This window comes from Pinus tabuliformis, chromosome X (assembly GCF_031772625.1).
Source record: "Pinus tabuliformis cultivar Carrire ecotype Pingquan chromosome X, CPIR1, whole genome shotgun sequence".
Lineage (NCBI taxonomy): Eukaryota > Viridiplantae > Streptophyta > Pinopsida > Pinales > Pinaceae > Pinus > Pinus tabuliformis.
Genome location: NC_142308.1, coordinates 887,748,084 through 887,820,172, shown reverse-complemented (window position 1 = coordinate 887,820,172; position 72,089 = coordinate 887,748,084).

Below are 72,089 nucleotides of genomic sequence, written 5' to 3'. Positions count from 1 at the left end.
ACTCCCTGTAGCATTAATGAGCTGGAGAGGCCAACTGCTCAGCAATCTTTTCATATTTTACGAGTCAAATGGAAAGAGCTTAAAGGAGACTCGCTTCTTGAGAAACAAGTGATTTTTCGGGTAGCAGCTAATTCCAGGTAAGGTTTGGAATTTTCCAATCATGACAGTGTCACAAGGATGGCTAACAGAATCACTCTTCACAGATGTTCCTCAAAAAGTGGTAAACAATCAAATGGAGGTGAATGATCGGCTAAAACAGAGTGGAGGTGATGGTAAGAACATGACCAGGGCTCAAAAGCTGATGATAATGTGTTCGCAATGGTTATTTACCGGAGGTTAGTTCATTTTTTAATGAGCTTAAACTCTGGGGGAACGTTTGCTCATTTCTTAGGTTTAATTTTTAACAAGCTTGAAGTTCACATGAAACTACTCGTGCCAGTCATATAATAAGGATGTCTCATCGATAGGTTCAATTTTTAGGGAGTTTGCACCATTCGAAACTTTGCTTCAGATCCTTTCTTTACACAAGCTAGGGACGACCAATCCTACGAGTTTAAAGGGTTGAGAATCTACAAACTTAAGAAAATAAAATGGTGTCCTTCGCTTTCATGTAAAAAGGTTTGCATGCGCCCAAGTATAGTGAAGTGGAGTTTCAAGGTTACCCTTCAATTTGTAGACAAAACATTTGCTTTATCAGGAAAAGCCTACCTTTTCCAGGTTACCCTTCAATTTGTAGACAAAACATTTGTTCTATCAAGAAAGGCCTACCTTCTAACGGAGGTATCTTATTCCAGTCCAATCCCGTCTTCCTATACGGACCGGTGACAGACCAGTCATATATCCTTTTTTGAAACCTACCCTATACCTAGAGTTTTCCTACCGAAGCAGGCCAGGGTGCATGCCCCCTGGGTTTCAGTCATGACCCCCTGAATTGCTCGCATTTTTCAGGTGGACAGCCTGGGGATTGATGAGACATACCTTGAATGAAAAGACCATTTAGGGATGGTATTTGACTATTAGCTATGTGTGAGCCGGTGAACAAACGCTGGTCTACGAGTTGGACCACTCTGCCTTCATGCATAAAACACATTAGTCGAAAGAGTGAGGAGACGATGGCTGCCATGCAATAAATATAGTCACGCCCAAGGAGTAGATTGTAGTGTAAAGGTACTTGGACTACCATTACGTTCATGTACACGATTTTCCCTCTCAAAGTTATGGGAAAACTTGGAAGGATCCCTAACGGTCGACTGTTTCCCTTGTCGAAGCCTATTAGATTTCTCATCTCAGGCATAAGCGATGGCGAACCAAGCAATTTCCAAGGAGTTGAGGAAAGGATACTCACAGAAGCCCCTTCATCTATGATGGTATCGACCATGACCATTTTGTAAGCTTGTATAATGATTTGGAATGGTACACTAGCCAGTAAACGGGGTCTACCTAGTAGATTCCAATCGAATGAAATGAGTAGGTTGCTCGGAGGTGGGACCGAATAAATGGCTGGGTATGACTCTGACAAAATTCCTTCCTGCAGTAAACGAACAAGTAGATTGGCCCCATGTTCATCGCACTCTGCATTTATGAAAACAATTTCAACAGTGTTGTTCTCATTCTCTTCGGTGATTGTATCATCTGAAGATGGACCTTCTGAAGACAAGACCGGTTCGACTACTGCCTCAACCTTTTGACTTTCGTCTGGTATGGATTCACCGGGTTTATCTTCAATGATATATGCTTCGACCGACCATAAAGTTGTGTCAGTCAGATTTTCAACTAGCAATGGACTCGGTAAGAGTTTCTTGTATCTAGGAGGAAGCCGCAGTGGTGAAGCAGGACGGTTATCTAAGACTCTTTTAGCTTTGTCCAGGAAGGGACAACGGTGGACGGCATGATTGCCTTCGCACAGTTTGCAAGGAAAGTTACATCTTCCTTTCTGTCCAAAGACTTCATTTTCACTAGTTGATGGCATGCTTTCAACATGATCGTTAGAGGTTGATGACATTGGATTGTGCAAACGAGGAGACCAGTCCCTTAAGATCTAGGGGATACAAGGTCAATCTCGATGATAGTGGTCCCCTTTGCAAATGACACATGGAGATTTAGGTCTGGACGATGCCATGTGTGGATTTTCACTGGATGATGCATGGTTACCCCTTTTTTCCTTTGGCTCCTTCTTCTTCTTTTCCTTCTTCTCCTTCCCCTTCTTCTCCTTCTTAGTTACTTGATTTTTTTCTTTACTAGCTTAATCAAGCGAAGAGGAAGGAGGAGAGGGAGAAACAGACAAAGTAGAAGGAAGGGGGGTAACTCTAATATCATCTACTTGCGGACTTGATTGTTCAGGAATCATGGTATTCTGAACGACGAAGGTCGAGAAGAGCCATATTGGCAAGACAATTGTCAATCTTGGAAGTGACAATGTGGCCATATGATGTGCACCAACATCTCCCCAAGAGGAGAAAGGACCAGGATTTCCTCCAAGGGGAAATCCTTGGTTGGTGGACTCCATTTTCTCAACCTAAGACCAATGAGGGAACAATGACGTTATTCCGATTAAAATAAATTTTAGACGCTTTGACACAACTTTATTTTTCAATTTTTAAGAGTTGATAAAAAACAAAGATGACTCTAGTTGCCTTCAATTTTTATTGAGCGTGAAGTGAAAAGTGTTGAAATGGACCTTTTCCTTTAAAGAGTTTGAAAAGGAAGGAAAGAGACTACTCTGGAAATCTAGATAGAGCGATTACCAAACCAATCGCCAAACTGCAGAATACATTTTACGGTACGGCAGCCAATCTTCCCGAATGCTATGTTCAGTGCATTGCGATCGATAGGGTGGTAGACACGGCTTCCTAAGGATAAAGGATATAGCCTATTGTGGTCTTCCAATATATACTCGACAGTACGTGGGAGCACAAGTCTGTACTGGCACTTGTCACCTCAAAGAGGAGGAATCACACAACCTACGATGAAAGCGATAGTTACCAAGCTTTACAACGGCAGAATACGTCTCTAGCCTAGACTTCTAGATGTTGTCTATTAGGTTCCAAAGAATTTTTATGTTCATTGAATTTATTTTACAGTTGATCTTTCTTAAGAATTTTGCCTTTCAGGTTCACTGCATGATGTAGATATACAGTTCCTAAAATGCAATCTAAGATGATAAACAATCATTTGATCTTCATCTTGCAATGAAAATCCTATCTACTAAGGAAAGAGAAATGAGATTCTTTAAACATAGAGTAGAGAGCACATAACCCCAATCATATATGTCCATAAACCAAGGGATTCTAAGTCCCTAAAAGTGTTGTTTCATGTCCTCAAGCATGAGGTCACCATTTTGTTATCAGGAAATCTAATGTCTATGCAGCGCTGCTAGTCCCACTAAGACGGGTAGCTATCTTAGAAACAAACAGATTAAAGTTACTTTCGTTTTCCTTTATGAGAAGTAGATAGGAGAGGATCAAAGAATACCAACCTCGATTTTTCGCTTGGTTCCTTGCTTGTTCCTTCTCCTCACCGACAGGTTTTTGCCGCTTCTCCCTTGACCACTCCGCTTCAAAGAGTACCTGTAAAGTCAAAACAACATAATACCTTCAAAGTGCAGAGATCTACAATCATAAGCAATATAGGACCAGATATATATTGACCACACAAATGCATATACTATCTGAAATACAAGAATGTGGAGGAAAACTTGAATAGCTTTATTGATGTGAAGATTAGAAGAGAGGATTACAACCCATTGATCTGACCCAGCGTCATCCTCCCAGCATGAAAGCCCTTCTTCACCTCATGAAAAGCTTAGATCACCCAACACTATGATATTCCACCAGGAAACCAATAGCACTTCCTTACAAGATACAAAATTCCAGCCTCTAGATCTCTGGGATGAGGGATCCATATATAGATGATTGCAGGGAGGTGAGTCAACTTGTGGGATTTTGATTAGTGTCTTCTCTCTGATAGTTCTTGGTTCCACTTGGAGATTGATGATCTCTTACACATCCCTGGGTGAATTCAGAGAGGCAAGTGTCACAGGAGAAGTTTCTGGAAGATTCCATAATCATTCACCTTGCAAACTGCCTCTGCCCTTTGTCCATTCTTGCCCATCGCACCCTACAGAAGGGCTTTCCAGTATGCATCGCACGTTTTACACTAGGTAGGTGAGATGCATTGTATGGTCCAGTTTTGACTAGTTCTGAGCAGTTTTCTGTGGAGAACTCTTGGAAGATGATGTAATCAGATGACCTTGTTCCTTTAGAGCATGAAACAACACTTTTAGGGACTCAAAAGCCCTTGTTTTATGGACATATATGATTGGGGTTGCAGTTCCCAAAAATGTTTATAACACCATCCAAGATGAATCTTTGTTCTTGCAGGACGTTTGTTTCTGAAGCATATGTGTGAAGAATGGGTGGTTTTATGATAGTTCTTACATGGATGAAGATCAAAACAATGATATTTCAAATGGCCAACTCGATCACAGTGTTGGAATTTCATAATCTGTTGTTGTTGGTGTGGAAGAGGAGAAGAATCTGGAACAGCTGGAGGTGAACTGTCATGAGGAGTGGGTGAACTATTCATGAATGAATCCAACACTTTGAAATTGGATTGGTTTGGAGTAGCCTGGTATATGAAAGGACAAGTCCTTGCCATATCCAAGACCAGTTCTGTGCTTGTTGTGGACAAGCTGTTCCCAAGGTCTAATGATGGGCTTGGGAAGTGTAGACTAAATTTCTGCATCTGCATGTACAACTATTGCTTTATTGGGCACTAGATCTGAATGAACTTCAACAATATTGTCTTGTTGTTTATGGGAGTCTATTTCATTGTTCTGAATAGAAACAGGTTCAGAATGACTCCTCTATTGTAATTCTTCTTGCTGTAGCTAAGATTCGAGCTGCAAAGAATCAATTTTCTCTTGTGCATTTTGTAGACAGACCTGAATCTCTATGAGAGAAACTTTTTTGAATTTTAATGTATCAAGAGTAGTAGAGAATATGAGAGTTTTGAGGAACTCTAATACTTCATTGATTCTGGCCATTTTTTCTTCAATGTCAGATTTACACCTTAAAAACTGATCAGAACTACTACTTAATGTAGAAAAGTAATACCCACTTACAGTACACAACAATATCCTTTTTAAATGTGCAACAAATGATCAGTGTGCAACCTGCAAGCACCAATTACAATCCACATAAAAATAAGAGTTTACTCATGACCAACACTATGTTTTAACAATACAACTCACTAAACTTTTGTCCACAAAATATTACTATTATTTTTCAAAACAATCACAACCTTTATACATCCAACCAAACTCTTATGCAGCAGTCGAATCAAGGAATCAATGCATATATATGTAGACAAAAACTATAGTGAGTTTTAAATACAATGCCAAATTGGGGCAACAGCAACTGCAAACTTTCTTGGATCCTTCAAGTACTAGAAAGACCTGTCATAGTAGAAATACCAACAGTAAGTTTCTCTATTAGATCATCCTCTGTGAGATCAAGAACTTCAAGATCAAATACCGATCCATTATTGTATACAGATTGCACAATTCACTTAAAGCAAAACTCTCGAGGAATTTTATTTGTTTTCCTGGTGTCCTTTTTTGGAATCTATCTTGACTACAAAAACCAATGATTTCAATGGTCCATGGTGCAATCTTTAATTTTTCTTGAGTTCAAATCACTTGAAGAAAATTTGTCAAGAAGCATTATTTTATTTCATCGAATCGTCATGCCACTGAAATACGAAAACCAATGATTTTAATGCATGGAATGATATTCAAAACCTCAATCTTAAAGGCTTTGATTTGTCGTCAACCAAAAGTAAAATCCCTGCAAAGCTACACTTATTATTATACTAGAAGCTTTATCCATTGTTGTTCTCTTCATAAATTTGAATAGTACAGTACAAATCACTTAAAGAAAATTTGACAAGAAGCTTTATTTTATTCTTCCAATGGTAATTTCTTCGAATCCTAATGGTTTTGAAATGCAAAAACAAAAAAAAATGCCTGAAATTCAAAACCTCATTTTCAAGTGCTTCGATTTGTCGACCAAGCGTAAAATACCCATAAAGCTTATAACTTTCTAGAGGCTTAAATAGATTCATTCTATACTCAGAAATTTGTTTATAGCTGATACATAGGAATGAACAGATGAACCTAAGAACTTGCCATAGTGAGACAACCTCAGAATATCAGTCAAATATGAATTTCAAATCAACTGTTTGACCCAAAATTATGAGCTCCAATAAATTCTACGAGATCACTGCTGACAGAGGGATAAAGAGACCATGCTAGTCTAAAATAATGTGTGTAACTAAACCACTTCTTCCAGCTCAGGTACTTCCTTGATTCAGCCAAGAAAGAGTCGATGCAGAGGTATATTTACTCCAACAAATAAATTGTAGTATGAGCCTATCACCCACGTAGTGAATAGAGGAGTATTGTGATGTCAATACAGAGGTAACTCAGCTTTTGAATCTCCCATAGTCCCATGCACAAGCCGGGTGATTAATACACAGCCTATGGAATGAATACTTGTCCTGATAATATCGCTGAATAGGACCCACGGTCATCACACTTAGCTCTGCTACCAGTCGCAGCCCAGGTAACAAAGAAACTCATCCAGCATTGCGATAAAGAAATGGGTACTCAAGCTGCCTTCAAGAAAGAGTAAATCGAACTATTGTTTCTTCAATCTTCCACCATGATGAGAATAACCACTCAAAACTACAAATTCGACATCTGTTTAACAATGGAATCTATCTTCACAGGCCCAGATTTGGATTTATGTGTGGAGGAAGGTCACATATGACTGGTGATTGCATTGTTTAACATAGTGTTGAATGTAGTGGACCAGTGGTATACGAGAGGAGAAATCAGTGGTATGCACCAGGCCAACTTTATATGCAACGGATATGCCAACAGGGTGGTATCACACTAAGTAGACACGATATCAGCTTTATACCATTCTATGGAGTAGTATGCGCTAGCAAAGGATTGTGGTATTCAAGACCAGTGGTAAAAGATAGTACAGTGGGGAGAGTGGATAACTAGTGGTATGTATCAATTCAAGAGATTACACAACATTCAACACATAACCAACTCCAATACATATGCATTCAATACAATGCACCGAAACTGTATGTAATAAACACAAAGAATGAAGACATATGAACTTCCAGATTCTAATTCTCCTCTGTAATCACTGAATTGAATGTTGGAGATATATGTTTATTTTACCTGTTCACTACAGATAAAATTAAAATCGTGAATCTACTAGGCGATTCTTAACAACTCGGCCTTTGCAAATAGGCCCATCAAGGAATCCGCTTATCAACTGATGTTTGATAGAGAAACTGGGTTTGCCCCATACAGTGAGTATTGGAAAAATCTCAGGCAAATTGCTGCTCTACACCTCTTCTCCACATGAAGAATCTCTGCGTTTGATTCTCATAGACGGCGCTAGCTGTTAAGAGCGAAGATACCAAGAGAATAGAAAATGCAGTTGGACAATTATGTACAACCCAGGGAGCATAGAGGGTGTAGACAATGATTAACAATACCATATGGCAGAGAGCCCAAAGAGAAAATATGGCAGAAAAACTGCACATAAAGACCATAAAACAAGTGGCTCAAAGAAATTATGTAGGGTAGGAATACGTCTGCTCTGATACCATGTTAAACACAGATGCACAACAAAGGAATATGAAAGATAAAACATGAGAGTACATTTTTATTAACAAGTGGTATACATTTATAGTACATGGTTTGACCATTGGGTTTCCCATCCCAAGGTCTCTTGGACTTCTTTTTGTCTATTCAGCTTCCAAACTAACCCATTGAGGATTAGGTGTCCAACACATTGAACAAATTTAGGAATTATATTATAGGCTATCAAACATTTGTGCATATTGACCATGCTGCAATGAAATATTTAATGAATAAACTAGATGTGAATGCTTGGATTACAACATGGTTACTTTTATTACAATAGTTTGATCTAACTATTGTTGATAAGCCTGGTCAGGAAAATGTTGTTGCAGACTTTTTTTCCAGATTAAATTTGCCTGCAGGTGAAGAAGGAATGGTTGATGACCAGTTATCGGATGAGCACTTATTTTCTATTTCAATTCTCTCTACATGGTTTGCTAATATAGAAAACTATTTGGTATCTTCAAAGTTCCCACTGAACTTGTCCTCCAAAGAGAAGAGTAAGATAGTGAGGAAGAGTGCCCCCTTCACTTGGATTGGGGGAAATCTCTTCAAACTTGGCCCATCTCAAATCTTGAGAAGGTGTGACAAGGAGGAGGAATTCTTTGACATCCTTCTGACCTGTCATGATGGACCTTGTGGAGGTCACTTTGCAACAAAGATGATAGCATTGAAAGTGTTACAAGTAGGCTTATTGACCCACTCTTCATCATGATGTCAAAAGATATACTAATCAACATGATTAGTGCCAAAGGATGGGAAGGACTACTCCAAGAGATGAAATGCCTCTACAGCCTCAGGTGACTTTCGAGCCATTTGACAAGTGGAGCATGGACTTCATTGCACCTATTGACCCTCCTTCCAAATAAAGCAGTACATCATTGTGTGCATTGAATATTTAACTAAGTGGGCTAAAACCAAGGAAATTATGCCAACAACAATGGAGAAGGTAGCTGAGTTCCTAAGAGAGAATGTATTTTACAAATTTGCATACCCTAGAGAGCTGGCCACAGACCAAGGCAGTCATTTTACCTCCAACATGATTGAAGACTTGCTCAACCAGCACAAGATCAAGCATAGAGCCTCCACTCCCTATCATCGACAAGCTAATGGACAAGTAGAGGTGACCAATAGAGCACTAGATGGAACCTTGACCAAAGTGGTAAATAGCAACATGAAGGATTGGGCAGATAGACTAGTTGAGGCCACCCGAGCCTATAATACCACCTGGAAGATGACCACTAGATTCACACCCTATGAGCTGGTCTATGGGAAAAGGGCCTTGTTGTCCATTGAATTTGAGTATAACACATTAAGGATGGTAGCCCAACTAGATCTAGATCTCAGCGGTGCACAGAAAGAGAGATTGCTCTAGTTGAATGGTTTGAATGAGTTTACAATGTAGGCCCTCCTACATACAGAGGTAATTCAACTTCAAAGGAAGAACTAGCATGATAAGAACATTAATGAAATGCAATTTGAAGAGGATGATTAGGCTTTGTTATATGATTCTAGGTATAAAGACTTCAAGGGCAAGTTAAGGACAAGATGGCTAGGACCATATGTTGTAGAAAGATGGCATGATAATGGTTTAGTACAGATTAGAACAATAGATGAAGAAGCCATTCCTTTACTTATTACTGGACACCAACTAAAAATTTAGAAGAGACCATTGTCAAAACAAGAATTTGTTGATGATATCAATAAAACAGTGATGGTAGTGGAGCAAGTTTCAGCTCCTAGCTCATTAAATCCTTGAGAGAAAAAATAAAAAGAACAAGGACTGAAGTGAAAACCTCCATGAAGCAACTAAGTCCCACTATCGGGTTGAAAATCTCCTGGGGTGGCCCAATCATGTCAATATAAAAAAAAAAAATAGAAAAAATGAGAATAAAAAGATCCCTGGTTGAAAAATTCTCTTGAGACGCCTAGGGAAAACAACTAGGATGAAAACCTCTTAGAGGTAGACTAGTTGTTTTCAAAAAGAAAGAGAAAAAAGAAAAGAGAAAAGTCATGAAAATTTCTATTTTGCAGGTCAGCAAGAAGGATGATCAGAGAGCAAAGGAGGATCACCAAGAGAACTATTTCACTCACATTTTATTTTTCCACTCATTTTCATTCATCACTCTACCATTTCCCTCATTTTTTCCACTCCTTTCCTTCAGTTTACAAGGGGACTGTGTTTTCTATAGGATCCCTGTAAACCTACACAATGGTCCTGTAGGAATCATAGTGACCCAGAAATCCTATAGGAAGCAACCCTAAAAGAAAAAACATTACTTTCTATGTCAATAAAATAGCACCCCTCCATCATCATTCCATGACCATACATATGTCCACCTTCAGTACCCCTTCATTCTCCCTTAAAAAAATATATCAGTTTAAAAAAAAATCACAGTCTTCGAAAAAGAAGGAAACAGGGAGAAACAGGGAGCATCACTTGAGTATTTCTCTTACTCCACACTTCTAGTCTCCCTCTCCATCCATGTCACCATCCTCAAACTCCCAGAAGAAGGTATGATTAAGAGTTCTGAGGGAGAAGCAACTACAGGACATCCTGTAGGAAATCCTGTAGTAGACTATCCCACAGAATACAAATCATATTAATAGCAAGCTTCCAGCATGATGATGCAAGAGTAGAAGGGACTCCAAAGCAGTAGCAACACCATCATCTTTAATACCAAGTACCTACACCACAAAAAAAATCATTAGAGAACAATAAAGAAAGGGAAGAAGACTAGCATGCAGCTAATACACACGTCAAGCACCTTTGGTCTTCAACCACTGCAGCAAGGTATTAAGTACCACATGTAAGTACCCTATTCACTCTCTCATGTGCATAATGTAGTCAAAATATGTAAAGGTTACAAGTAAGTTGGTTTATAAGCGAAAGGTAGTCAATTAACTTGGCCACCTTCAATCAATCAACAAAGACAAAGCAGGTTGTCCTCTCACACGTGGCAACAGTCAACTCAAAAATAGAAAGGAGAAGAAAAATTGTAGGTAATGCTATGGAAGCATGAAGTGGGAGTTGATTACGACGAAGTGGGGAATGATGAGGTAGTAGTGGGGACCAACGGTCCAAAAATGGAAACTGTACCTCGACTGCCAGCACACCACCTCACCCAAAATGACCATAAGAGGAAATAATCATCGTCCGCATGCATTCATGCATTCACTTCCTTGAGGCTCTCTCTCACAAGTTTCTCTCATACCAAGGCAACCAAGGAAGACACCATCGCTTCTCTGCACAAGAATTCCTATAGGATACAAAAAGACATTCTATAAGATAGGCTGAGAGGAATTTTAGAGGGGAAAACACGGCGGTTGACCACAACAAACAATATGAAGAGGTTGGCTCTGGAAGGCCCTTTTGTAGGGTACGATGAGTGAGAGTAGACAAATGGCATGAGCTGTTTGTTAGGTGGAAACCCTAAGAATCTTCTAGAAGCTACTCATTTGACACTTTTCCCCCTGAATTCACCCAAGGATGAGTAAGAGATCATGAAATATTCAAGTGGAACCAAGAACTATCAGAGAGATGACACTAATCAAAATCCCAAAAGCTGACTCACCCCCCTGCAAATATCTATATATGGATCCCTCATCCTAGAGATCCAGAGGTTGGAATTCGGTAATTTGCAAAGAAGTTTTGTTGGTTTCTCTTTGAAGACATTGTTGGGTAATCTTGCTTTATATGAGGTGAAGAGAGCTTTCAAGCTGGGAGGATGGTGCTGGTTCAGACGAAGTGGTTGTAATCCTCTCTTCTATTACTTTTATCAATAAAGCTATTTGAGTTTTCCTCCATATTCTTTTGTATCTCTGAATGTTGTGTTGATATATGAATTTGTATGGTCAATATATATCTGATCCTATATTGTTTACAGTGATATATCTCTATGCTTTGATGGTATTATGTTGCTGTGATTCTACAGGTGTTCTTTGAGGTAGGACAAGTAAGGAAGCAGTGGCGAGATTATGTCAAAGGGGAAATGAAACAAGGAAGGAGAAAAGCAAAAGACTGAGGTTGGTACTCTCTGCTTCTTTCTCATCTATCTCTCGTAAAGGAAAATAGAAGTAACTTTAGTTTGTTTATTTCTAAGATAGCTACCCGTCTTAGTGGGACTAGCAGTTCTAAATAGACACTAGTTTTCCCGGTAACAAAATGGCGACTCCACTTGGGACTGAATAGTTTGATTGCTTGTCTCTATTTGTTTGATTCAGAAACCACAGTTGGAGCCTGAAGTTAAGCCAACTAGCCTTCGAACTACAATTGCTATGAAAATGCAAAGTAGATCAATGCTGCTTCAGTCAATCTCCAAGTTTGTTTATGAACTGAACAATTGACTTGCAAAAATCCTAAGTGCCCTAGAGGTAGCTCAAGTAACCTCATTAGATCAGCCCCTATACTTCGTATTTACTCACTATCATTAGCTCAGCTTAAATCCCTGAACTAAGCTGCAAACTGTGACCAAAAAACCAAGCTAAAGTCTTGTCCCTAAACCATCGCACCTTCTCTTCTTGGCAATCTAGATTCATCACACCTCCCTGTGCAGTAAGTGAGATGCATCCTTGTTTCCTTGTGTTATAGGTGGGATGATCAGATAAGACTGTTTCTACCTCCATATTTTGGTTTTTTCTTCACTCTCTTAAACTTTATTCGGGAGTTCTGTTGTCTGTGATCAGTAGACCACTGTTGAAACTGCCTTCCTTTGCATCATCCAGCCTCCATTGTATAAATATTTGTGAATGTTTTTGTGTATTTTTCACCATTCACAGTTCTCATTTACAAAATTGTAGCTTAATCAAACTATTGTCTTTTGATTTGAAAGTGTCGCAAGTGTCATTTTCAGTCAAGGAAAAGAATACTTCTCTTTTTGATAGTCAATTACACTGTTACTCTTGTATTTGATCTGAATTAATAGTATTTCACCTATCGAAAGCAGTTTTCAATTCAAAATCGCAAAGTGTCATCTTGTCTCCCTTTCGTTTTTTGAAAGAAAAATTGTTAATACTGTCGCTTTGAAAGAAGATATAATTCAGATTTGTACCCAACATTATTTTTGTCATTCACACATTAAGAAAGTAGAAAACAAATACATGCATGTGCATTTGCATTTAGACTTCTTGTTGATTTTGATTTAGGACAGTGCATCTAGTGTCTGCTCTCTACTCTATGTTGAAAGGATTTCGTTTATCTTTCCTTAGTAGCTAGGATTTTCATTGCAAAAATAAGAGTAAATGACTGTTTATCATCTTAGATTGCATATTTAGGAGCTTTATATCTACATCATGTGGTGAAACTTAAAGGAAAACTTCTTAAGAAAGATCAACTGTAAAATAAATTTAATGAACATAAAAACGCTTTAGAACTTAGCACACAACATCTACAAGTCTAGGCTAGTGACGTATTCTGGCATCGTAAAGCCTGGTAACTGTCTCTTTCATCGTAGGTTGGGTGATTCCTCTTCTTTGAGATGACAAGTGCCAGTACGGACTTGTGCTCCCACATACCGTCGAATATATATTGGGAGACCACAATAGGCTATACCCTTTATCATTAGGAAGCCGTGTCTGCCACCATATCGATCACAATGCACTAAACACAGCATTTAGGAAGACTGACTGCCATACTGTAAAAAGTATTCTACAGTTTTGTGATTGGTTTGGTAATCCCTCTGTCTATATTTCCAGAGTAGTCTCTTTCATTCCTTTTCAGACTCCTTAAAGGAAAAGGTCCATCTGAGCACTTGTCACTTTAGGCTCATTAAAAATCGAAGCGACTAGAGTCATCTTTAGATTTTTCTCGACTCTTAAAAATTGAAAAAGCAAGTTGTGTCAAAGCGTCTAAAATTCATTTAATTCGAAATAACATTTTCCCCTCTTATTTTGATTCGATCAAATAATCCGCAATCGTGGAAGATAGTCAATCAAAACCCCGTCGTTCGTGAAGACTGACGAGTCAACCCTCTTTCAATCTAGAAACGAAACTATTCCGGGCCACGTGAACTCATTTAACTAGGTCAAAGTCTCCTGGTTTGTTTGAAACTTGTGTTTCAACATCCTCTGACACTCCAGTTAATCCAACCATTTCTGGTATCCCTGCCTCTACAGAAGAAGTTCCGCAGTTACAAGAGGACATTAGAACTGATCCTAGTTTAATAGTAAACACTTCTATTCCTGAACCAGCTCCATGTAGAGTTGATTCGGAAGGTGTTACCCCTACAGCATCTGTCGCTACAAAATCTATACCTTCTTCGGCACCCGAAATATTTTACGGACCTGACGGTCTACCTCTTCCACCTGGATTGATTGCTATAGAAGAGATTACAGAGGATCTTCCATCTAGTACTCCATCACATTTCGGAACTGGGATCCACCTATATCTTTCTACTTCAGAAGTTAATACCCTTTCATCACAAGTTCCTGTAGAATCGCTAGAAATTATTTTGGATAGACTCGATATGTCTGGACAACCATTGACATCTAGGACTGTGTCATCCAATACAACGGTAGCAGAACCTACTTCCACCACTCCGATGATGTTAGCTGGCATACCATCTATCTCAACTAGCACTCAACCACTAGAGGGACTCCACCCTGGGACTATTTCGACATTATGATATGTTCTCGTTTATTCATCTGGAATAATATCTGGAATTTCTTATGTTGAGTCTCAGCAAATTGATCCTTCACAATAGTATCGATTTGTGCAGTCCCGTCTCCAAAGGACAATATTTCCTGTCAACACTGGATTACCGCCGTATGGAGGGAAGTATGCCTTTTCATTCTTCCCTTTAGGAGAAAAACCATATGAGAGTTCTCAACCGAATTCGGGTCAAAATGGAATCACATCCAGTGGTTGGGTGCCAATACTGCCTCAACAACCAAGAATTGTATATTCAATGCAATCGAGTCTACCTGTGTCGAATATCCCCACTACACCAGCTATTGTGACAGTATCGCAAGTACAAGCATTGCCTGTTGTATGCCAGCCTCAAGTTTCTCAGGTCGTAATACAACAGCCTCTTGTCTCCAGGACGCAATCACAATCACCGGTTAGTGGCTCCTTAACTGGAGTGACTCAGGCTCAAATGAGTACTATTACCCCTCATCTTGGTCAAACATCCAGTGTTGGGCAATAGCAAATGATTTCACAGCCATGGATGGTGCAACATCAACAACCGCAATTCCAGCAAGGTTACCAAGGACCTGAGCAACAAAGCTTTACAGGTAATGGGTAGCCATATATTCAAAACCGTTATCATCAATCATCCCAAATTGGTTATGCCCAGCAACCTTATCAAAGTTATCAGCATCAAATGCATCATGCTGGTATGCAAAGACCCACTGCTCAAGTGATCCCATCTTATCCTGGGTACGCTTCGCCGAACCTGAATCAACAGTTGCCCTTCGAGGCGACTTTAGATTTACTAGATCTAAATCGGCTAACGAACGATCCAATTGCTTACACCCCTTGGTGGCCGGTGATTCCTCATAAACTTCCGTCAGATATTCCTAATTTCAATGGAAATCCAGGTGAAGATCCGTCAAATGATGTAATGACCTTTCATCTATGGTGTTCCTCCAACACTGAAAATGATGATTCGATTAGGCTTCCCCTTTTTCAGCGAACGTTAACTGGTCCGACAGCAAAATGGTACATTGAATTTCCTAGAGCTTCATTTGATAACTTTAGCACCCTTGCCACCGCCTTTTTAAACCATTTTCAGTTACCAATAAGGTACGAAACAGGAACAAAACTTCTTACCAATTTCAAACAGACAATGGCCACTCACATATCTGATCATATTCATGAATGGCGATGTCGTCATAGAATGGTAAAAACATATGTCCCTGATCAGCTACTAGCTGAATGGTTTATTAAGTCTTTGTTACCTTCTATTACAGAAGATGTGGCAAAGGGAGGAGTTGTCACTGAAGAGAAGGTCATTGCTCATGCGCAATATCTAGACTTGATCTATACTCAGTCTGGCACGCTCTATGACAAAATCCATGATGCTCCAAGGCCAAAATTTTCCGTTACTCCTCCTCCTAAATCAAACAAGGACTCTCAGGCTGCTGATGGCATGATAGGTACGACAAGCACGAAATCGACAAACGCTGCATCTAAGAAAGCTCTTAAGGTTTCTGGTCAAAATGCAGATGAAGAACTTCCCGCCTCGGAGGTTAATGTCGCGTCGACTGACAAAGACAAAGAGCCAAAGCAACCAGGGGGCAAGAAGAAAGGGAAGTGCAGAAAGAAGAAACAAGATGATTCATCTCCTGAGAAATCTTCTCCAAACCCTTCTGGGCAGAGCAGACCTAGTCAACCATGAATCATATGTGATGAGGATCATTGGACAAGAGATTGTCCATATAAAGCTAAAGTTAAAAAAATCTTTAAGAATTCAAGAACTTCAACAGTATTGACTGACCCATTTCCGAACCCAGGAGCCAATTTGGTTGCTAGTGACAATGCTTCCCCATCCCAAGTGTTATGTTTTCCATTTCAAAACAACAAAATGATGCTTTGATATCAATGAGGAGTAAAGATTACAAGAATCTACAACTGTTGAACAACAACGCTACTAATCAACCTAGTAGTTCAAGAACAACTTCAACCGAAGTTATGTCACCCATCATTCCTGAGCTAATGATAAAGCCGCCAAAGGGAGTAGTATAGAAATCGACATTTAATCGTTGTGCCAGAGCGGCACAGAATTATAATATAGTAGAGCACCTGGCTCAATCATCGTCCGCTATGTTGACACTTGAAGTACTGCAAAATTGCCTCTCCCAAAAATAGGCTCTATTATCAGCAATAGGTGGGATTCACCCAGCGGATTCCAATCTTGTGGCCTTTAATCATAAAGGATATGAACCTCAGTTACCAGCTCAACTTGCTTTCCTCATTCAAGTGAAAGCCCTCAACAAAATTGTTCATTGAACAATTATTGATGAGGGGGCATCTACATGTATTATGTCAATGAGTTGCTGGAAAACTTTAGGATCACCACCCTTGTCGCGATCGTCAACGATGTTAAAAGTATTCGATGGATGAAAATACACTCCATACGGGATTTTGAGTAACTTTCAAGTTTAACTGGGGGGAAAAACAGTAGAAATTGATGTTGAAGTTATCGATGGAAATCTCGTTTATAACATCCTACTGGGAAGGCCTTGGATTTATGTTATGGCTGTTGTTGTGTCAATGTACTTCAGGAAGATTACATTTCCTTTTCAAGGAGGAATTACAATTGTTGACCAACAAACCTTTCTCCCAAACAGTTCACAAGTTACGTGAAGCATCCCGATGATCCACGGAAGCTCTTAGTTGCTTCAAAATATCGGAGTAGGTCTGCTAAAAGAACCTACATTAATGGGTACTTTTACCCTACCACCTCCAAACAACTTGGCGGAAGTGGCCATAGTGGGAACCTGCAATATGGTATCTTCCATTTAGAAGGTATCCGAACACGATGTTATCATGGATCATCACCAGGTATTGCCTCCAAGCCCAATAGAAGTATTGTAGCAATCAATGTTCTCGCCATGGGAGGCAAACCTGAATGAATGCTCATCAAGAATTTAGGTAGATAAGTTTAAGGAGTAGGTACCTCTTCAGATCCTTGGTCGCATGTACATTCTACAGACGAAGGAATTGTTCAGTCAATGAACATAGAGGGGGCACCATAGGAAGATTACCACCATCGTTCCCATCTTCTGCATTACAACGAAGATTACTCTGATGACCTTAATCATCCATCAGTCTTTCATTTTCTATCAAATACTGTAAATATGGTGGATTCTGAGAAAAATCTATCCAATATTGAAGAAACTATCACCATAAATATCTCTACCAAACTAGATGTTGTAGAAAATATTCATGTCGAAAAATCTTGTTCTTCTTCAGAACTGGAAGTATATTATGCTCTCTTTCGAGAGTTTAGAGATGTCTTTGCATGGTCATATGGAGAAATGCCAGGCATTGACTCGAACATAGTTGAACATGAAATTAAGATGTATCCAGATGTCAAACCAATAAGAAAACAACTTCGGTAGGTGCACCCAAAGAAAGTCGCTGCCATCAAGGTAGAAGTTGAAAAAATTCTCCATGCTGGTTTCATTTACCGAGTTCCTCTAACTGATTAGGTATCGAGCATTTTTCCTGTGATGAAAAAGCAAGGAACAATTAGAGTGTGCATATATTATATGGATGTAAATCAAGCTTGTCCAAAGGACAACTACCCTACACCCTTCATCAACTAGATAATTGATGAATGCGCTAGATGCGAAAGCTTTTCATTTATGGATGGATTTTCTGGGTATAATCAAATAGATATCCACCCATAGGACCAATCAAAGACTACATTTATCTATCCATGGGGCACATTTGCATACCGTAGGCTACCTTTTGGTTTAAAGAACACAGGGGAAAATTTTCAGAGGGCAATGAATTATGCCTTCCATGACATCAAGAACATCGTTCAACCATACCTCTACGATCTTCCAGCTCACTCACGAAAGTGAACCGATCATCCACAGCATTTGAGAGAAATATTTATGTGTTGCTGACACTACAAAATAAGACTCAATCCACACAAGTGTGTGTTTTGCGTCAGTTCTGGTCATTTACTTGGCTTTGTAGTTTCAAAGGAGGGGATTGCTCTTGACCCATGCAAGTTTTAGGCAATCATCGACTTGCCTCCACCTTCAAATTTTTTTCAGATTCAGAAACTCCAAGGGAAATCAAACTTTCTGAGGAGGTTCATTCCAGATTATGCCGAACTTGCTAAAGTTTATACGCGTCTCTTGAAAAAAGAATTACCCTTCAACTGGGATCAGGTCGTGCAAGCTTCCTTTGATGCTCTAAAGGAATCCCTAATAAAAGCATCGTTAATGTACGCTCCCGATTATCAAAGAGACTTTATCCTATATCTGGCTGCAGAAGATACGACCATTGCAATAGTTTTAGTTCAAGAATACAATGGAATCGAACATCCTATTTATTATTTAAGTCGAAACTTAAATGATACAGAAAGTAAATACTCCTATCTTGAAAATCTGACTCTCACAGTAGTTCAAGCAATACAGAGATTCCGACACTATGTTCTCTTTCGAAAAAGTACCATTTTGTCCAATTGCAACCCCATGACTTACATCTTGTCGAGATAGTTGCTTGGGGACAAATATTCGAACTGAATAGAAATTTTGCAAGAGTTTGATCTGGAATTTGTAAAATCCAAATCAAGGAAAGCTTTGGCTTTTGTGGAGTTACTATGTGATTTCCCATTGTCGTCCAACGATTCAACATCTAAAGCAACAATCATGGATGAACTTTTGTTTCTGATATCTTCAAGTGATCCGTGGTATGGAGACATAATCATTTATCTCCAAACCCAAACGTATAGGTCTAATACCTCTCGCCTAGAACAACGATGTACTAGATACCAAGCAAAAGACTACATGATCGTCGGTGATATGCTTTACCGTCGTGGTGTCGATACAGTTCTACGAAGGTGCCTCACCCATGAGGAGGCCAAAAAAGTCCTGAATGATTGTCATTCAAGCACATGTGGGGGGCATCAATCTGGTTATGCTATGGCACAAAAGATTTTACAAGCGGGATACTTCTGGCCAACAATGTTCAAAGATTGCATAACTGTAGTCAGAAGTTTCCATGCTTGTCAAATTTTCGACTGCAAAACAAGAATACCACCCACACCTCTGCAGCCAGTAGTTGCTGTTGGGCCATAGATTTCATGCAATGTAACCCCACCTCAGCTAGGGGGCATGGTTATATCAAGTCGCAGTTGACTATTTTACGAACTGGACCGAGGCGATGCCTACATTAAACAATAGTGGCGAAACGTCCGCTCTTTTCTTTCTCAATCATGTAGTCCCCACAAGCTATAGTCGTAGATCATGGATCGAATTTCCGCAATCATATGATGGTTGAATTGGCCACCAAATTAGGACTGTCCCCTGATAGCTCTACTACATATTATCCCCAAGCTAATGGGCAAGTTGAGGCGATCAACATAGTCCTAAAAGGCATGCTGCAAAGGATCATTGGATTCCATAAACGGAGTTGGCACCTAATCCTGTATTCAGCCTTGTGGGTATATTGAACATCGGTAAGAAATGCAACCGGATTTATGCCCTTTCAGCTGGTGTATGGCCTAGAAGCGATCTTACCAGTTCAGTGTGAAAGTTCGTCTCTCAAGCTCACAGTTGACCTCCTCCCCAGAACTTCAGAGGAAGAGGCTCGTTTCTTAGAGTTAATCCAACTGGATGAAACCCATCATGACGCCACCTTGGCTAATGAAACACATAAGAAATGAGTCAAAGCATAATTTGACAAGAATGTCAATCCTCTCGTTTTCTCAGAAGGTGACATGGTCTTACTTTACGATCAGGAATCCAATAAATTGGGAGTAGGTAAGTTCCAATATTTGTGGATCTGTCCCTACATTATTAAACATGCATTAGCAAAAGGAGCCTACGAGCTAGTAGATTATGACGGGATTCCACTGTCACAACCCCGAAATGGGTTGTACTTTAAGCGTTACTATGCTTGACTCAGCATGGTAACCTCTTCATATGCTTTTGTTACATTTTTGTTTCCGTTAAGAGTGATATTTTTGGTTAGGTAATCCACTTTTGCATTTTGTTGCAGATGTCGAACCCATTGGAATCATTTGTTGGATACACCAACGGGGCGAGTCATAGTATGCGAAACCTATCTTCTGTAGCTTGGGCCATCTTTGATCCAAGTGACGAGTTAGTGAGTGTCAGAGGGGTGTGTATTGGTCAATCAACGAACAACATCACTTAATATAGCACGTTGATAGAAGTCCTCTCTGATGCCATCATGCATGGCATACGCCGGCTTGTCATCACGCTAGACTCACAGCTCGTCATTCTACAACTTACAGGCATCTATTTCATTCAGAATCTAGCCATCTATTGCATGTTCCTAAGGGTCAAGATTTTGGAAAGGCAGTTCGATTCTATTCAATATCAACATATTTCCAGAAACTTACACACATTAACTGATTCCTTAGCAAATTACATGTTAGATAGACATTTGCAACATTTGTAAAAGAAAAGCATTTTATCAATAACCGCATTAGGATCATATAACTTAACTAAAATAAAGCTCCCAAAATCAAATATATATATATATATATATATATATAACCGTTTATAGTTTGTACATAGTGTTCTGTGTCCAGGACAAAATTGATCATATGACCCAAAAACTGAAAATGCAAGGGGACACCCTAATCCAATGGTGCTGGTGATAACTAGTCACTGCATGTGCAATCATGTGCAAGAGCCTAATCCATCGGCTCGGCACGGTAGTAGTATGGCACTGTAATCTCATAGGCAACTCATCGGTCCTCACATCTAGAATACCAAGGGTGAGACCCTCGATCTGATCTTGCAACACTGCAGGGGTCTGGGATACATCTAGGTCATGAAGAATGGCCCTCCCTACAGCCTCTCCTGGTGGAACAGCAGCTGCTGCTCTCGGGCGCATTGCTGGTCGCACTGGCCTCATATCTACATAAGCACATGAGTTTTTATTAGTCTTGATAAATATTTAAAAAACACAAGAACATTATAAAAACAATAAATAGAGATGTGGTCAGAGATTTTTACCTATGACACCCCACTGCTCGCCAGTCAATAGCACCAAATCTGGGTCACCCCGGAAATCCATCCCAGCATATGGATACTCGGCATAAACCATCTGCTGATGGTTGAACCACTCGAAGAAAGCATCAGAGAATGAAACCTACGATTGACCAACATGTCTGGCCATAAGGTCAACCCATCTCTGCATCCGTGGCTCAGTCGGTGGTGGTAGGCCAAGTGAGATGTACTAGGGCTGCATCAGTGGGATCCTCTCCAAGGCGAAAGTGGTCAGAATAGAACCATAGCCAAAGTTCTTAGATCTTTTGTTTTTCACCTTGGTAAGTTGTTCTTTGATCACTGGAAGTACTGCATCACACTAGTTGAATACCTTGGGTTTGAGGCATTCCAAGGCATACTGCATATAGGACCTGTTGGCCAAGTGAAGGACCGCGCTACTAGCCAATCTAGCAAAGGTGAATGAAATAGTCCTCAAGGACTGGTCTGTGACATCTCGGATGCTGATATTTCCATCCCTTCTTAGCTGAGATCCTTCTCTATAGTATCGCCGAATATAATCCCTCATAGTTTCACCCCCACAGGCAGAACCTGACAATGAGAGAGGGGCACCATGCCTCGATAAACCAGTCAAAAAGTAGATGTCCTTGACACTCATGGGGATGGATTTGCCTCTTATCTAGAACACTTGGTTTGTAGGATCCCATGCATCGAGGAAATATTGCAACAAGTTTATTTGTTGCCTCATGCTAGAGATGCGGAAGAACTTGAGCAAGCCACAGTTCCACAATGCAGTTACCGTACCCAGATCATGTAGAGCAACCATGTTCTCTTCTTCATTCTCATGTTCACACCATGTAACAACCATTTTTACTCCAATGAATCTCTAAAAAGCAAATAAGGGAAGAATTAGGGTCCTAATTTGGCAAAAAAACCAGGCAAAGTTTCCATGAAAAATTAGTGCAAAAGTTTTCCTCCTTGTGCCCATCGCACCCTAGCTATGTACTAGGTGAGATGCATCCTGACTGGCCAGTGGCTAGCCTAGGATGCATTGCACCTTTCGATGTATACTAGGTGCGATGGGGGTAGAACGAAATGTTGAAACCCCAGGGGCCCAGAAAAGCAAGAAAACATGCTCAGAATTCAAAAAGGAAAGAATGCAATTGAAGAGCTCAGGTTTAGCTCCTACCTAGTCCAGACGACACTGAAAATGATCCATAGAATCTCCCAGAATCAGATGATGAAAATCAAAGGGGAAAACACCTCCAGAGCTCCAACAGTCAAAAATCCAACTGAAATGGTAAAATGAGGGGTTAAAAGCTATTTTTAAGTTACCTTTCACGTAATTTAAAGTAGGGTATTAGTTTTTAAACTCATTTTTGAAGAATATATCCTCATTTCTAATCAGTTTGATGGAGCAATTGAACAGGTAGTACGACCATCAAAAACATAGTGTTAACGGTGAATCGAATATCAATGACCATTATCACAAGCATTTTTATGCAAAGTTCAAGCTCATTAAAAATTAAACCTAGCAATGAGCATATGTTCCACTAGAGTTTAAGCTCATTAAAAAATGAACCCACCTCTAGTAAATAACCATTGTGAATGCATTATCATCAGTTTTTGAGTCTTGGTCATGTCCTTACTATCACCTCCACTCTGTTTTAGCCAATCATACATCTCCAATTGATTATTTACCCCTTTTGAGGAACAACTGCGACGAGTGATTCTGTTAGCCATCTTCTTAACACTGCCATGACTGGAAAGTTCCAACGCTCACCTGGAATCAGCTACTACCCGAAATATCACTCATTCCTCACAAACGAGTCTCCTTTAATCTCTTTTCATCTAACTCGTAAAATATGAAAAGACTGCCGAGCAATTGGCCTCTCCAGCTCATTAAAGTGATTGGAAGTGCCATCCCTCCTCTAGATTTTAATATTTTTGGACCTGAGGGATTATTTCATAAAAAGATCGAGCGTTTGTCTTGTTCGGCTCGTTTAAACTATTGAAAAGTCATCCCTTTCTCATTGCTTTATACTTTTTCAGACTTAAGGGATCATACTACAAAAAAGGAATATTGGAGTTTCCTGTCTGTCTCTTTTCAGACTCTCTAAAATTGAAAAGGACCGAGTTTTCCTTGTCATTAAACTCATCAAAACTATAGTGACAAACTTTTCCATTCAGACAAGATCGAGTTTCACTGTCACTAGGTTCGTTAAAACATAGCGACAGGTTTGCCCGAAGGGAAAATTATAGAACAAGCATATGTTATCCTCCTCAAGCTTGACAAAAATAAAGAGGTACTGGTCAAAAATGACTGGGGAAAATTGGGAAGAAAACTTGAAGAAACTTTATTGGTAGCAGGTCGCTCTTGAACATGACACTTACACTCCATCACCATGATTGAGTCGGGTTGGGTTACTCCGTTCACTGGTCATATAACCATTGGTCCACTGTACCATCCACTTTTGGGGTTAAAGCTACCAATCCATTTTAGTGTCGCCAATATGTTCAAGAGAAGTCACTCAGAGAATTCGCCTACCCAGGTTGAGTCTCATCTGCTGCAATACCTTCACGCTTCATTCTTTCATGACCGCCACCCTGAGCCTTGTATCATCAGATCGTTTTCACCTCTACAAAATCATTTGCTCTGTTCCATGTCATAGATGTGGGATCCATCAATGCTCTCCTACGACGGGTCACTTATTGTAGACATCAACTCATTATCCAAGAAGCCGACCTAGGAACAAGCCTTTCAGTACTTTGAAGCTTGCATGCCTTAATGGCAAGTTTCTCACTTCCAGTGACAGGTTTACATTAAGGGCCTTCGATCAAAAGATTTTACATGGTGCTTGACATGAACTCATGTATTCACACCACATGAATTGTACTGCAGTACCTTGAGGGTCATCATCATCATCGGTGATTCCTCTCACGCCTGTGAACAACTTACATCATTGGCTAGTAATCAGGCGATTCCCTTCCATGTTCGACATTAGAACATCTTTTCACATGGATCGACTTGTACTTTTGGGCAATGATTGAACGATTTTTGAAGACCCCTGATCTAGTTTCATCCATCCAAGCTGCAATATATTCAGGAAAATAAAGACATCAAATGTAAATCATTGCTGCACAGAAAATCATCCAAACTAAGGGATGATGGCTCTACCAGAATCATCAGTCTACACACAGACGGTTGTCTATCCTATGTACATGAAAATTAATTTATCAAGCTGAGCATGGGAATGCCCACCTCAGCTAGATCATGAAAATATTATGAAGATAATTTATTTTATTGTATCTTATTACAAGTCACCTTCAAGTTCAAAAAACCTCGAATCCTCATTATAAGGTATTTCACCCGACATCAAAAGATTTACGACCTCATGCTTTAGGGGGCAACTCTTATAGACATATTTGGGCACTGCAACCCCAATCACATATGTTCATAAACCGAGGGCTTCTAAGACCCTAAAACTGTTGTTTCGTACCATAAAGGAGCAAGGTCAGCTGATTACATCATCTCCCAGAAGTTCTCCATGAAAAACCACTCAGAACTAGTTAAGCAGGACCATACAGATTGCCCAGTGCTAAGGGTGCGATGCATCTCACCAACCACATGAAAAAAGTGCGATGCATACTGGAAAGCCGTTCTGTAGGGTTCGATGAGTGAGAGTAGACAAATGGCATGAGCAGTTTTCTAGGTGGAAACCCTGAGAATCTTATAGAAGCTGCTCATTTGACACTTGCCTCCCCGAATTCGCCCGAGGATGAGTAAGAGATCATGAAATATCCAAGTGGAACCAAGAACTATCAGAGAGATGAAACTAATCAAAATCCCAGAAGCTCACTCACCCCCCTACAAATATCTATATATGGATCCCTCATCCCAAAGATCTAGAGGTTGGAATTTGGTAATTTTCAAAGAAGTGTTGTTGGTTTCTCTTTGAAGACATTGTTGGGTGATCTTGATTTTTATGAGGTGAAGAGGGGTTTCAAGCTAGGATGATGGCACTCGGTCAGACCAAGTGGTTGTAATCCTCTGTTCTATTACTTTTATCAATAAAGCTATTTGAGTTTTCCTCCATATTCTTGTGTATCTCTGAATGTTGTGTTGATATATGCATTTGTATGGTGAATATATATCTGATCCTATATTTTTTACAGTGATATATCTCTATGCTTTGATGGTATTATGTTGATGTGATTCTATAGGTGTTCTTTGAAGCGGGACAAGTAAGGAAACAGTGCCAAGATTCTGTCAAAGGGGAAAGGAAACAGGCAAGGAGCCAAGCGAAAGACTGAGGTTGGTACTATCTACTTCTTTCTCATCTATCTCTCGTAAAGGAAAATACAAGTAACTTTAGTTTGTTTGTTTCTAAGATAGCTACACGTCTTAGTGGGACTAGTAGTTCTGAATAGACACTAGTTTTGCCGATAACACCACTGTTGTGGTAAGAGGCCTCTCCATAGAACTCACCCCTAAAATCATCAATAGAGTTACCATACTTCCCCTAGGAGTACCATGGAGGAAGGCGGACAAAGGAGATAGCCAGGTTGCCAAATGGAATTTCTTTTTAGAAGGTGAAGAACCAATGAGGACAAAAATGGAGTAAGGAGAGCAAGCCTGCGATATCCCTGGAATGAGGTAAGCTACCATCTTATCAAATACATTTCATGTGAGGGTAGGTATAGTGTGGTGTATGGCTATCATTTTAGGCTTCTTGAAGAATTGAGGTTTGGAGTAGAAGCACCCCCTCACAATAGGCTCAACATACCATACTTCTTACTGCAATCACTGATAGACTCAAGCATCAAAGTGTAAGAGTGAAATTCTCAACAGTTAGCTCACCATGGGTTAATTAGAATACTTATAGAATATTCTCTCCAAAACCTCAAAATTCATATACAATGGTCAGTTTTCAAAGATATGTAGGCAGAGGAAGACATCAAAGCTCTCACATATGATGTTAGTCCTATTGTCAGTGAGGAGGAAGACAAAGAGACTGAAGCAGAGGAAGAAAAAGTAGAGTAGGAAGAAGAAGAAACAGATGGAGATGAAGATGAAATGGATGAAGAGGAAGATGAAACAAAAGAAAATGAGGAAGATGAAGAAGAAGAGGAGAAAGAGAAGGAGGATGATGAAGAAATAGTCGAGGATGTTAAGGAGGGAACTGATAAAGATGATGAGGATCTACAAGAGGAAGAAGAAAAGAAAGACATACGTGAAGAAAGCAATAGGAAAGAGGGAGAAAAAGACAAGGAGGAGTCACTTAGGGTGTCTCCAGAACCCACTGAGAGAGAGGCAACAACTGCCCTCACTGCTCTTAGCACCCCAATCAAGCAAAAAGGTAAAAGATAAAGACAGACCCCCTTATATTTCAGGACAAGGAAAAGTGCAAGAATAAGGCAGGGGAAACCCCAAACAGCAACCAAAATTTCTATCGTGATTGAAGACTCACCTAAAAGAAATGAGAAAATGCATTCCCCTAAGTCTCCTATCACTTATGTGAGAAGACTTATGACTAGATGAACCTCCTCCAAGGGAAACGAAATCCTACAAGGTACATAACATAATCTACAGGGAGAAGAAGCAGTCCTATAGGATACTCTGCTGAACCTATAGGTGACAAAAATTGGAAAAGGAAGTAGGCCAACAACAAGGAACTAAAGAAGAGGACCCAAAGTCAAAATAACTTAGCCCCCAACCTAACCTTGACTCTTACTACAAGTTTATTGAAGGAGGCAGGGTCATACCTCAGAAATTTTCTATTCCACTATTCTTTGAGCTTGAGAAGGAGAGAGCCAGAACTCATCGATGGACGAAAATCGCCAAATACAAGGGGGTGGAATACATTGTGCACTGGGAGGAGAAGCTCAAGTAGATGGGCAAAGAACTAAGTAGCTTGAGAGACAGAGAGGCCATAATGAAAAATCAACTAGAAATAGAAAATGCATGGTTGAGAGGAAAATCGCAAGAAAGAGAGAATCAATTGGCATGTATGTCCAGTCCCTCTTTGGAGGAAATCCAGTGTAGGATGCCAGCTAAATATTATGCCCTATACCTCAACAAAAAATGGCTGTAGTTCCAAATCAAGACCCTAGCATAGAAAGGCACCATGCCATTTCAGGACTATTGGCAGTTCATTGATCTTTGTGATCATTGCACACTAGAAGATAGGGCCAAGATGTCTACATTTTATTTTCACAACATGGCCTTAATAGACATGAATGTATGGGACCATAATACCAAGCTAAGATATTTACAGTTGCTGGCTTTATCATCATGGATGAACCATGAGGAATCAAGGGCTACAGAGATGAAGAAGATTGGGAAGAGAGAAAACTAAATCTCTTATGGTCAGAGTTGAACAGTTAGATTCCATAGCCCTCATCAGTACTCATAATTTTATTGCAAATGATCCTTAGCTTGCGCCTAGATATCTTGTTTCCCAAGAGCAAGCAATTTCAAATTTTGTGGACATGTTCAAGATATTAGGGGATGATAGCATACATGCTTGCCTGAGGAGATGGAACACATTGCCATATAGCTTAAAGATAAGAGAGTACCACTCTCCTCAAAGATTGATAGAAGCACTAAATAGGACACCCATGTACAAGAAATCTATGCAAAGGCTGAAATTCAATTGGATTTACCTGAAACTCAGCCCACCACTACTCTTAGGAATGTTAGAATGAAGGAAGGAAGAAGAAGAAAAGAGGGAGTGGGAGGAGGTACAAAGGAAAGAAAGCTTCTATCAACAAGAAGAGGAAACCACAACAGAGGCATGGGATGTCACGGAGGCCACTATAGGTATGAAGGATATGGATATTGATTTTTGGGCAGCGGATCCCCCCATAGCATGTTTTCCATATTTTCTTGCAGGGATGTAATTATATTGATGTAATTCTATGTATGTTCTTAGGGATTAAATTGGTCAATATAATGTAAAGATCCTAGAAAATGAGGGATTGTATAAATAGAGCGAGGCTCCAAGTGTAAAAGTAGTTCTGATTGTTTGGCAAGTAATAAATAAGTGCAAAGGAATGGTTAGAGGATAGAAGAGACTATGAAGTGTGTTGGGTCATAGTAGTAGGTAGAGGCTCTGCAGCTGAGTGCGCAGAGGTCTAGTAGAGTCTGTAGCTAAGTCCGAGGACCCCTGTAGTAGAGTGTGCAGGGTGGAGTTGGGTCTGTAGCTGAAATTGAGAATTAATAAAGATAAGATTGATTCAGAATATTGTGCATCTGGTTGTAGATCTGTATTTCTATGTTCTGGTTATCTTTATGCATCTATATTGTTTTCTAGTATGCACGCTTATCTGAAAGTTGAATAAGTAATAAGAATATTGGGCCCGCACAAACTAAGTTAAGGACTAATATAATAGCACAGTAAAGGTTGGATCGGAATAATACTATATTTACAAAGGGGTGCATGGGTTGTGAAGGATAGAAATGTGTGCGGAGCAGTGCAGTGCACAAGTTAGGATTGCGAACCTATAGAACCTTCATCAAGACATCCATAGGGTGTGGAAACTTGGTTCCAGCACCCTCCCATACTACTTCGGGTGAGACCTCAGTCCGCGCTATGTGGAATATTGCTGAAAGGGCTAGTAGTACCGATTTGCTTAGCTAAACTCACTATTGAACCTGGGTCAGGCCCCACATAGCCAACAATGGTTCCGTTGCTAGGACCGGGATCTACCTAAGGGATTTCTGATGTCATGCCACTGGAACCCAACAAAGAAGGAAAATGAAGAGTGGTTGAACAAGAAGATTCACGAGTTCGGACACAGGAAAATAGAACTCTGCAGGTATCTGAGGAAAGGTGGCTGGATCATTACACGTATACGGAAATGCACGAGATTTTATTTGCATCCTTTCCCTCTTAACTATATGAGTGAATCACGAGATAAGCCAACAACGAAGGAAGGTGTAATCTCAACCAACTGATAGTGTGGACTCTGAAATTAGTGTGCAGACTAGAGGCATCAGAAGACAAGATCACGCGAGTTGTGGACCATTGGTTCGACCAGATAATAGGTGGATTTATCACTAAGTTTTCGGTCGACATGACCATGAGCTAGATCGAGGCAAAATGATGTTTTCTAAAGGGACCGCGAGGTAAGTATATTAAATCTTTGAATACCTGGATTAAGATGCTGTTATGTGAAAAATGGGTTATGCGAATACATTAATGTTTGGGATGACATAGAGTGGAAAATATCTACAAAGGTAGTGGGGAATTACCAAACATCTCGTTAATTTCACCTTCACTAGAGAGTGAGGAAGAGCTCATTTGGGTCTCTCCAAGAAGTGTGGTTAGCTTAATAAGGCAGTGCATTCCGCAGTTACCACCTCCATCCATGCCACCACCCACTTCACCTCCCTCACCTTGTTACACTAAAAAATGTCACCATGACTATTTACAGTTAGTATGGCTCAATCAACAGTCATGCTACCCTCTTAGGCAAGTCTTATGCCTCTGCTATCCATCTCAAACTCAAAAAAGAGAGAAAGTCTTGTAAAAAATGTGTTTATCTCTGGGGACGCAGGTTCTCTCAAGCCTTACCTGCGGGGACGCTCACAATGTTCACAAAGACTGCGTCCTTGGACGCTCTGTATGTTAAGGGACAGGTGCATCCTTCTGTAAAAGGCAAAATGCGCAAGTTTCATCTTAAAAAAGTTACTTGTGGTTACTTCTAGAACTTTCTAGAGGTCGGTTTGATGAAATGGATGCGCCTCCAGTTGGTTCATGTATCCCTATTAAGGAGGAACTTATCCCATCAATAAGGGAGCTATCCCACCCAAAGAGGGGGATTATCCCATTGATGGTGGACCTGAATAACCTCTTTACAGCGCTATAAATAAAGGCATTGAGCCAGAGGGAGAGGAGGTTGAAGCTATACATTTTCTTTGGGTAAATGCTGCAGGAATTAGGACTCCCATTTAGAACCTTGTGAGGAGAGATTGTCTTTGCTTGATTCTACTTGGAAGTGGGTGAGCTTTGTCAAAGTAGAGGAAAACCCTTGATGGACCCTGGGAGGAACTTGCACAACACCAAGGCCAGGTTGTAAGAGTTTCTTTGTTTCGTTATTAATACAAACTGGTTCATTTTTCTCAATAGCTTGTGTTAATGAGTTATTTCATGTGTTCCTTGGTCTGCATGTTGAATATATGTTTTATTATATGAGATGCAAGTGCTTGGTAATTGTTTGATTGTTTGTGGTTGCAGGAATTGATGTGAAGGAGGAGCTCATCCGGATCGGCAAAGACGGACTACAACAACAACGTTTTGGAATAAGGTAAGCCTAAACACTTGTAGTTTTCATGTTTTAAAAGGTGTATTTAGAGAAAGATCATTCCATTTTGTCTTGTTTGTCGCTAGAGAGTTTAGACTCCTAGTGAGGTCAGTTGTGTCTGCACAAACGACTTTTTCCGCCACGACAAATTGGCGACTCCACTGGGGAAGCCATTAATGTGAAAGTCTTTTCCTTTGTGTGAACTTTGCTCTGAGAAAATCATTTTTATTTTCTAGTTTTTGACTGTGAGAATTAGTATTTGGGTGGCTTAGCTTTAGATTTAGTTAGATTTGGTTTTTCTTAACTTTTCCAGAAGGACGCACCCTCTGAGTACTGCACAGTGCGTCTTTGGACGCGCTGTTGCCGTTTGCACAGAGCGGGCCCGCACCTGTTCTAACGGGTTGCCTGCGTCTTCGTGTAAAAATTTAGGAAAACTCCATTTTTGCTTTAATTGCTTTTAGATTTTGTTTTTTCTTAGTATTTTCTGCCCAGATCCTTTAGTACCCTGTCAAAAATTTTCACCTGAACTTGTTTTGTGAGCTTTGAGTGTTTTAGTGGATTTCAACGAAGTTTAGGCCTAGGGTTTGATTTTTGAATAGGTCCTATAGTGACTTTGACGGTAGAAAGTTGTCCAGCCTTAGATCTCTCTGGTTTGTCAGCCTTCTTAGAAGTCGGGCCTGTCGTAAAGTCTCCTTGTGTGAGCAGCTTGCCATTTAAGTTGTCTTTTGAGTCAAATTTCGAATTACTTGTTTATAAAGTGTTGATTTCCATTTTACAAAAGAACAAAAAGATTAGAGTTTTGTTTTGACTAGTTTTTGGTTCTGCAATAAGCTAGTCCTTGATTTGATTGTGATCAAGTAAAACATCTTAGAATAATCATTGTTGGCTTTGCCTCATTAGGATTAACTAAGGTAATTTCCTTTTGATTTGTTTGTTTTTTTTGAGTGAATTTTCATAGATTTCATAGTTTGCAATTGATTTTTATTAAAATAGATTTATGTTTTTCGTTAAATAAGAAAAATACAAAAATATCTCCTTTTAAAAGTTTTGTTTCAAGTAGCATTTAAAGTTTTTGGAAGAAAAAGAGTTTTTTCGTGCAAGTAAAGAGCGGTCATGTTTTTATGCTTGGAAAAGACAAACGAATTGTTTCTTTGATTGTCTTTAATTAAGAAGTTGCTTTTATAAAAATTGCATTCTCTCAACTTTTTAGTTAAGCAATTCATCGAAAAAGTAAAGTAGTGGGTAAATCATCCTAGGTGCATTTTGTAGTGGTTTCGAGTCGAGTCAACACACCACTGGTTTCACTTCCATCACCTTTTGACTTAAGAAACAACCTTAAAAGTAACACTTAAATTAAAATCAATCTAGTAATTTTTATTTTTCTAGGGCTCTGAAACACCAACATAGCTTAGGCTAGGGTATTGGAGTAGGTGAGTACTTAACTCTCCAAGACTACAAAACCAAACAGATAGTTTATCTTGAGTAGATTAAATCCAATTGTTTCAATTGCACTCTGGGAAAGCTCCTCTTAAAGGAGAAGCACGAGCTCGTGTTCGAACCAGTGAGGGGATCATTCCCCCCTCGTTGGGAACGATGCCAGACAGTACGTATTACAAACGGTAAACCTTGGATTAACCATTGTCGAGGAGCCAGGGGTCACTTATCGGTAAACCTTGGATTACTGTCAAGGAGCCGGTAAGGGGATTGAGCTTGTTACTCTGCCCTTGCGTGCTGTTGGAGTTTAGACTGTTCCCCCAGGTGTAATTGTTGTGATTGGTAACTTTAGTGACCATAATCTTTAGGGTTCTACCGAGGTGACAGTGGAGGGAAGGTCCCACTGTACCTGGAGCAGACGTCGGTTATACTCACTTGGATTTTCCGGGGGGTTCACTTCACTTCGAGACGGTTAAAGTGGAGGAACTTGTGCCGGTCTATTCATTAAGCAGGTTGCCGGGGTAACTGTTCCACCCGCCATTTCTGTACTGAATCCTGCGAGGTTGGACCTAATCACCAACTAGCGCTTTTGGTCCGGAAGACTACTGTTTGTGTTTGGTTTGACGCTCTAGATTCTTTAGGCGTGTGCTTCAAATTTGTTTGCTTCTTTAGAAGACTTTAGGTGGTTTGATTTGAAATTTTTACTTTGTTTTCGTGTGTTGTAGTTAAAAATCTTTAATTGTGGCGGAATTACCGAGACAGTCCCGTTGACTTCGGGGCAAGTCTCCTGAGATTGTTACCGGAATAGATTTGTTAAGAAAACTCCGTAAATCGCGGGGTGAATCTCCTGAAGACATTCCAGGTCAGTACGAAGGGTTAAAGGTCCTTGTAACTCCTCCTAGTGACAGTAGAGTAGGTTCACCTGAAGAAGGAGAATCTTCCTTGGTAGTCCATCCAGATTACCAAAGTTTAGAGACAGGTTATAATCCCGAAGCTGTTTCAGTTTCTGAGCTTGTTGGTAGTTTTTCATCTGCTAGTGAAACAGGCGAAGAACCAGAAATATCTGAACCTGTTACTCCAACTTCTAGTGTTCCAGATTCACCAAGAATAGAAAGAATTATCACCGAAAATCTACCTTCTGGTTTGATTGCTATAGAAGAACTTGCTCCAGAAGAAGATATAGGTGTCTCTCACCTTGAAGGTCAACTTACTATTGATCTAAGGGAGCGTGAATCCATCTTTTACAGTCCTCCTAGAAGTACTTCTTGGTACCTTGCGTTAACCAATTTTTTAGACAACTCAGTAGGTTTTTCTACACCTCGTACTCCTTTTCCACCTGGAGGTATTTATACTCCTGTAAATATGTCTGGTCAGTCGTCCGTGTTTACTCAAAGTCCTGAATCTTTTTTACACGGCGGTCCTTCTGTTCCCACTGGGTATCAGTCACTTTCTGGTACCTTTGCGGGGGCATCTCCTCAACCCGTTGATCATGGGTTATTTGCTGGAAACAGTGGTAATATACCATTGGGTGTAGGAGACATTTACATGATGTCAGGTTCAGTTCCCGTTTCCCAACCTCAAGGTGGCCAATTACCGCCTGGGGGGCAACCTCAAGGTACACAAATCGTGTCTGGGGGGCAACCTCAAAGTCAGTATGTACCTATGGTGCAATACGTGCCTCAAGGTCAACCTCAGCCTCAATATGTACCCCAAGGTCAACCTCAGTATCAATATCAACCTCAAGGATGGCAACCCCAAGGATGGCAACCTCAAGGGTATCAACCCCAAGGTTATCAACCTCAAGGGTACCAACCTCAAGGTCAAGGTCAACCCCAGTATCAGTATTTACCTCAAGGTTATCAACCTCAAGGTCAATACTCAAGTCAAGGTTATCAACCGCCTCAAGGTCAGTCATATGTTCCAAGTATGGGAACTGCACCTTACAATTATCAATCCTACCCTCAATCTGGTTATGGATCTCAGTATCCTCAACCTGTTACGGGTCAATACCCTGGAATGTTAGTGTGGGATCCATCACAGGGTCAACAGGTGTTGCAGCCAAGTGTACAGATGGTTCCTCAAGCTGGACAACCCGTAGTTTCTGGTCCAACCCAGCAACCGCAACCTGTCCAGCCAAATGTTCAAACTTCTGTAGCTTCGGTAGTTACTCAGCCGTCAATTGCACCTAGTACTCCATCTCAAACGGCTGCTGCAACTACCGCTACATCTACCATACTTACTTCTGGAGTATCGACGGCTCCAGTTTCTACTGTCCCTGTTACCACACCTCAGACATCTTTACCGTTGTCTGGATCTACGATTCAAACCACGGTCCAGATGCCTGTAGGTCAGCCTGGTATAAGTACGGTTGTCACTACTCAACCTCAATTTGTTCAACCTCCGTACCAGGGACAGTACCAACATGGGCAAGCTGTCCAACAACCGGTTTACCAGTATCAACCGTATCCTGGGTACACTTATCAACAACCTCAACAACCCCAGTACGGTCCGGTTAATCCTGGTTTTCCAGGAGGATATAATATCCCAAATGCGACTCCTGTTCCTAGTTATCCTGGATATCCTCCTCCTGGGGCTGGTATTGTGACCCAGAGTTTTAGAGATCCTAACCGGCAGTTACCGTTTATTGCAACTTTGGATTTACCCGACTTGACGCGCCTAACGAACGATCCAATTCAATATCTTCAGTTCTGGCCGCCAATGCCAAATAAGTTGCCCAGCGATATACCCAAGTTCGAAGGTAAGTCTGGAGAGGATCCGTCCAATCATGTGATGACTTACCACCTCTGGTGTGCTTCGAATTCTATCTCAGATGATTCCATCCGCTTACGTCTTTTCCAGCGTACACTCATTGGTCTCGCGGCCAAGTGGTACATTGAGTTACCACGGGCCTCTTTTTACAACTTTAGCCAGTTAGCTACCTCGTTCTTAACTCACTTTCAGTTGCCGGTCAGATACGATAACGACACGGAGTTATTAACTTCACTAAAACAATCGACGTCCACGTATATTTCTGATCACATTCATGAGTGGAGACGTCGAAGGAGATTAGTGAAAGTTTTTATCCCGGACCAAATCTTAGCTGAATGGTTTGTCAAATCATTATTACCGAAGATTACTGAAGATGTAGCTAAGGCCGGAGTAGTTACTGAGGAGCAAGTCATTGCTCAGGCACAATACCTTGACTTAGTTTACACTCAGTCGGGTACGTTACACGAGAAGATTCCGGATCTTCCAAAGTCGAATCAAATCGCTGCTGCTCCTTCGGGATCTCATGCCGCTGATGGTATGATTGGTATCGTGACTACGAAGAGCAAGAAGAAGTCTTCCAAGGCTTCAACTACTCCAATTATCACTTTGCCTGATTCTCCGACAGGAGAGTCTTCTCCTGAACTCACCGCCGACATTCACGCTGTAGAGTCATCTACGGCCAAATCAAAAAACGGTGGAAAGAAGAAAGGAAAGAAGAAGGCTAAAGCAGACAAGGCTCCAAAGGAGAAAACTGAAAAGTCGGAAACCAATGACGAAAAACGCAAACCTCGATATCCTTGTCTTATTTGTGAAGAGGATCATTTTACGAGAGATTGCCCTCATCGGGCCGAGGTTGTGAAAATAGTCAAAGGTTCTCCCACTCCTGCTGTGTTAAAGAATCCATTTCCAGAGCAGGAGAATAAGATGATAGGTTCTTCTTCGAATGCCAGTGAAGAACCCATTTTGATGATGTCTCATGTGAGGATTGCGACTCGATCGCAAGATTATGGTAGTAAGGCTCCTGTTGATGGTAAGGAAGCAGAATCTTCTCACTCTAACCCATCAACCTCAGCTCCTGGTTCCGATCCACTACAGATCGAAAAACCTAACCCAGACTTAGTGATTAAGCCGCCCGCCAAGGGTGTACTTCGAAGGTCTGCTTTCAATCCACATGCGAGAGCAGCCCAGAATTACAACATTGTTGAGGACTTAGCTGTTTCACCTTCAGCAATGTCGGCACTCGAAGTGCTGCAATCATGCCCAGCACAACGGAAATTGCTTTTGTCGGCTATCGGAGCTGTCGATGTTCAGGACCCGAACCTAATGATCTTTGATCTAGAAAATAGTACGCCACGTCTCCCCCATCAAATGGCTTTCCAAATTCCAGTGATAGTCAAAAACAGGCCTATTCATCGGACTGTGATTGATGAGGGAGCTTCTACGTGTATTATGTCGATTCAATGTTGGAGATCGCTTGGTTCTCCTTCGTTGAACCAATCCCCCACCATCCTTAAGGCCTTTGATGGCCGTGGGTTCCGTCCGTTTGGTATTCTACAAGAATTGCCTATAGGGGTGAAGGTAAAACCGTTAGTCTGGATGTGGAAGTGGTTGATGCCCCTCTAGACTACAACCTTCTTTTGGGTCGAAGTTGGTCATATGCTATGACAGCGGTCGTTTCATCGGTCTTCAGAGTAATTAAGTTTCCACATAACGGTAAGATCGTGACTATTGATCAGCTGACATACTTTTCATCCGACCCAGCCTCTTCAGAGAGTATCCAGCATGTCGGTAAGACGACAATCCCTTATAGGGACGTTGGTGTAGGTTTAGTTAAGGATTCCGGTTTACTGGGAACTTTTCCTCTCCCTCCACTCAGCGCAGATCCTTCGTTTGCAACAATTCATATGATTACATCAGAAAACATTATTTATGATGATCCTTGGTTCGTCCCATCTGACTCTGAGATAGACTCACTCGGTGATGCTATGCCTTTGAGTCCGTATGAAATTGCTTATGAAGCTCTCATGTCTTTTACCGACTTTCATTCAACCGAAGTCGACCAAATGAATGTGGTCAGTGAAGAGTCACTTTTCACCTCACCCTTAGAACGGATAACGTTTCCCGAAGTCGTGTCATCTGACGAACAACTTCGCGAAATCCTAAGTGTAGACGATCTACCATGGGAGGATCTCCATCACAGATCTTCGTTTTTACCTAAGGATGATGCATTTGAAAATGATTTTTCATCTATCTTTACCGCTGAATATGTCAAAGACGCTCAGGATCCAACGAAACATTCTGATTCAGAGTTGAATTTAGGGAATATTTCTCGTACTATTCCCATTGATATTTCAGTGAAGCCCGGAATCGAGGAAAACATTCATATAGGTGCCGCATGTACTGAAGAAGAAATCCAAACTTACAAGGCCCTATTCCAAGAATTCCGCGACGTGTTTGCCTGGTCTTACGAGGAAATGCCGGGAATTGATCCTGCCATTGTTGTTCATGAAATAAAGACCTACCCGGATGCTAAACCCGTCCGGCAACGGTTGCGTCAAATTCACCCTCGAAAAGCGGCTGCGATTAAAGCAGAAGTCGAAAAGCTGTTGAAAGCAGGTTTCATTTATCCGATCCCGTTAACGGATTGGGTATCGAATATTGTTCCGGTCAATAAGAAACAAGGAACAATAAGAATCTGTATCGACTATAGGGATATAAATCGAGCTTGTCCAAAAGACAACTATCCTACGCCTTATATCGATCAAATTATTGATGATTGTGCCGGAAGTGAAATGTTTTCCTTCATGGATGGTTTCTCGGGCTATAATCAAATCAATATTCTACCTGCCGACCAACCAAAAACGGCATTCATTTGTCCATGGGGGACATTTGCTTATTGCAAATTACCTTTTGGGCTTAAGAATGCCGGGGCTACTTTTCAACGGGCGATGTCTTATGCATTTCATGACATCAAGCACATTGTGCAACCCTATCTCGATGATTTGCCTGCTCATTCTTTACATCGAGCTGATCACCTTGTCCACCTACGAGCAATCTTTATGAGGTGTAGGCATTATCGAATTCGGTTGAATCCCCACAAGTGTGTTTTCTGTATAGAAACAGGTCGATTGCTGGGATTTGTTGTTTCAAAAGCCGGCATTCGCGTCGATCCCTCGAAAGTCGAGGCTATCATCAAATTGCCTCCTCCTTCGAGTTTGCGCCAACTCCAAAGTTTGCAAGGGAAAGCGAACTTTTTACGCCGATTCATCCCAAACTACGCCGAGGTCACTAAAGGTTTTACACGGTTGTTGAAACAGAACACACAATTCTTTTGGGACGAGATTGCCCAACAATCTTTTGATGCACTTAAACACGCGTTGACCCATGCACCGTTATTGCATCCTCCCAACTACAACCAGGACTACTTCTTATACCTCGCAGCTTCGCATTCCACCATTGGAATGGTGTTAGTTCAAGAAGATGAATTCGGAGCGGAGCATGTGATATATTATCTTAGTAGGACCTTGAATCCCACTGAGCTAAAATATTCGCATGTGGAGAAATTGGCCCTGGCAGCCGTTCAAGCTGTCCAGCGTTTTCGTCACTACATTCTTCTCCGCAAAACTACAGTTATTTCGGATTGCAACCCTATGATTTATATTTTGACAAAACAACTGCTAGGGGGCAAGTACTCTAAATGGATCGTTATCCTGCAAGAGTTCGACTTGGAGTTCGAGAAGTCCAAGTCTAAGAAATCCTTAGTTTTTGCGGAATTGATGTGTGATTTCCCGAGTGCTGACACAGAGACTGTGGCAGAAGAGTCCATTGCGGACGAATCTTTGTTTCTTATCAGTACTGTAGATCCGTGGTACGGGGATATAATCATCTATCTCCAAACCCAAACCTTTCGGCCTGAAGCTTCCAAAGCGGAACGTCGAAAAATTCGGTTTCAATCCCAGCATACAAAATTATTGGAGATACACTTTATCGCCGGGGGGCAGACTTAGTTTTTCGACGTTGTTTAACTCACGAAGAGGCTGAGAGGGTTTTGAATGATTGTCACTCTGGAGCATGTGGCGGTCATATGTCTGGGTATGCCACAGCTCAGAAGGTGTTGCGCGCTGGCTATTTCTGGCCGTCTATGTTTAAAGATTGTATCATTGCAGTCAGGAAGTGCCACAACTGTCAAGTGTTTGATCGCAAGATGCGCGCTCCACCTGCTCCTCTCCACCCTATAATTGCCGTTGGTCCATTCGCCAAATGGGGTATCGACTTTATTACTTGTAACCCTCACTCGGCCGGGGGGCATGCGTATATCATCCTTGCGGTTGATTATTTTACTAAGTGGGCCGAGGCGATGCCTACATTCGACGCAAGCGGCAAAACAGCTGCAGTTTTCGTATTCAATCATATCATAACTAGGTTTGGTGTCCCACAAGCAATCATTACTGACCATGGGAGCCATTTTCGAAACGTCATGATGACTGAGCTTACAAGCCAGCTTGGTTTGCGCCACGATAGCTCTACTCCTTATTATCCGCAAGCCAACGGTTTGGTTGAGTCTATCAACAAAGTTCTAGTTATCATGATCCGACGAACCATTGGTGTTCATCGGTCGAATTGGCACAACATGTTATTTTCAGCGCTATGGGCATACCGAACCTCAGTGAAAAATTCAACAGGGTTCACTCCTTTCCAGCTAGTTTATGGCTTAGAAGCTGTGTTACCCATTGAATGCGAAATCCCATCACTTCAAATGGCTGTCGAATTACTTCCAGCTACTTCCGAAGAGGAGAAACGTTTATTGTACTTGGCTAAATTAGATGAGACTCGACGTGACGCTACATTGGCAATCGAGACTCACGCGAAACGAATGAAAGCTCAGTATGATAGAAATGTAACCCCTCGAAGTTTTTCGGAAGGAGACCTAGTACTATTATATGATCAAGCTAACGATAAGCTAGGTGCCGGAAAATTCGTTCCCATGTGGCATGGGCCCTACATTGTAAAGCGAAAGCTAGCAAAAGGGGCTTATGAGCTAGTTGACTTTGATGGGGACTCTTTGGGTAAACCCAGAAATGGACTTTACCTAAAGAGGTATTATGCTTAAATGATGGGTATGGAGAAATTTTTAGATAGGTTAGATTTTCTTTCTAGCTAGCAAGTGTGTTAGTTTAGTCAGTGTGCTTAGCTTAGAGAGTGTGGTTTTTCGTCGTTATTCTGGCTTATCTTGGTTTTACTCTTGATATTGCAGATGTCGACGCCTCTCCAAACATACATTGGATTTGCTGATGGTGCTTGTCGTAGTACACGGAATATCTCTTCCGCAGCTTGGGTTATCTATTCGCCCTCTGACGAGTTAGTTTCTATGCATGGGGTAAGCCTCGGTCAAACAACGAACAACATTGCAGAATACAGTGCAGTGATTGAATTATTATCCGAATCTATTTCATTTGGAATTCGACGTTTGATAGTGAGGTTAGATTCTGAACTTGTTGTATTACAGCTTAATAGAGTTTATGCCATTAGAAATCCTGTGTTATTAAGGTTGTTTTTGAGAGTGCGTCTCTTGGAACGTGAATTTGATTACATTGAATATCAACATATTCCAAGGTCTTTGAATACATTAGCAGATGCAATTGCTTCTCGAATGTTGGACAGACATTTACGATAATCATGCAAGTAAATTTAAAAACATTTCATCACATATGTTAAACAGGATAAGCCGGTAATAGTGATATATATAGATAGAAGTGTGTCAAAAAATATATACATCGTCTTCGATCATAGGTTGAAAACACCTTATGATCGGCAAAATGATAGTACAAAAAGTCAAAATGTCACATGTGACTACAAAAGTGACTAGTCAATCACTGGTGGTGCTCTCTGTATGACACCACTGCGCGGGCTACCTTACGCAAAAATCTCCTAAACGGTCCAGGGACCGCGACTACGAAGCGCTGAAGCCTGGTAGGAATGTCGTCCATAGTAGTCTCAGGTATATCTGCCGTGAGACGCTCTAGATCATGCTCCAACTCAGCTAGTACTTCTGCAGCCGCGTCCTGTGGGGCCGGTACCGGTGCAGCTGGATGTAGTCTATCAAAAGGCCGGAGGTTGGCTGGACGCTGTGGACCAACATCTGCATTTTGAAATTTTACTGTTAGTTTTGAGACGATATATATGAAAAATAAAAAAAATACATAATTAGAAAACTTGTGAAAATAAAAGTACCTCTGTCATCCCATTGTTCTCCCGGTGGAAGAACCATGTCCGGATCACCTCTAAAATCCACTCCGGCATACGGAAAGTCCTGTATCGAAAAAACCTGGTCCTCTAACCAGTGAAAGTAACTATCTGAGAATCGAACCACTGTCGCACCCTCGTCAGGATGCCGGGCCATCACCGCAACCCATCGTATCAGCTTTGGCTCCCGAGGACCCAAGATATCAACAGTGAGTTGCTGAGGGATCAGCATTGGAACTCTCTCCAAGGCAAAGCTCACGACTAGAGGCCCATATCCAAAAGTCTTTAGTCGTCCGTTCTTTGCCTTGGTCAGTTGGCTCTTCATATGAGCCGACACAGCTTCACACCAGTTGAAAATGGTGCCTTGGTAACAGTCAATTGCCATCCGCATTTGGGATCCGGAAGCAATGTGTAAAGCGGCCGCGCCGCAAATTCTGGTAACCGTGAACGCTATGACTTTGAGTTCACGTAGAGTGATGTGTTTTATCTCTATGCCTTTCGAATGGTGAGCCCCAGGTGTGCACCACTCGTCGCGGAGACTATCAAGGGATTGGCCACCCGGCCTAGTCCCCGCAAGACTGAGTTGCTCGCCTCTGTTCGGCAAGCCAGTGAGAAAGTATACATCCGAGGGCTCTATCTCGAGCTGGTGCCCTCCTATGTAAAAGCATTGTTCTTGAACGTTCCATCGCTCAACCAGCCATTCCAAGAATCTTACCTGGCCCCTCATGCCCGGTATGGTCCAATATTTGTATAACCCGCATGCTCTTAGGGCATCCAGGGAAGGTTGATGATTTATTGCAGCTTCATCATCCTCTACATGCTCTCTTTCTCTCCAATCTAACATGGTTAATGCCCTGCACACCAGAAATAGTCATTAGAATTGATTTGGGGATTTTTGGATGGTTTTTTGAGGAGGTTGGGGTTTTGAAATGCGCGTTTCACGGAAGACGCACCCCGCCTTTACAGCACAGGGCGCCCGGACGCGGCTGGCCTGAAGGCGGACTGCGTCTTCCGACCATTTTCCTGTATAGGAAAAAGTCGGGGGACGCGGGTCACCCGAAGGGCACCCGCGTCCGCCGAGAGGCGCATTCCAAAACCAAAACCCCCCCAAAAAATGAAACTAAGACCTAAAAAATAATTCTAAACGGATAGAAATGCAGAGTAGGATGTGTAAAATACCTGGATAAGACGGCGTTCGATTCCGACGGTCGGATTTTCCGCAGCGACCACGGGAAGTTTCTTGTCAAAAGCTCCTTTTTCAACCTCAACAGTCAAACGGTAAAAATGACATGGTAAAAGGTCTTTTTATAGGTTTTTTGGATGAATTAGTTCATTTTTTACCATGAAAAGATATTTTTCGATGTATTTTTGCCTATTTTAAACAGGTATGAGTAATGTGTTGCTTTTGTGCAGGACAAAGGGATTTCGAGGGAAATTGTCATTTTTCACAAACAAAAATATCAGAGTCATCTTTTAAGCCCTTTTCTGACTCCTAAAACATGAAAAGATCGCCGAGCGTTTCTTTTACACTCGTTAAAACGGAATTAAAAGACGGTCCCCTTTTAGCTCTTTTCTGACCGCAAAATCAGGAAAAGATTGCCGGGTTTTTGTCGTTTCAAACTCGATAAGGAAATAAAACGACGTGTCCTTGATCGCTTTTTACTTTTCAGGTCAACGACACTATTATGAAAGTACTCCTTGGTCGCAAGATCAAGCGGTTCCCCCAGGTATTATTTTATACTTTTTCGGGCTTGAGGGACACAAATATACGAAAAAGTTCAACGTGGAGTCTCCTTTTGTTTTTCAGACTCTCTAAAATTGAAAAACGCCGAGTTTCTCCTATACTGGGCTCGTTAAACTTTTACAGTAGAGGACCTGTTCAATTACAAACAGGAACGAACCACTCCTTCCTAGGGTTCGAATTTAAACTAGGTTGGACTCGTCCGAAGGATGAGCTTATAATCAAGCATATGTTATCCTCCTCAAGCTTGTTAAAAATAAAGAGGTACTTGCCAGAAATGGTGGGGGAAAAGAGAGAAGAATGAACCTGTTTGTTACCTTTTGTCTCAAAAGAAACTTTATTACCACTCTTGAACACGACACTTTTTCATTCACCTGGGTTGGGAAATCTTTTACCTCACAGTTGATCAAACCACTTTGAAAGTCTTTAACCGGGTTCCGGGAATTAACTTTGAGTTATTCGTCACCAAGCCATCTGTCGTGTCGTTATGTGTTCAAGAGGTCTGCAAGCAAAAATTTCATCTGCAAAATACTTGTCATCCATTTGACCATCCCTGAGTCAGTCCTTACAGCAACATTTCTTCAACTTGAACAATGATTTCGTGTTGCGGGCTTGCCTGCAACGGGTCGCTTTCTATCGACATCAACACATTATCTAGAAAGATGACTTAGGAATCGACAGTACCTTGAAGTCTGCATGCATCAATGGCAGGTTTCTCGCCTTTGACGTCAGTTTACATCATTGACTTTCGATCAAAGGATTCCGTGAAGTGTTCGACATCAAAACATCTATTCACATTTCACGGGTTGTGCTTGGTACTTTGAGAACCATTGACATTACTGGTGGTCTCTCTCACGCTTGTTAACAGTTTACATCATCGACTGGTAATCAAGTGGTTTCTAACATGTTCGACATCAAATCATTTAATCACATGGCTAGAATCGTACCAATTCGGGAAGTAGAAGTGAAGACCCTGGATCTAGTTTCTACCATCCAGGCTGCGAGGAGTTTTGTATTCATTATCTATGTAGACTAATCATAAACAGATGGCTGCGTCCATACTGTGTCTACAAAAGTCTATAAAATGATGTACTGCAAGATCATTCCTGTATCAGAGTAGTTAGTCCATTAGTTAAAGTTTTGAATCTGAGTATGGGAATGCCTACCTCAGTGATGATATAATCTTATACATGTATTTTGTGTTGAAAATTGCAGGTTCCAACCAGGTCATCCACAAGACAATCCTTGAAATGATAAAGCGCTTCACCCTTCCTAGAATTACAAAACCCTAATCTATTCCAGGCTTCGCACTTTAGGGGGCAATCTGTTACACTAAAAAATGTCACCATGACTATTTACAGTTAGTATGGCTCAATCAACAGTCATGCTACCCTCTTAGGCAAGTCTTATGCCTCTGCTATCCATCTCAAACTCAAAAAAGAGAGAAAGTCTTGTAAAAAATGTGTTTATCTCTGGGGACGCAGGTTCTCTCAAGCCTTACCTGCGGGGACGCTCACAATGTTCACAAAGACTGTGTCCTTGGACGCTCTGTATGTTAAGGGACAGGTGCGTCCTTCTGTAAAAGGCAAAATGCGCAAGTTTCATCTTAAAAAAGTTACTTGTGGTTACTTCTAGAACTTTCTAGAGGTCGGTTTGATGAAATGGATGCGCCTCCAGTTGGTTCATGTATCCCTATTAAGGAGGAACTTATCCCATCAATAAGGGAGCTATCCCACCCAAAGAGGGGGATTATCCCATTGATGGTGGACCTGAATAACCTCTTTACAGCACTATAAATAAAGGCATTGAGCCAGAGGGAGAGGAGGTTGAAGCTATACATTTTCTTTGGGTAAATGCTGCAGGAATTAGGACTCCCATTTAGAACCTTGTGAGGAGAGATTGTCTTTGCTTGATTCTACTTGGAAGTGGGTGAGCTTTGTCAAAGTAGAGGAAAACCCTTGATGGACCCTGGGAGGAACTTGCACAACACCAAGGCCAGGTTGTAAGAGTTTCTTTGTTTCGTTATTAATACAAACTGGTTCATTTTTCTCAATAGCTTGTGTTAATGAGTTATTTCATGTGTTCCTTGGTCTGCATGTTGAATATATGTTTTATTATATGAGATGCAAGTGCTTGGTAATTGTTTGATTGTTTGTGGTTGCAGGAATTGATGTGAAGGAGGAGCTCATCCGGATTGGCAAAGACGGACTACAACAACAGCGTTTTGGAATAAGGTAAGCCTAAACACTTGTAGTTTTCATGTTTTAAAAGGTGTATTTAGAGAAAGATCGTTCCATTTTGTCTTGTTTGTCACTAGAGAGTTTAGACTCCTAGGGAGGTCAGTTGTGTCCGCACAAATGACTTTTTCCGCCACGACACACCTCCATCTCCACCAACTCCACCTCCACAAACCCCGAAGTTCAGCATGGTGAGCGCAATCAAGCTACCTGTATTCAGAGGAGTAGGGAATGAGGATCTGGACCAGTTCTGGTTCATGGTAAGAGCAGTGTGGGAAGCCCAAGGGCTCATGGATGACAACATTAAGAAGGCTACATTGGTGAGCGCACTGCAGGATCGCACCTTGACATTGTATATCAAGCACTCTAATGACCACTCAAATGTAGGGATAGCAGATATCCAGAATGTGTTGAACAAAGAATTTAGCGAGTCGAAATCAGAAACACGTGCAATCATTGTTTTTAAAGAGATCATGATGCTTCAAGGCAAGACCACCTAGGATCTAGATCAACAGTTGAAGAGTATGATCCACAAGGCCAACATGATGCTAACAGATGCGGTGTCACAATAGAAACTTTCCACCCAGGCCGAAGTGTTGGAAATGCTGATGAGGTTACATGAGACTCTAATCCAAGATCATGGGTTGGGATTCCAACAAATCCATGTGCAACTATATAATCTCTGCCTGGAAATGCAGAGCTTTAAGTAAGATAGGGCACCGCGTCTAGAAGCACGTGAGGAAGTATGGTGCATAAAATTCAAAGGCTAAGGGCATGACCAGGACCACTGTCCAGTATTCGCGAACTACTTGGTAGGAGTGGGGCCAATGCCGTTGAGACCAGAGGCATAGGAAGGGACAAGTGCGACACCCATGTTATGGTGTACGATCTGTCAGATAGGTAGAAAATAGATGATGGATAATTGTCATTTGTTGCAGAAGTATACAAAGACTCCCCAACAATTGTTTCGTAACTTCTGTAGGTTAGTAGGCCATGCCGAGTGCACTTGTTAAAGCTACGAGCTAATGTTGGATCAGACTCCAACCTATAGGATGCAGATAGAAATGCGAGCCCTCGACCCAGCTGCGCGGATGGCGCACACTACATTTCAGGGGCGAGGTTGAGGAAGAGGAGGAATGGGACTAGGAAGGGGCCATGGATAGTTAATTCATTACAATTGTGGAGGATCAAGGCACTATGTCCGTGATTGCACCAACCTGATGAGGATATCCTATTTTTATTGTGCTTAGTTTGATCATGAAATAGTAGATTTTCCTACATTGATCACATAGATGTGCGAAAAAGGGGTACTCCAACCTCCTCCAACTCAGAATATTCAAATGATGAGGTCTGAATCGTAGGAAGAAGACCCAAATGTGAACATGATGCTTAGAAGCAGTGCAACCATAGGGGAAGATAAGGGGAAGTAGCTCAAGAAAGATACATGGGCTCGCAAGGCTCCTGCAAAGGAACCTGATTTTGACTTAGAATGTGCAAAGGAGACATTCACAGAAGCTAAGAAGAGCTTCATGGAGTCCTCCACTTCAAGTAGTAAGGATCAACTAGAGACAGGAATGGATCCTTGCATGCTCACTACCTTTTTGGAGACATGCATGAAACTGTTGTGCAAAAATAAGGTAGTTAAGGGACTACAGGAGCTTATCACCAGGTGTGCAGGGTTAGGGGAACCCTACGTAGTCCAGAAACTGGGAAAGCATGCATTGTGTACTAGGAGGGAAATGATATTGATAGTGCAAGTTGGTGAGTACGAAATGGATCAGTTAATCCTAGATTTGGGATTGGACGTGAATGTGTTACCAAAGAAAACATGGGAATGCATGGGTAGGCTTGCATTGCAGTGCTCCCCTATTCAATTACGAATGGCAAACCAACAGAAGATTTTGCCCATGGGAAGGTTGCAAGGGGTAACAATTAATATCGAAGGCGCGAGCACATAAATGAATTTTGAGGTAATAGAGATTGTCAATGACAACAATCCCTACCCCGCGTTGCTAGGAATCAATAGGGCCACTAATATGAATGGAGTCATCAACCTGAAGAAGTAGAAGATGATATTCGAGAAAATGTCCCTATGCATAGTAGTGTCACTAGACCCAGCTGAAGGAGTGCACTACACTGACTAGTGCGCTATGATGAAAGTGATGATGAACTAGATTGTATTTACTAGATAATAGCACGAGACCAGGATTGGGTGAACCCAACCGTAGATGGGAGAATCTCGAGGGAGAGCGACAGCTCCCGTACTTTGGATTTGGACGACGAAGTAGAGCACTGACAGAACTGATTGTGCGAAGGGACAATGCTCAATTGCAACATGATGATTAGATCATTGTGTTGCATGAGGACAGAGGCCAGGGAACTGCCAACATATGATGGAGTGATAGTGGTGGATGAATTCCTGGACAAATTTGAAAATGCAGTACCAGAACAGTAGCGGTACCGTGCATTGGAATGGGCACTGCATGCAACACCCGCATGATGGTGGAGTACAGATAAGGGACCATTATAAACTGGCACAAATGTGGAAGGTGGATGCACTTACGATATGGAAGCTCCTATCATCGAATGAAAATCAGGCAGCCAGGACGAAGCAGCTTGTGTGCCCACCTGTGTCGATGGGTGCAAATGTGTGCTATGCAGTCCACAAAAGCACACCCCAGAATAAGGATCAAGAATTGGAACCAGACACCATAGCAGGAAAAGTGACACACACCACCAGTATTCCATGTTGAAGCATTCAAAAAGGTATGCAAAATAACGAACAAAGTTCACCAAGCGAGACAAACCGATTGGGACCTACGTGTACCAGCGATTCAATGGGCCTATACAGCCATGAGAAAAACCCTGAGCGTGGAAATGACTCCAACATTGAAGAGTAGATACGAGACCATAAGAGTAGAGAAGAATCGCAATACAACAACTTCCATAGTTGGGATAGTACGCGAGGACCTGGGTAAAGGAATTATGTAGTTACAAGAAACCATTCGTCGAGGGAAGTTGAAACTTTGCTAACTCGAAGAAGATTAGGTACAGATGGGAAAGAAAAGCATGTTATTGGTTGAAGAAATCCATAAACTGGAAATCGAAATCACACAAGCATGCTGCGCTGAGAAACTAAGAATGATAGGACAACGTATAGATAGCCATACTACTGCATTAGAAGAACTTGTCGCCCTGCTACCATCGATGCGGCCGCATCTTACTAGAGAAAGTAAACAGGGGAGCGCACCATACAAGGAAGAACCTGACGTACTAACAGACGCGAGGGTAATTGAGGGGTGCCAATGGACCGGGTTGGAAGGTGAATTGAAGCCTCGTACAGGTGGTGCGACGACCTAACTATCCATGTAGAGCATAGTCTCAGCACTCCAAGTAGTTAAAAGAGGGCACGGGACTATAAAAGAGTCTGTATGAGAGCTATGCGATATAGAGGGTGTGCGCAGGATCGGTATGTCATAGGTGTCATGGCTGCACATAGGGAGCTGTGTTGCTGCCTGGGTAGGCGGGGATGTGACCGTTGGTGTCACTATGCATGATAAGAGGTCGAATTTGAGGCAAAAAGGAGTGGGCGACAGGCAATTAAGACACGAATTAAGAGCTAGATTTGGGATGATCTACCACAAAGAAGGAATTTATGACTTAGAAGTGGGGGGAAGGATCAAATTCAAATTCAAAAGACACTATAAAACCCAAGGGCTAGCCATAAGGGAACACTTGGCTGTTTGAGAATTGAGCTAGTATAGAGCATTGAGCGATGCATACTCTTACCATCCTCAAGTGTAGACACAATGAAGACTGCTAGAACAAGAGTGTGATTCACCGAAGTCACCGCAAAGCCCCGTATGGCCCATGAGGAGCCTGGAGAGACAGCAGCTATGCCAGAAGTTCCAAAATTGTGAGGCACTCTGCAGCCACAAAAATATAAACAAACAATGGGGCCAGTCCGTGTATCGCCAAGAAACCCACGGTTTGGAAAATTGTCAATGGCAGAGAAGGGAAAAGTTGTCACCATTGAAATAGAGGGGTGGGAGGAAGACTTGCAAGCCCTGATCGCCCAAATTGAGGCACAAGAGGATGAGGCAGATATGTCTCCCAAATACCTTCTGCGACAAAGTTACCTCCTTACATCCCCCTGTGGAAGGGGAAAGCCAAGGTACCGAAGGACCTGAAAGCCATGAAGAGTGCGCTCCAGACCCCGCTCCTCCCTGATCATATAAGGTTTGAAGGCCTGCCATTGGGATGAGTACCTACTATGAAGTGCGAAGATTGGGATGTCATGGAGAGCGAGAAGTTCCCACAGTTGTCCGCGAAGAAGTTAACGAAGAATAAATGGTTGTGCGGTGTGGAGAGGGATGGGCTACTCCATCTGCGATGGATACCCCACTACCACCATGTGCCCATCACCATTTTTATCATCAGGTAGCTACTGTGCCTGGTGCCTGATGGGTATATCTAGCTGGAAGAGCTGATTCCCATCACGACCGATCTAGTTCACCAAATTTCTCGACTCCCAGTCAAAGGAAATGACCCCGTGGCCATAGCAGGAAAAAGCAATGACTTGGCCCTCACAGAAGGAATGAAGGCCAAGTATAAACTAGAAAAGAGAAAGTGGGGGTATGTAATACTGAGCATTAAGGATCAAGGGGTGTGCATATCCACCCAGCTGCTAGCTAGCAAGCTAATGAGGAAATGTCATGCTGACAAAGTACCAGTGTCTGTGATTATGTTGGTAGAGCAATGCATAGAGGGGGTCCAGTTCAACTAGGTGTAGTTCCTCTACGATGAATTTTTGATGAACTGTAGGGAGGCCCAGGAGTAGGGTAAGACCTTCAAATATGAGTGGATGCTCTTATCCATCTTGTTGGCTACAGGGGAGCTGCCAGCGGACAGCCAGTTTCCCACTACTGATGGTGAACTACCCGAAGCCACGAGGTACACCTCGATCTGGGCTACAAAAGATGCGAACAAGATTCGTGAGATAAAGGTTTTTTGGGTGTTTATGGAGGCGAGCATCCAAACATGGATCAACTGTAGGCTGCACTTGTCCCCTACAGTTCATAACAGCTTTCAAAGCATGACATAATTCAAGGCGGATATGCATAACCTGTACATTCAGGCTCGCAGGGATCCAACACGAAAATGGGTGAAGCTTCTGTTCATCACAATAGATGATGTGATCTTTGCAGTAATGGATTCGTGGCCTCCGAAGTGGCGCGCCCCAGACTTGGCATAAATGGAGAAGGTCACATCATAGTAATGAAAGAAGGACACCATGCTGCGCATCACGCATCTAGCTAAGAGGAGGTGCCAGGAACAAGAAGCATCCATGCAATAGAAGGTGACTGATGCAACAACAACAGTGCAGATGGTAAAGGCCACAACCTTGCCAACCAGAGAGCCCGAGGTGGGCCAGGAGAGGTCCATAGGGCAACAGACTGGGGAAGTGGACATGACAGAGGAATGCGCAGACCCTGGTTCCGCATCGACCCAACTCAAGTGGCTGCGCGAACCTGAGAAAGCAGATCCCCAAAAGTAGGGAAAATCCACAAATACATCCATTGACCTGATCACACTCATAGAAGATGATCTATTGGATATCAGTGAAATGATTCATGAGGTCGCAAAGGACACACTCCAGGAATCTTGGATGGAGCAAAACATTATGTTGGGGTTGCTCAGCGCACAGCTACAAAGTTTACAAGTACAACACCCCCAAATAGGCACAATGGCCTAGTATGTCGCAATAGGAACCACCGAGGCCGAACATATGTTGTGCGCCCATATGGGAAACATCTTCGTCTTACCCAAAGGTGCGCTACCAATAGCAAGAGAGGGTGACCGGGCTATGATGAGCACCATGAAAGTTGTCAGCTTAAACTTGGCTGCATTTCCATGTGAAATTCTATACCAACTACAGTATGGGTTCATCCCAGATCTCCGTGCCCAGGAAGGCCAAGCGATCCAGGTCCTACATGAACCGAAAATTAACATGGACCAGCTTAGCATCCAACGGGAGAGTTGGTTGCACAGGCTCACAGATTGGAGCGGTCCATAGAGGATGCATGTAGGAGCATATCAGAATTGGCCATGCCAGTCAAGCTACCACCAGCAGAGTGGGTCCATAGAGTGGCGGCCGGAATCCATGAGTCCTGGGAGGAAACAACAAAGGTTCATTTGGAATTGAACCTACAGATCACCACGCTACGATTAAAGACACAACCCTACAAACCCCTAGAAGTTAGAGAGTAGTGCACCTGCACTATCCAGATGGGGTTGGAAAAATTTGGTCAGGCAACATAGGGTTGCACTGGGATGTTGGAGCAGGCACTAACCATACATTGCCTAGAGACAGAAGCGCACAAGTTGCAGCAGGAGTACGACAATGTCCAGGGCACCGTGCAGGCGGTTGCCCTTACTCAATGACTCACCAAACTATAGTAGGTAAGGGCACCGAAGGATCGATTAGATGTCGCGCACCAAAAGGAAGCCCCGCTTAAAGCACACATCCAACCATGGAACGATGAAGAGTTTGAAATTACAACTACAATTGGAAGGAAGTTGGCACAGATGTAGGAACTGTATACGGTTGGACAGGAATGTGACCCTGCTCATGAAAGTTCTAAGATAGTTGTGCAACAAGTACAACAGGTGGTGGAACAGTGTGCTGCAGACACCCAAGCTGCTCAGGACCTATTCGATGGAATTCACGCAAAGATCGCCGCACCAGCAGAGTGACTCAGGACAAGTCACGATGATTGTGTTGGGGGCCTATTGGGTAGTGGATCCCCCCATAGCATGTTTTTGGGGATTAAATCCTGAGCTTTTTTCAATTTAATGTAAATATCCCATGAAGTGTGGGCACGGAGTGTGAGAATCTATGGTTTTCCGCCCTAAAATAATGCAACTTAACGTAAAGTGTGCTGGCCTACCCATGGTCCGCGGACCATGGGATTGCATAAATAGAGCGAGGCTCTAAGTGTAAAAGTAGTTATGAGTTTTTGGCAAGTAATAAATAGATGCAAAGGCATGGTTAAAGGATAGAAGAGAATCTGAAGTGTGTTGGTTCATAGTAGTAGGTAGAGGCTCTACAGCTAAGCGTGCAAAGGCCTAGTAGAGTCCGTAGTTGAGTGCGCGGACCCCTGGAGCTGAGTGCACAGGGAGGAGTCTAGTCTATAGCTAAACTTGAGTATTAATAAAGATAAGATTGATTCAGAATATTGTGCGTCTGGTTGTAGATCTGTATTTCTATGTCTTGGTTATCTTTATGCATCTATATTGTTTTTGAGTACACGCGCTTATCTGAAAGTTGAATAAGTAATAAGAAAATTGGGCCTGCAAAAACTAATTTAATAAATAATATAATAGCACAGTAGAGCTTGGATCAGAATAATACTATATCCAAAAAGGGGTGCACGGGTTGCGAAGGATAGAAAGCTGTGCGGAGCAGCACAGCACACAGGTTAGGATCGCGAACCTCCAATACCTTCATCAAGACATTCCTAGCGTGCACAAACCTAGTTCCAGCACCCTCCCATACTACTTTAGGTGTGACCTCAGTCCACGGTCCATGGACTATTGTCGAAAGGGCCAGTAGTATCAATTTTCTTAGCTAAACTCACTGTTGAACCTGGGTCAGGCCCCATGTAGCCAACATTGATTGAGTTGCTCAGAGGATGAGCAAAACTCTTAGTAGGCGGGTTGAGCTAAAAGTGGGGAACATAGGCTTCTTTCATAACTTAAAAGAAGCTCTCCCACTTCCAAAGCTTAAATATTCCCAAGTCTTTATGATTAGCCAATGCGGAATTAAATATGTGCTTGAAAATAAGGTGTATGATGGTGTTTGTTTTTAAACTGTTTTTGTGTTTAAGTTTATTTGCTTGAAGTAATATAAAACACATAACAAAAAATAAAATAACAAGTACAATGAGCAATAAAACACACACACAGAACAACAATATTAATTTGGAGTTCACCCAAAAATTTTGGGCTACGTCTCCTTAAGCTCTAGTCAACCCAACTAGGCTCTCTAGGATTATGGTCTAAGTTATTTTACAAGCTCCATGCTCAAATCCACTGGTTTACACAAAGAAAAATGGGTTTAGAACACCATCTTATCCCCTGGCTCTGAAGCTCTCACTTTCTGGCTCTAGGCTCTCGCTTTGGATCTGCCTCTGGCGCTCAGCTCTGGCTTTGGCTCTCGGCTCTGGCTCTAGCTCTTCTACTCCAGCTTCTTTGGCTCTGGCTTTGGCTTTCTGCAACTTTTAGTTCTTTGGCTTTTCACTTGACCTCCAAGTGACTCCAAAGACTCCCTCAGCTACTCTGCGCATTAGCTTTCACTCTCTCTGCTCCTTTTACTTCTGCCCTCACTCTCAATCGGGCTCTCTACCACCTTTGAGGTACTTTTCTGGCTTTTCAGCTACCCCAACCATTTCTCTACATTTCATTATCCCTCTACGGCTCTTCAGCTTCTCTACTTCTTTTCAGTTAGACTGACCATCTGATTCTGTGTCTCTGTGGCTTCAAAATGCATAATTGCCTATAAAAACATCTATTGCAGCATGGCATGATGATTAGCAGAGGTTATAGAAGGAATCAGGGTCGTTTCATAGGCAAAAACCTAAAAACTAAGAAAAAATCTATTACACAAATGTTTCTAGAAAATACACCGTTGGACGTGAAATCTGGATGTGAAATTCCATTCACTTGCCCCTAAAATCCCTATCAGGAAAAGGATGAAAATCCCGACAAAATTCGTCCCATCGGACTTCAAAATATATTGCAATCACCCGTAATGTCGCATTGCGTCCAGCTTTGCCTGCTATCGCAATCCCCACTATCGATTTGGGTGATCTCCAATCAACGGTTGATATCCAATTTTGGGCGGCTTAAGAGTAGGGAGGTTATCCGCCTGAAAAGGCAGTTTTCCTCTCTCCTCTACTAGCCATGTGTCGACTAGTTTGTGGGCTCGGGCGGAGCCAGCCCAATACCGCTTTTCACCTAAGGCCCGCCCGAAATCCCACCCTTACAAAACTCAAATTTTATGAATTGTGCCTATAATTCCCCTTTAGGTCCACTTGATCGCTTTGGGTAATTTCCTTTGTATTTTTGTTTTTACACCAAAACGCACTAACACACAGGAAATCCCTTTACGACAGAACTCAAACATTATGAAGCCAAGTTTATAAAACCCATCGGGTTCAGCGATAGCATATGCATGTATTATCGCTCCTTTTATTACCATGATGCGATGTTGCAATGCGATATATCAAAATCACTCATCACATAGCCTCGGGGTTCCATCCCTTGTCTTATGCCATCGCCGATGTCTATCTGCCAATTACGGTGATCGCAATGTCACATCGGAAGGTCCTTACCTTTGTTATTTCACATCTTTGCCTTCGACCTGATATGTTGGGAATCAGAAATTGGGGGTCTCTTCCCCTTTCTGCTTAAGTTTGCTCTTGGATAGTTTCTGATGCGATTTCCCCTTATAAGGGTTTTTCTTGCCATTTTTAGGGGATTTTGCCTCTTTTTCCAAAGAGCAAGGGCATCTTCTTTCTACGATAACCTTTTCATCCTAAGTCCATTTTTTCCCATTCAAGTTATAGTAGATTTAGAAGGAAAAGATCTCTGTAATAGGGCTATTTCCAAGAACTTCCTTGGACTTTAATTTTCCTCTATGAGGAGCACTTAGACTTATGAGTCTATCCAAAATCTGTTTTGGATCACACCTTCCCACTAAAAGAACTTTTTGTCTCCAAAAGACTGATATACTAATCTGAATAGTAAATGAGAGTAACAACACCCTCTTCTTTCAGCCTCCATACACTTGCATTGCATAGTGCCACTGAACCAAAGCCTTTTTCCACCTTCCTTCCTGGATATGTTGGTCCTCCTGGGAAGAACTATCTTCCTCCTTGCCTTCCTACAAAACTCCTACTGAGATGGTCATAGAAGGTAGTTTGAACTTCTCTGCCTTGATCGTTGATCCAAGGTGGTTCAAACAAATGTGAAGTATATCTCCTCCACAAAACTTTCATTTGTACTTGTTCGATAAGATGTCAACAACAATTGTTAACAACAATAGAAATACAGACAACAACTAGATGGCCTAAACTCTTTCTTCAACAAAAGAAACAGATTTCACATCTTGTGAACACCTCCATGTCTTACATCTGCATACAAATGATGGACTAGATAAGAAGCCCACAAAACATGCCTTTAAAACAAATGACCCTTCAAGTCAAGCATGTAGAAAGTGACCATTAGGAATCTTTTTCAAATGATGAAACACTTCATTATTATCTCCATCTTGGAGACCAGGTTGACTTGCCCCAAGTCAACGTTACATGCATGTTTAAAACAAAGCAATCAACCCTTCAAGTTAATTACACATACATGTTCAAATACAAGGAAATCATTAATATCCTTGTGTTCATGCACATCAAGCTCATGCATGCATTTCATCCTTCAACTTTTGCTTAAGCACACTGTACTTTCGAACCTGAAATGAAATATAATGTTGCAGCATCAAAGCGAGTCTCCTACTCAACTTCTCCATTCACCTTCTTGGTAAAATCCTACAACTTGCATCTCATCAACAAAGAAATGCAAATAGATGCATCAATAGACATGCAATCTTAATTGGATAAGAACTCTAACCATTTCTCATCAATGCCTTTCAAAGGTACTACATTTGTCTGCACGTCACCATCAACATGTGAATCATCCTAAGACACATCATTCATGGACTCTAACTTTCCCTTTCTACCATCTTCTCTTTCCACCTTCTTAAGCTTTTGTGGAAGCATTGCTGGCTTCAGAGTCCAACACCTTTCAGCAAGATGCCCTTGCTTATGGTAGCAAGTGCAACACATGTGCATCCTTTTGACAACATGATTTGGCTTGTCCAATGGACCTTTGGATTCTTGCTTCTTTCCCTTCAAAAGTTTCCTGCATGTGGCCATTCTCTTCCAACATCTAGAAACATTATGGTTATGCAAACCAAAAAAGGAAAATGCAATTGTTTTCCCATATCTATGTGGAAATTTATCATACTTTGCCAAATCAAAATGAAGATGATTAGAACCATATTTATACCTTTCTCTTTCACTTTTATTGCCTCCACAAGGAGGTGAAGCAAATGAAGAAGTGGCTCCCTTTGGAACACCGTCAATCTCCTCAAGGCTATTAGAGTTTCCAAAACTCTCTGGTTCAAGTATGTGCTTCTAAACACCTGCATCCTACAAATGATGTTTCGGGTTATTACATTCCTCCTTAATACAATCTTCACACTCTACAATGCAACTCCTTCTTGGAGTTCTTTCAATGTTCTTCATGGTAGCTTTGGAACTTTCTCCATAACCTTGTTCATAGCCAAGACCCAAATACTTAATCCTTTCGTCAATTATTATTGGCTCAACAATACCTTGTGCATGTCTACCCAAGCCTTTTCCTTCATAGCCCATCTTGGAAATTAGCTTGGAACCGATGCCTTTGGTATGTTTTTCAAAAGAACCAATATAAGAATTCTTATAGGAATTTCAATGCAAACAGGAACTATTTACCTCTTCTTCAAGCTGATACTTGAACAAGGCTTCCTTGGCTACAAAGAGATGTGACTCCAACTCATGCATCTTTTTCATGTTCATATTTGTGATATGAAGTTGCCTCTCCATTTATTGGATTTTGTTAGAAAGCACCTGCTTCTCTTCCCCCATAAAATTCAAGTGCTCTCTAAGTATGCTGCTCTTCCTTCCATCCAGGTGAATTATAGGACTCACTTGTAGAATTTGTCATTATGCAAGTGAACAAAATAACTTCAAAAAAGATTAATAAAGAGCTTATTCAACAACCTTTTGCAACAAACCTCTTGTGCTGCAAGGATTGCCTTGAGGTCCTTTGGGATGACAAGAATGCCTTCAACCCTTCTTCCTTGTTGTCCTTCCTGGACTAAGTTATCAATAGCTTTCCCTTCGCCTATGCAAACTCAAACAATAGTCACTCTACAACCAGCATAAAATCAATCAGACAATCAATCCTTGACTACCTAAACACCTTTCAGACAAGCAATCTTTCCTTTGTCAGTCAAGCATTCTGATATAACCTTCTTTGAAGGTGGAGTTAATCAATCAAAAGCTCTGATACCACCTAATCTGAAAATGGGTCACTTAGGGTTCTTGTCTAACTTACAAGAACCTCTCCGACTTCCAAATCTTAAATATTCCCAAGACTTTATGATTAACCAATGCAGAATTAAATATGTGCTTCAAAATAAAGTGTATGCTAGTGTTTGTTTTTAAATTGTTTGTGTGTTTAAGTTTATTTTCTTGAACTGATATAAAACATATAACAAAAAATAAAATAGTAGGTACAATGCAGTAATAAAACACATACATAGAATAACAATATTAATTTGGAGTTCACCCAAAACTCTTAGGCTCCATCTCCTCAAGCTCTAATAAACCTGACTAGGCTCTCTGGGATTATGATCTAAGTTCTTTTACAAGCTCCATGCTCAACTCCACTGGCTTACACAAAACACAATGGGTTCAGAACACCATCTTATCCCCTGTCTTTGAAGCTCTCAGCTTTCTGGCCCTAGGCTCTCGCTTTAGCTCTGGCTCTAACGCTCAGCTCTGACTCTAGCTCTCGGCTTTGGCTCTGGCTCTTCTGCTCTGGCTTATTTGGCTCTGGCTTTGGCTTTCTACAACTTTCAGCTCTTTGGCTTTTCACTTGACCCACAAGTGACCCCAAAGACTCCCTCAGCTGCTCTGCACATTAGCTTTCACTCTCTCTGCTCCTTTTGCTTCTACCCCTACTCTCAATCGAGCTCTCTGCTTCCTTTGAGGTAATCTTATGGCTTTTCAGCTACCCTAGCTATTTCTCTGCATTTCAGTATCCCTCTACAGCTTTGCGTCTTCTCTGCTCCTTTTCAGTTAGACTGGTCATCTGGATTTGTGGCTCCATGGCTTCAAAATGCATCATTGCCTGTAAAAACGCCTGCTGTAGTGTGGCATGATGATCAGGAGTAGTTAGAGAGGGAATCGAGGCTGTTTCATAGGCAAAAACCCGAAAACTGAGAAAAATCCATTACACAGAGTCTTCTAGAAACTACACTATCGGATGTGAAATCTGGATGTGAAATTCCATTCACTCACCCCTAAAATCCATATCGGGTCCACCATTAGGAAGTATATCATGTCACATTAGTGTATTAAACATAATCCCAAATACACGAGAAAATGATGAAAAACTTGACAAAATTTTTCCTCTCGGACTTCAAAATATATCACAATCGCCCCTAATATCGCATTGTGTTCACCTTTGGACGCTATGGCAATCCCCACCATCGATCTGGGTGATCTCTGATCAATGGTCGATATCCAATTTCAGGTGACTTAGTAGGGAGGTTACTTGCCCGAAAAGGCAGTTTTCCTCTCTCCTCTGCCAGCCACGTGATGACTAGTGTGTGGGCTCAGGCGGAGCCAGCCCAATACCGCTTTCGGCCTAAGGCCCGCCCGAAATCTTGCCTTTACGGAAGTCAAATTTTACAAATCGTGCCTATAATTCCACTTTGGGTCCGCCTTATTGCTTTGGGAAATTTCCTTTGTATTTTGATTTTTACACCGAAACGCACTAATACACAAGAAATCCCTTTACGGCGGAACTCAAACATTATGAAGCTAGGTTTATAAAAGCCATCAGGTTCGATGATCGCATATGCATGTATTATCACTCCTTTTATCACTGTGATGCGATGTTACGATGTTATATATCACAATCACTTGTCACATAGCCCCGGGGGTCCATCCCTTGCCTTATGCCATCGCCGATGCCAATTTACCGATTTCGACGACCGCAATGTCACATCGGCCCAGTCCTTACCTTTGTTATTTCACATGTCTGCCTCCAACTAGATATGTCAGGGATTGGCAATCAGGGGTCTCTTCCCCTTTCCTTTTAAGTCATCTCTTGGACCCTCTCCAATGCGATTTCCCCTTACAAGTGTTTTTTTTCCATTTTTAGGGGATTTTGCCTCTTTTTCCAAAGAACAAGGAAATCTTCTTTTTGCGATAACTTTTGCATCCTAAGTTCATTTTTTCCCATTCAAGTTGCAGTAGATTCAGAAGGAAAGGATCTCTGCAATGGGGCTATTTCCAAGGACTTCCTTAGACTTTCATTTTCCTCTGTGAGGAACACTTAGACTTAGGAGTTTATCCAAAATCCATTTTGGTTTAGGGGTGATGATGAGCCTCATCATTGGGTAATTATGTGGGCCTTAATTCACCTCCTAGTTTAGTCAAACCAACTTTTGTCACAACTTATTACATGTTTTTTATTATATTTTGTTTATGAGGTGAGTTAGAGTTGGATATTATGCCTAGTGGACTGATAGGCATTGAATGCAGGATTGAAGGAGAAAATCAAGGAATTTTGGAAAATACTAAGGTTAAAACTTGAATGGGACAAGGGAGAGGGATTTTTGGTGGTAAATCCTCCTAATTTACTTCTCCCCCATTCGAATATTCCTCCATCCATCTCACTAGCTCAGAGTGCAAGTAGCTAAGCCATGAGGATTAGAAGGAAGCTGAGCAAGTGAGAGACAAAGAGCTAGTTTATTTCGAGCTCGGGAGCTGAGCCTCACTGATTTTAAGGAAGTCATTAGCAACTTTAGTTGTATAATTAGAGAGGCCTAGAGCTTCATTAGGATTCGAATTTTTGTTACAAAACTCTAAGCTATTTTTGAGCTCTAGACTTGTGAAAGTTTTATTGATGTAATTTTTTATTTTTGTAATAAGAATGAGTTGTGTTTCAAGCCAACATTGAGTTAACTTAGAGGGATGAAGCTCTTGGGTTAGGGCCCAACCATAGTAGCCAAGGCTCCTCTTTTCTTGTATCTGTATGTTTAGATTAGCCTCATAGCTTCATTGTTAATTTGCTTTTAGATGTGTTTCCATTACATGTAGTGTAGATTGGATTGATTTTTTATTAGTTTTCTTCCATATGTGCCTTACTTTAGTATCAAGTAAGAAGTGACAAAAGGAGTAACAAAAGGTTTTAAGTGGATGTATTATCCTCATTTCCTCCCTTTGGGATCATGATTTAAGGAAGGGCCCTTTATGCAGCCCCAAAAACACAAATTTCTATTTCTTGCATAAGCTTTCCAGTTTACTATATTTAAGTCACCATTTGATTAGTTTTTCAAAGTGGGATTTCATTTCCATTTCCTATATATTCACCCTTGTAGTAGATCTCATCCATGCTTTCATTCCTTTCAGCGACTTTCCTCATGCATCATGTAGGCAGTTAGACCATTAATTATGATTTTCTAGCTTATGAGAAAATCACTTATGAGTAGGTGCTTCAAGAGGAGACAAAGACGTCATACCCAGAAACCACCTTCCACTCCATCCACCATATTCATTCCTTGTTTTCACCATTGCCTTCACTAGTTTTCTTCATTTTTCATAGAAATTCTTCCAAGCACATTGAGCGAATCCAACCATCCCCTATATTTGTTGTTGACTTTTGAGTGATCCTAGAGCTTTCCTCACTTCATTCCACCCATCTACCACCTTCCCTAAGAATTTCATAACCTCCAACAGCTTCCATTTTTCTCTCGGCTATATCCTGTAGGTTTATAGGGAATCCTGTACGTTTCTAGTACATCCTGTAGGTTTTCCTGAAATGGCCTATTTTGAGGCTGAATTGAGGGAAAACCTCTAGGAAGTCACCAAAAACCTCCCAAGGGTCTCCCACTCCATTCAACCATCTCCTAACCCTTCTATCCATCCTCCAACATCCTTAATTCAGCTGCCACATCACCAAAAGAAATTAGTTTTCATACTTGATTTTGCATGAAAAGACAAAAAGACAAAAACAGATTTATTTCAGCCCCTTTACTTGCAGATTAGTGACGTTTGATGCTTCTTACTTCCATTATTATATAGTAACATTTGGTTCATGTTAATTTGGCATTATTACAAATCATAGTTTCTTGGTAGCTATTTAGGAAATGGTATGATTTAGCATTAAATTTCGGTCTTTTCCATTATTGCGGTAGAGTAGCTCTCCCTTAGAGAAAACTTCCCTTTCTTCCATCATGAAACCAAGATTCTTATAATTCCTTAGAAATATGGCTTGCAAACCCCAGTGGTCTCTCGCCAGCTGAACCATGACAAAATGCAGAACCATCACTGTTACTTGTGTATACAGCACTGTCACCTCCAAGTTTGTACGAACCCTGGGTTGAGAAAGTAAAGCTCATAGCCCAGGAGTTGCAGCATTCTTACTGTAATACTAGCACTCACCAATAGGCAAAGCCATTAACATTCCAAGTTGTATTCATGATTAATTACATTTCCTTGGCATAGGGTCGGATTAAGATCAACAAACATATCCTCACTAAAATTGGTCACCTTTGATGCTTTGCTTACACCTGCTCTTGTGATATGAGATAAGCGATCCAGATGTCGATGGTGAAATTGTACCTTAGGTGGGTTTGATATCAACCACGTGCAAATGGTGACATTCCTAGCCTCTTGATTTGATATAATTTGGGCCAACGATGTCTTACTTCTCATAGAGATGTGCATTCTCAGATGAGGAATTGCATATCTACACCTGCAGAGGTAGAATCATTGCAACTTGTTTCTCTTTCAAGTAGTGTACTCTTGTGACCCATGAAAATGAATCATAATTCCACAGTAATGAGTCTTTGTCCCCAGAGAGAAAGTAAAGAATATAGGACCCAGTTGTGGTTGCATGACTACAAAATCATTGCAAACTCTATGTTTTAAGCAAACCTCAAGTTCCATAGGCAAAACCATTAACATTCTAAGCTATATAAGGGACTATGTAGTAGGGGGTGCTTTCAGAACCATATCATGTAGCAAGTTTTCTTGTCTACCTACTTGTTTTTCATGTCTATTGAGAACGAAATATATATGGCCATATAGGGACACATATACTGTAAGCATAGTTACCAGAGTACTAAAGTAAATTCCCACATTGGTACAGTAGCATTATTTCATTTGGAAAAAGTCAAAGCAATGTCCCAAGCTATAGATATACCAACTAAATATTTGTTTACCATTTCCACAAGATATGTTTTCCTCAAGAAGATAAATTTGATCAAGTCGTACACCACAACCTCTACCAACATGGATGTATTCATGATTAATTACATTTCCTTGGTGTAGGTTTGGATTAAAACCAACAAAAATTTCCTCACTCAAATTGGTCACCTTTTATGGTTTTCCTACACCTCCTCTTGTGATATAAGAGAAGTGATCCAGATGCCCATTATGAAATTGTACCTTAGGTGGGTTTGCTAGCATCCACTGGAAAATGGTGACATTACTAGCCTCTTGATTTGATATAATTCGAGCCAATGATGTCTTGTTCCTCATAGAGATGTGCATTCTCAAATGCGGAATTGCATATCTACACCAACGGAGATAGAAGAACTGTATCTTGTTTCTCTTCCAAGTAATGTGTACTCTCTTGTGACCCATGAAAATGAATCATACTGCCACAGTAACGAGTCTTTGTCCCCAGAGAGAAAGTAACGAATATAGGAGCCAGTTGTGGCTGCATGATTACAAAATCATTATAGAATCTTTGTTTTAAGAAAACCTCCAGTTCAATAGGCATACCCATTAACATTCTAAAATGTATAAGGGATGAGGAATTTCATATATACACCAGAGATAGAAACACTATAGTGGGTTTTCCTTTCAGGTAATGTACTCTCTTGTGACCTATGAAAATGAATCATACTACCACATTAATGAGACTTTGTGCCCAGAGAGAAAATAAAGAATATAGAAGCCAATTGTTGTTGCATGACTACAAAATCATTCGAGAATATTTTTTTTAAGAAAACCTAAAAGTTCTGTAGGTTTTCTTAAAAAAAAATATTCTCGAATGATTCTGTAGTCATGCACCAACAATTGGCTTCTATATTCTTTATTTTCTCTCTTGGGGAAAAGTCTCATTAATGTGGTAGTATGATTCATTTTCATAGGTCACAAGAGAGTACATTACTTGAAAGAAAAACCCACTATAGTGTTTCTATCTCTGGTGTATATATGAAATTCCTCATCCCTTATACAATTTGGAATGTTAATGGGTATGCCTATTGAATTGGAGGTTTTCTTAAAACAAAGATTCTACAATGATTTTGTAATCATGCAGCCACAACTGGCTCCTATATTCTTTACTTTCTCTCTGGGGACAAAGACTCATTACTGTGGAAGTATGATTCATTTTCCTTGAAAGAGAAACAAGATACAGTTCTTCTATCTCTGTTGGTGTAGATATGCAATTCCTCATTTGAGAATGCACATCTCTATGAGCAACAAGACAACATTGGCTCGAATTATATCAAATTAAGAGGCTAGTAATGTCACCATTTGCCAGTGGATGCTAGCAAACCCACCTAAGTACAATTTCATAATGGGCATCTGGATCACTTATCTTATATCACAAGAGGAGGTGTAAGCAAACCATAAAAGGTGACCAATTTGAGTGAGGAAATTTTTGTTTCTTTTAATCCAAACCTACACCAAGGAAATGTAATTAATCATGAATACATCCATGTTGGTAGAGGTTGTGGTGTACGGCTTGATCAAATTTATCTTCTTTAGGAAAATATATCTAGTGGAAATGGTAAACAAATATTTAGTTGGTATATCTATAGCTTGGGACATTGCTTTGACTTTTTCCAAATGAAATAATGCTACTGTACCAATGTAGGAATTTACTTTAGTACTCTCGTAACTATGCTTACAGTACATCTGTCCCTATATGGCCATATATATTTCGTTCTCAATAGACATGAAAAACAAGTAGGTAGACAAGAAAACATGCTACATGATATGGTTCTGAAAGCACCCCCTACTACACAATCCCTTATACAGCTTAGAATGTTAATGGTTTTGCCTATGGAATTTGAGGTTTTCTTAAAACATAGAGTTTGCAATGATTTTGTAGTCATGCAACCACAACTCGGTCCTATATTCTTTACTTTCTCTCTGGGGACAAAGACTCATTACTGTGGAATTATGATTCATTTTCATAGGTCGCAAGAGTACACTACTTGAAAGAGAAACAAGTTGCAATGATTCTATCTCTACAGGTGTAGATATGCAATTCCTCATCTGAGAATGCACATCTCTATGAGAAGTAAGACAACGTCGGCCCAAATTATATCAAATCAAGAGGCTAGGAATGTCACCATTTGCAAGTGGTTGATATCAAACCCACCTAAGGTACAATTTCAACATTGACATCTTGATCACTTATCTCATATCACAAGAGCAGGTGTAAGCAAAGCATCAAAGGTGACCAATTTTAGTGAGGATATTTTTGTTGATCTTAATCCAACCCTATGCCAAGGAAATTTAATTAATCATGAATACAACTTGGAATGTTAATGGCTTTGCCTATTGGTGAGTGCTAGTATTACAGTAAGAATGCTTCAACTCCTGGGCTACGAGCTTTACTTTCTCAACCCAGGGTTCATACAAACTTGGAGGTGACAGTGCTATATACACAAGTAACAGTGATGGTTCTGCATTTTGTCATGGTTCAGCTGGCGAGAGACCACTAGGGTTTGCAAGCCAGATTTCTATGGAATTAGAAGAATCTTGGTTTCATGATGGAAGAAAGGGAAATCTTCTCTAAGGGAGAGCTACTCTACTGCAATAATGGAAAAGACCGAAATTTAATGCTAAATCATACCATTTCCTAAATAGCTGCCAAGAAACTATGATTTGTAATAATGCCAAATTAACATGAACCAAATGTTACTGTATAATAACGGAAGTAAGAAGCATCAAACATCACTAATGTGCAAGTAAAGGGGCTGAAATAAATCTGTTTTTGTCTTTTTGTCTTTTCATGCAAAATCAAGTATGAAAACTAATTTCTTTTGGTGATGTGGCAGGTGAATTAAGGATGTTGGAGGATGGATAGAAGGGTTAGGAGATGGTTGAATGGAGTGGGGGACCCTTGGGAGGATTTTGGTGACTTCCTAGAGGTTTTCCCTCAATTCAACCTCAAAACAGGCCATTTCAGTCAAACCTACAGGATGTACTAGAAACGTACAGGATTCCCTATAAACCTACAGGATATAGCTGAGAGAAAAACGGAAGGTGTTGGAGGTGATGGAATTCTTAGGGAAGGTGGTAGATGGGTGGAATGAAGTGACGGAAGGTCTAGGATCACTCAGAAGTCAACAACAAAGATAGAGTATGGTTGGATTCGCTCAATGTGCTTGGAAGAATTTCTATGAAAAATGAAGAAAACTAGTGAAGGCAATGGTGAAAACAAGGAATGACTATGGTGGATGGAGTGGAAGATGGTTTCTGGCTATGAGGTCTTTGTCTCCTCTTGAAGCACCTACTCATAAGTGATTGGGATTATATTACGAAAAAGGACTACTGGAGTTTCCTTTCTGTCTCTTTTTAGACTCTCTAAACTTGAAAAGGATCGAGTTGTCGTTGTCATTAAACTCATTAAAAAAATAGCGACAAACTTGTCCATGCAGACAAGAATGAGTTTCACTATTTCTAGGCTCATTAAAACATAGTGACAGGTTTGCCGAAGGGCAAATTATAGAACAAGCATATGTTATCCTCCTCAAGCTTGAAAAAAATAAAGAGGTACTGGTCAGCAATGACTGGGGAAAAAGGGAAAAAAACTTGAATAACTTCATTGGTAGCAGGTCACTCTTGAACATGACACTTCCACTCTATCACCTTGATTGAGTCAGGTTGGGTTATTCCATTCACCAGTCATATTACCATTGGTCCTCCATACCATCCATCTTGGGGTTAACGCTACCAATCCATTTCAGTGTCACCGATATGTTCAAGAGAAGTCGCTCAGAGAATTTGTCAACCTAGTTAACGCCTCATCCGCTACAATACCTTAACGCTCCATTCATTCATGACCGCCACCCGGAACCTTGTATCATTAGATCCTTTTCACCTCCGAAAAATCATTTGCTCCATTTGATGTCATAGATGTGGGATTCATTAAGGCCCTCGTACGACGGTTCACTTCTTGTCGACATCAGCTCATTATCCAAGATGTTGACTTAGGAACAACCGTTTTAGTACATTGAAGCTTGCATGCCTCAATGGAAAGTTGCTCACTTCCGGTGATAGGATTACATCAATGGCCTTCGACTGAAAGATTCTCCATGGTGTTCAACATCGACTCATGTATTTGCACCACGTGAATTGTACTGCAGTACCTTGAGGGTCATTATCATTATCGGTGATTCCTCTTGCGCCTGTTAATATCTTACATCATTGGCAGGTAATCAGGCATTGTCTTTCCATTTTCGACATCAGAACATCTTTTCACATGGATCGACTTGTACTTCGGGTGAAGATTGAATGAGTTTGAAGACCCCGAATCTAGTTTCATCCATCCAGGCTATGATATATTCAGTAAAATAAAGAAATCAAATCTACATCATTGATGCACAGATAATCATCCAAGCTAAAGGATGATGGCTCTACCAGAATCATCAGTTTGCCACACAGACGATTGTCTGTCCTATGTACATGAAAACGAATTTATAAAGCTAAGCATGGGAATTCCTGCCTCAGCTAGATCATGAAAATATTATGAAGATAACGTATTGTATTGTATCTTATTATAGGTCACTTTCTAGTTCGAAAAACCTCGGATCCTCATGATAAAGCATCTCACCCGACATCAGAAGATTTACGACCTCATGCTTTAGGGGGTAGCTTTTATAGACATATTTGGGCACTGCAACCCCAATTACATATGTCCATAAACCAAGGGCTCTCAAACCCCTAAAAGTGTTGTTTCATACCCTAAAGGATGAAGGTCAACTGAATACATCATTTCCCAAAAGTTCTCCCTGAAAAACTGCTCAGAAATGGTCAAAACTAGACCATACAGACTGCTCCATGCTAAGGGTGCGATGCATCTCACCTATTACACATGGGGTGTGCGATGCATACTGAAAATCTATTCTATAGGGTGTGATAAGTGAGAGCAGACAAATGGCAGAAGCAGTTTACTAGGTGGAAACTCAAAGAATCTTCTAGAAACTGCTCATATGACACTTGCCTCTTTGAATTTACCCAGGGATGAGTAAGAGATCATGAAATCTCCAAGTGGAGCCAAGAACTATTAGTGAAATGACACTAATCAAAATCCCAGAAGCTGACTCACTCTCTTGCAAACATCTATATATGGATCCCTCATCCCAGATATCCAGAGGGTGGAATTTTGTAATTTGTAAGGAAGTGTTGTTGGTTTCTCTTTGAGACATCGTATTGCTGGGTGATATTGTTTTGTATGAGGTGAAGAGGGCTTTCATGCTGGGAGGATGATGTTGGATCAGACAACTTGGTTGTAATCTTCTCTTATACTACCTCTATTAATAAAGCTATTTGAGTTTTCCTCCATACTTGTATATCTCTAAATCTTGTATTTGTATATGCATTTGTATGGTTAGTGTACATCTGATCCTATATTATTTATGGTTATAGATCTCTATGCTTTGATGGTATTTTGTTGCTTTGACTCTACAGGTGTTCTTTGAAGCGGGACAAGTGAGAAGGGAGTGGCGAAAACTCTATCAAAGGAGAGAGGAAACAAGCAAGGAGACTAGCGAAAGACTGAGGTTGGTACTATCTACTTCTCTCTCTTCTATCTCTCATAAAGGAAAACACAAGTAACTTTGGCTTGTTTGTTTCTAAGATAGCTACCCGTCTTAGTGGGACTAGTAGGTCTGAGTGGACGCTATTTTTCTCGATAACACCACCAAAGTCGAAAATAACCAGATAGATAAACCAATGGTTAACCTAAGGGGGACAATGTTGCCATATAAAGAGCACCACCATTTCCAAAATAAGGAAAAGGACTAGGATTACCATCCTAAGGGAATCCTTGACTAGTGGACTCTGGAAATGTTTCCATTAGAATTGACCCTAAAGAATTACTAAGGAAGATAACTCTTTCCAGGAATATTTCATGGGCAGTCAATTTTAAGACAATGAAACAAAACTTTGCCTTTTCATATTCTGAGAATCGAAAAAAGGATGAAAGGTGAGTTTATCAATTTTGATTTGAAACGAGTTCAAAAGGACAAGTGCTCGGGTTATATTTTAAGTTAAAGAGTCAAAAATATCAAATGACTACTCAGTACCATATAGGTAAAAAGGATTACCAAGCAACCGTGAACTGCAGAATACCTCCCGGTGAATCGACAAGTACGAGCATGCAATCTCCACAAATGTTGTGTTCTGTGTATCACGTTTGTAAAGCAGCAGACTCGTCTTCCTAAGGATAAAGGATTATAGCCTAGAGGGGTCTCCCATCATATACTCGATGGTATGGGGAGCACAAAATCGTAATAGCGTTGTCTAATACCGAAGCTAACGATAGCTACTAGGTTTAAAGACATCGGAACACGTCTCTAGCCTAAACCACGAAATGTGAGTGTTAAGTTCCAATGCTTCCTTAGGTTAATTCAATAAATTTTAATGGTTGATCTTGAATTAGGTTTCAATTACAAGGCCCTACCGCTGTCAACTGACAAAACTAATACATGCAGCTATATGAGAAAAGAGATCTTTGTCTTCGATGAAAGTTATCACTAATTGAGAGATAGAGAACAGAAAATTAATGCAACAGTCAAATAATGAAATCTTTCTCTAATAAATATCCTAAATGCACTTACTCTTCCTATAACAACATAAGAAGTTTCATTTCATTTGTAATGTTTATGATGATGAAATTATAGCTTTTCAATAATGCTACTAATGCAATCATAGAAAATTTTAGGGGTGAGTGTTCGCCCTTTGGCGAAATTAAGGGGTTTTAAATTTTTAGTGGGCGAATATAATGTATTATAGTACATTTTTACAAATCACCTCAAATAGCCCACCTTATTTTAAGGGAGAGGGTAAAAAAGGTAAATTTAGCCCTTGAAATTAGGAGTTACAACCTTCCATTCGCCCATGTTCAAGAATAGGTTTTATTTAAGTGAATCCATTCGCCCATTTTCAAGAATAGGTTTTATTTAAGTGAATCCTATGGGCCAAAGGCCCAAATACCATATTTATAAAAGAGGTATGATAAATTAATAAAAATATAAATAAATGAGAGGTATGGTAAATAAATAAAACATTTTTTATATTTACTCCATAAATCACCTTATATACATACAAGGGTGTAAACAAATAAAAATATAAGTAAAGTGGAGGTATGGTAAATAAATAAAACGTCTTTTTATACTTAATCAAAAGGTATGGTAAATAAATAAAAATATAAATAAACTAGACGCATGGTAAATAAATAAAACCTCTTTTTATATTTAGTCCATAACCCTCGTTCTATTTATGAAGGCTCAAGAAAGACGTTTTATTTAAGTGAATCCTATGGGCCAAATACCATATTTGTAAAAGAGGTATGGTAAATTAATAAAAATATAAATAAATGAGAGGTATGGTAAACAAATAAAACATTTTTTTATATTTACTCCATAAGTCACCTTATATTTACGAACACTCAAAAAATGCATTATATTTAGGTGAAACCTATGGGCAAAATACTATGGGACAAATACCATGGACTAGATTGTTATTAATACCATGCAAAAAAACATTATTAACCCAAATATTAGTATTAATAAAAATAAAAATGGCACATGGTATTGACCCATGGTATTCACCTAGAATGTAGCCTATCTAAATGGGGGAATTAAACCAGCATAGATCCATCTTTACTTTGGATCTATTAACCCCCGAGAGGTATCAAATATCGTGATATGCAAACTAGCATAGAGTGAAAAAATATTTGATCCGATCAAGAGTAAAAATGGATGTTGTAATTTAATGTATGTTAAACATTTTAGCTTGGTTAAAATAAAAAATAAAATAAAAATCAACTATTAATTTTATTAATTTTTATAAATTACTCATAGTAATTTTTAAGCTCCAGGTTTATGATAACCCATGGTATTGATCCATGGTAATACCATGGTATTCATGTGAGCATAGACTATTTAAAGGGTAAATTCTATCATCTTAGATCCGTCTTGGGTCTACCAAGTGCTCAGAGGGATAAATAGGTTTCATTCCCCCAAGAGTGGTAGATGTGGAGTTAAGATGGATATAGGTTGGTTTTTATGATAATGAAGATATTAAATAGACTAAGGAAATTATATTGTAAAAACATCTTAAGATGAATGGTTAAAACATAGACATTGGACAAGTATATTTGTATACTTCTGTTTTAAACTGAAACAAATCCATGGCTAAAAGCAATGGATTGATCCTTATATAACTTTCCAACATATGCTGGAGTAAACAGATTGTAATTTGGGTAATTTTTCTAATTGCAAACAGGAACATACTTGTGTATTGGCAGGGTGATTACGAGGGCCCTAGAAGTGATGAATTTTAATTTTTCTTGGTTTTATATATAGTATTAGGTATTTTCTCATGCTTTCTGTGAATGGAACGGGTGAATTTTATCCTACACCCACTAGGTTATCATATGTAATTTCGGTAATTTTGATTTCAAAAGATATTTTAAAGAAATGCAGTGATTTCATTTGTGTATTCAATAAACATAAGATTTTATAATTGAGTAAAATATTCGCCATGCCTGGTGAGAGATTCGCCAAAAAATTATATATACATATCATATTATTGATAAAATCGCCTTCCACTTTTCCTATATACCATGGAGATTCGCCCATTTATTATACATGTAGACTTAGGGGGGGTTCTTAAAATTTTCCATGAATGCAATAGTTTTGCTTAAGTAAACTAGAATGATGTTCTTATTTTCATAAAATGAAAAATGAATCTTTCACATAAAGCACTTTAATGAAAATTTTCACAATTCTAGACAAACAAGCATCAATCAAATCCAAAGCGTGATAAATGAAACTAAAAACAACTTCTTCCCTAAATTGAACTAGACAAACACATAATGCTTCAATCAAGAAACCAATCAATGTAATCTATTCTTGGAACAAGAAAAGAGACACTCCAAATAAGAGAATACACGAGACTCTTTCACTCATTCAATTGAAAATAAAGCAACCATAGCATCCTAGTCACTTCTGGGAGGAAGAGAGAGTCTGAAGGTCAAGACACACTAGCACTGGAATGGGAGAAATTTTTTTATTTTTATTTTTTAACTCAAAGATCGGAGCAACTTTTGGGCCAAAAGTAGCACTGATCGACATGACTTTTAGGCTAAAACTATCACTGATAGGCGTGATTGGTGCGACTGTTTGGCCAAAAATAACGTTGATCAAGGGATTCAAAGAGAAATAAAATAAAAAATAACTTGACACAGGACCAGACTTAACACATCAGAGGGTGGGCTAAACCAAGCAAGCACACAAACCAAGCTCAATGAAGCTCTCTAGTTAGGGAGAAGATGGTCTAAAAGGCCTACTAGGTCGAAATCATGAGATCAGAACACACTGGCCAAGATTGGGGAGAAACCCTACTCTTCACTTACAGGCATCGGTGTGATTGCCTAACTGAAAAAAAGCACCAGAGTCTAGTCGGCGCAACTATTTCTTAGAATATCGTGCTAATCAGCGTGACTGTTACCAGATTAAGTGTGCTGATCGAGGAATTTAAGAAAAAAAAATTAAAATAGGGACGAGATCTGCTACTATGAATTTCAAACTTAGGTGAGCAAGTAGAAGAAAATAAAAAGAACCAAAGGGAAAAAGTGGAACTAGAAAAGTTCTCACGAAATCATGAAATCCAAGACAAACAAAAGGATGGGATCCCCAGTGGAGTTGCCAAATTGTGGTGAAGTAAAATTATAAGTGCAGACACAAACAAATTCCTCTAGCCCGATGATGGGTCTAGCGACAAAAAATACATTCTATGAAATATTTCCTTAGGTTAGA